Source organism: Aethina tumida, chromosome 5, assembly GCF_024364675.1.
Source record: "Aethina tumida isolate Nest 87 chromosome 5, icAetTumi1.1, whole genome shotgun sequence".
Classification (NCBI taxonomy): domain Eukaryota; kingdom Metazoa; phylum Arthropoda; class Insecta; order Coleoptera; family Nitidulidae; genus Aethina; species Aethina tumida.
The window spans coordinates 4438261-4510349 of record NC_065439.1 but is presented as its reverse complement, the minus strand read 5'-3'; the positions used below and the strand labels follow the sequence as shown (position 1 = coordinate 4510349).

Here is a 72089-nt window from a genome sequence, read left to right as displayed (position 1 = left end):
TAAATTTATTATTATAACTATTTAGTTATATTTATTGTAGATGTATTAAAAAATTAAAGCATTTAGTACTAATCAACTCTTAGTTTCTATCCTTCAACCCCACTATAAAAATTTCTAATTTTGAACCATATATTTTTATAGTTGGCTATGTATTCGTTAGCTACAAATTATATTTAATTAAATAATAAAAATTTTAAATTAATATAAACTTCAGACATCGATGTCCTTCAAAATATTAAGTTTTTCGGCGGGTACAGAACTTTTCTACATAATATTAATGGAAAATGTGTAGAAATAATTTAGTAATTACATTAATTTTTCTTTAAAAATGTTAATAATTAGTACGTATTAAATAAGGATGAGAAGACAAATACATGTGTAACTAATTAAAACTATATATATTTATTGTTCAACATTAAATTAATATTAGTAATAAAATAAACATAAATATAAACATTTTTTGTTACAATTATTCTGTAAGATATTAACTTAAAGTTATTATAAAATTTTATCTTTTTTGAATACAATAAATGACAAAATGGAAGTTTTACCAGCGATGACCTGAAATGGGTTGCAAGATACCAGCCACCGTCGTTTTTAGACGGTTGATAAAATAAACTCCTCATTCCACCAGTCTGCTTCCGTTTGTGCATGAAAATAAACTTCTTTATTGTCATAGAACGAAAAACACCAAATTATTATTCCACACGAATTTGGTCAAACTAATTGTCAATTGCGCACCTCGAAAAGTTCTTCATGGCCCTAAACAACAGATATTGGCTTTTAATCAGAAGAAGATATTGAATTCTAAGAGGGAAATCAATGATTCGACATGTACTGTGTAAGAGCCAACTTAATCACTGTCAACCAACTGATGACTAATTTACCTACACAGAGAGTCAACATGTCATCACCAATTACTCACACAAAAATTGAGATAAAAGTCTTAAAAGGAAGAGTTCGTCATATGGAAGAAACATTACACTACCAATGGTTGTATGTTCATAAAACCACATAAAACAAAGATTGCAATAACTTACAATGGCATCGGTCATAATAATTTCAACAATTAAGAAAGTTTTGATACCGAAGAGTCAAATGAAGTTCTGATGGAATATTTCATACATGAAAATGAACCTGACCAATCAAAGGAAAGAAGTAATTCTTTACAATCAATAAAATAGGAACCTGATTCACCGTCTTCGACAAACGTATACGGAAACAGTCTGGAAATGATGATGATTGTGATCCGTTCAATACACTACAATTATATATATTAACAATTAATTTCATTTATATTTTCTTTCCTTCGCATCATGATTGGAGCTGAGCTAATTACAAGTTTTTGCAATAAAATACTTAAATATTAACTTTTATAAATAAACATAAACATAAAATATACATAAATTATTTAAAACATGTTAACTCAATATTTATTTATATCTTTTGAGATAACCATCTTGTACGCATTATTTACACACCCCAGTAAATTTTGATGTTACAAAAAACATCTTTATTTTTTAATATCTGTAGAAAACACTAATATAATTGAAATTTATCAAAAAATGCCTTAGAATAGACACGTTTAATTCGCAGTCATCATCACTTGGAAGACCTATTGTACAAAGAAGGCGTTTTAATCGAGGTGAAGTTGTTAGGGCATTTGCACTTCTGCAAGAAGTTCTATCGATAAGGTAAACTAACTACAAACTTAATATAAAACTGTCAATAATGTAATTCATTTTTTAATGAATTTTTGAAAATCTTGCAATATTTATTAAGTTTAATAAAAAAATAAAAAATGTTTATATTTTTTTCATGATTTCTCATGTATTTTTTTAAATACTCCATTTTCAAGTATTCTGTTACCCTATTATTAATATTAATTAATAATAATTTTCAAAAAACTTTGAAAGAAAAAATCAAATTTCTATATTTCGTTTTAAGCAATTTCTATTTAACTATTAACAAATTTAGTTATATTTATTATCGACTGAATTTACTCAAAATTGACGAGATAATTTTATGACCTTATTTATTTAAACAAATTGTTGTATTTGTTATTATATAAATATTTGAAAAATTTTAATTAAAGTTAAAATATTTATATACTTGGAAAAAAGTTTGAATTGATAAATGTGTTCATAAAAATTTAAAAAAAAGAACCGCAAAGTATCAGTAGTTTTTAAATTTAAAATTAATTTCTCTAAGAAATTTTATTTTTTTTTAATCGATCAAAGCATACTCTTTAATTCGTCAAGAAGTAGAATAATTTGAAAAAAAAATGTCGCTAAATTTTTCCATTTTTTATGACTGGAAAAGAGGAGAAAGATTTTTCAAAGCATTAACATCAACATTTGGATTATCACACTTGTGTGACCGTACAATTTACTAGGGACAAATTTTATTATTATAAGTTTGTAGTATATAAAAATATAACAATAATATATATTTGACTTAAGCTATATTAAACAGTAGGGGCCATAATTATAGCAAATTACTAAAACGTATTAAAAATATGAACTGTACTTGTTTTTTCTGTTATTGTTGTACCTACAACGCAGTTTATTAGTTTAATGAACAGAAAAGCATTCCCAGACCACCCTATTTCACAGTCATCACTCAAAACTACCCATGGTGTGCAAATAGAAATCGGGTCTTCACATCAACGAGGAATGGCCTTAATTTATAAAAAATAGATAAGTTTTTTTGTAAGATTTGCAAGACACACAACAACTTACCGAAGTATGTCAATCAACCATCTATCCTTTCTACACCTTAAAAGTTAAATATATAAAAGAGGTGTTTAGGTAAAATTGATTTGAGTGTCCCGAGCCTAATTTTCTTAAAATCTAATGTAACCACGGAGACAGGTTATGTAGAGTGTACCCCATTTGAAAGCGGCACACTCCCCTAAAATTTGTACTTTTTGTCCGATATTGACAAACTTTTTTTTCCAATTGTAGAGCATGATGCTTTACCATTGAAACGAAAGTTAGTTAAAATTGGACAAAATATACAAATTTTATGAAGGTGTCCCAGTTTCAAATGGGCCACTCTGTATGTTAAATATCTACTTAATTAAGTTAAAAACATATTCAAATTATTAATCAAAGATAAAAAAATACACACATATGTACATAATTAAAATTATTTTTATTTACTGTTCAATATTATATTAATTACTATTTAAATATACATAAAAATAAACAATTATGATTACAATTATTCTGTAAGATTAACTCTAAGTTATTATAAAATTATTACATTAATTACAATAATTTTGTGAGATATTACAGTTATTATAAAATATTATCTCTTTTGAATACAATAAATAAGTAAATGACGATGGTGAAATGATGAAATAACCCATCCACACAGAAAAGAGGCTTATTTACAAATTATGCTTTTTCAAAAACTTCTTTAGAATTTAGACAGCAAAAGTAAATTTTACAAAACGTTTTAACAATAAAATTTTGGTATCCCTTCCTCTATTAATCACGAATTTTTGTCAGTTAAAAGTCACTAACACACATTTATGATTATATTGTAAGATGCTCTCTTAGTAAAATTCGTTTGTATATTTTATTCTTTTACTTTATTTCATTTTATTTAATTTATTTTAGTAAATTTTATGTGTGGATGCATTATCTATTCTTAAAATATTACATTACAAGAGGTAAATATAAACAATCTGTCACGATTGTTAAACATACAGTAATATATAAGTATATACATCTAAAATAATGACTTACAAACTATTAATTAATTTGTTAATATTAACCGCAGAAAATTGTCTAATTAACGTTAATTAAATAGTGCTGATTGATTTACAAATTGATTACTTAAAGTAAACCTAAGTTAATAAATATACAATTAAGTACTTAAAATACATATTATTGCTTACTTTTTAAAATATTTTTAATATTTTTTTATGTTTTCGTCATTTAAATATGTGTTTAAACGTAAATAATACCAAATATCTCGTCCCATTTTGTCTTTTCGGTTAATATGGGCTTCTTCAATAAAAAATTTAATTAAATACAGAGACTCGTTATCAGTTTTTAAGATGGCTGTTATTAATGGAGTTATACCATTTTTATCCTCTTCATCGATTCCATTTTGTTTATTATTACCAAAGTGAGACACCAAAAGTGAAACAATTTGTTTCATAATGTCTTCTTTAACACTATTATTTAAACTTAAATAATGCCAAATATTTCGTCCTAGAATATATTTTTTTTATATATATTTGCTCCATTGTTTATAATAAAATTAACTAAATATATTAAAGCATCTGTGCTATTTCCAATTGCATTCATCTGCGGTGTTTCTTCAATATAACTTCCTTCATCGATTCCGCTTATTTTACTATCGTAAAAAAAGGAGATTAACATTTCGGCAACATTTTTAATTCCTTCGTTGTTTAGACTTTTATTGAAACCTAAATGATGCCAAATATTTCTTCCAAATTTATTTATTTTGTGAATATGGGCACCATGATGAATATATATATAGCAATCATTAATGCTGTATTTTCATTTACATCTCCTACGTCAACTTCATTCATATTATTACCATTAAAACAACACATTGAGATTCCGGCCACACTTTTCAATTCTTCGTTGTTTAGATTTTTATTTAAACCTAAATAATGCCAAATAATTTGCCCAAATTTATTTATTTCTTGAATTTGTGCTCCGTGATTTATAAAATATTTTATTAAATCTGTAGACTCGTTTCTAGCTTCTTTAATGGCAAACATTAAGGGTGTAATTTCATCTTCATCTCTTTCGTCGATTCCCTTCATATTATTATCATTAAAACAAGACATTAACATTTCGGTCACACTCTTAGTTGTTTAGACTTTTATTAAAACCTAAATGATGCCAAATATTTTGAAGAAATTTATTTGTTTTCCGAATTTGTGCTTCATGTCGATGAAATATTTTATGAAATCTATCGAGTCATTTCTGGCATTAATAGTAGCAATCATAAACGGTGTATTTCCATCTTCATCTCTCTCATCGATTTCATTTATGTTACTATCATTAAAATAGGACATTTTTTATTCCTTCATTGTTAAGATTTTTATTAAAACCTAAATGATGCCAAATATTTCGGCCAAATTTATTTATTTTGTGAATTTGTGCTCCGTGATCGATTAAGTATTTTATTAATACCGTCGAATCATTTCTGATGCGGCCGATAGTATACATTAATAGGGTCATATTATTTTCATCTTCTTCATTAATTTTTAAATTCTTTTCGTCGTCACCAAAATGATATTTAATAACTGAAGTGATTGTATTAAATTCTATATTGTGTAGATGTGGTGTCCAACCCAAATATTTCCAACATTCTATTCAGTTGAAAAATCGCTTGTCTGCTCCATTTTCTATAAAAGTATTCAATAATTGTTGAACATTTTTACCCTATTTAAAATTATACTCTAATGTCTTTAAGTTATTACAATCATTTTTAGTAATGGGATTATTATTATTAATTTTATTTAATTCAATTTTAGGTATTTATTTTAAAGTACGATTGTGTTTAATATAGTTGTGTTTTATTTTTTGAATTTATTCACTTCTTTCGAGGAATAAAATGTATTCTAATGGTTTTGCACTATTACAATCATGTGTATTTATTAAGTACTTTACATTGATAAGATAATTACAAATTGATGACATAATAAATTGATCATTTACAAAAATATTATTATATATATGATAATTTATGTCTACTCCACTTAAATTTGCCTGACATTCTATGAGAAGTTCTATAAATCCAAGGGATGATTTTGAATGTGCTTATTTTACTGCCAACATTATAGGTCTCGCTCCATCATTGTTTATAGCATTAATATAACTTTGATCGCATAACGACAGAAATTTCGGAAGTACTGAAATGATTAAATTGTTGAAATCATAACCGATTTTTAGAGCCAACTTAGGATATTTTCTTCACCGATTTTTTGATAAATATCTTTAGCTCCATTCTCAATCAACATGGATATTAAAGAGAGTATTTCTCATGATCGCTTTCAAACGAATTCCATTCTTTAACAGCAGTTTCTAAAATGTTTATTTATGTTAAACAATTCCTTTTGCAAAAGTACTTCCACTATTTTTTGACTTCCATTTCGTGCACATAAATTTATAAGAGAATACTTTTCGTATTTGTTCTGCTTTAAATTTAAGGAAGTTGATACTTCTTTTTTAAAGTTTTTAGTTCTGATAAAGTTATTAAGTCTTATTTTTTTAAAAATTTTATAATAAGTAAATGATTTACATTCAAATATAGTGTTAAATATTGTTTGATAAGTCGCAGAAACAATTAACAATTCGGTTATAATTCTTTCATTTCGCCAAGGAAAACGTTGAGGAAAATAGAAAAGAAATTGTTCGACAAAATCAAAGTTTCTAGAATTGATTGCGTAATCTAACGGGAATTTATTCCAGTTGTCTTCAGAAAATTTCATGTGTTTACTTTGCACTCCACTTAATAATTGACTAAATATTTTTTCTGGAATAGTAAAGTCTAAGGAAAATTTATTTACATGTAACAGTGATGAGTTATTTCGAAAATACTTCCTGTATATTTGGGAGTGACGATGTCCATATGATGATGCAATATGCAAAAGGTTCGACCAAATTTGTCTTTTTTCCGTAAACATTCTTCGTCCCTTAAATAAGCCTCAATGTGTTTATTGTTCTTTAATAGTAATGCCGATTGTAATTTTAATTCTATGCAAGTAATTACATCAAAGAAATATCTCACTTTTAATAAAACCTCTTGTTCGTACAATTTCTTAAATATATGCGGCGATAAATCTTTTGTTTTATGCACAAATCGAGGATTATCGTAGCTATCGAATCCTGTGATAATAAAATTTAATGAATTTATGAATGTTTTTCTAAAAATTTTTCATACAAAAACAATATGTTGATGTCTTTATTTTCAAGATAATCATCAATTTTTGAAAAAATATCGACATGATTTGCAAAGGGATACCCATTAAAGATTGTCCCACGTTGTCTTCAGGTACTTGAATCAGTTCATCCAATTTCTTATCGTCTTCAGTTTTATAAGACTCCTTGAAAAATTTTCTTCCGTCCTTGCGTGATAAATTTTGTAAAGAGAAATGTAAACAGTCACAATTATCTTATCAAGTGTTTGTAACTTGTTGATATTATAATTTTCAAATTCAAGGAAAAAATTGATAACGTTGCAATTCAATTTGTCTTCATCAAAACCATCCAACTGTAACATGACTTTCTACTCATTTATATTGTGTTGTACCACACATTTAAGAAATTTTAATCTTTCTTCATCATTCTCATCATTTCCCAAATGTTTAGTTAAATATTTTATGTAAGCATCTTTGTTTTGATCAAGTTGATTCATTTCTTTATAAATAGAATCTAACTTGAAGTAAATAGGCAATTTTCCATTTTCCAAGAGTTTCCTTTGAAATTCATCCGTTAAATTACTTTTTCCCATTCCTGCATCTCCAAAAACCACCTTTATCATTATATTCGGAACATTAATTATTGTTTCTTCATCTAAAATCATTTCCTCTAAATATCTTCCCAAATGATTTATTGAGTTTTTTGAGCATATATAAAATACTTCCCATTAAATTTCAATAAACAACAGTAATTTCTGTTTATATTCGAAATTTTTTCTTTGGTTATTTTTATTGGCCATTTTGAATTAACAATGTTAATATTTGTGTATTCTGATTGTTGTTTAAGAAATTGATCTACATCTAATTTTGAATCGTCGTCGTGTATTACAAATAAAATGTCAGGTGTTTCAAATATCGAATCAATGTGTAAATTTGTTCTTAAACTTCGAGGTATATAAATATGTTTATTTATCGAGTTGTTGATCGTCAATGAGCCATTTAATAGTGCTAGCAAAATATTTGGTGTTATAGATTTCATTGCCAAATCTTCATCCCCAATTAAAGCATTCAGTGTTCGATCTTCGTTACCAACTTTTATTTTTAATCCATTCAAAAAGTTAATGTTTGTTGCTCCGTCAACATTTTTGAATAATGAAAACTTTCTAAAAATTATGGTGTCTTTGGATATAACTGGGTGATTATCGCCAACTATCAAAACGAGGGATCTTCTGTTATTGGGAAAATATTCCAAGAATAAATCGATATTGTTTTTGTATTCAGTATAATTGACAATACTTAGGCGTCTTCCAATCTGCCATAAGACGATTAAAAGATCTTCGTATGTATAAGGCTTGAGTTTGCGAGACAAATATTTTTTAATTTGCCTATCTTGAAACAATGTATTGAAATCTTTTTGTGGAATTTTTTATAATAATTATTAAAATCTCATTTGTATTTTTTCAGTTCAGTCATAAAACATTGATTAATTAAATTTTCGATAATTATTAGTGTTTTTCAAAACGATTTTAAAAAAAAATTTATTACGGTGTCGTTTAAAAATCTTGGTGTTGTTATCAAAAATAAAAGCAGGGTTTAAAATACGAATTTCATCTGCGGCAAATCGTTCAGTTCTTCCTACAACACTTTCAGAGAAATATGAATAAAGAACCTGTATTTGATTAACATTAACAAATTTTTTTAATTCATTCGCTAACATGTCCTTGCATTGAGAAAAAGCAACCTGCTTGGTGAATAAGTACAAGTTTTTGTAACTTATTCTCCAAACGTTCTCCTTCCTCATTTCTCACAATTTTTTTCATGTTTTTAGGAAGTCTAACATTCGAATTGGACAAAACTATAATGTTCTGAAGTTACTCATGTACATATCAAATAAAATATTGTTAAATTCATTTATTTTTTCTACCGATGTTGCTAAGCCATTTTCATCCACCGGATATTCCCCTAGTAGCACCAAAGAGAAAATAGGCAGATATATTAAATTATTATTAGTGTTAGTTGATAAGATTCTTACAATTTACAATAACAATATTTATAATTGTCTAGAGAAGGAGAACATATATATTCAATCTTAGGTAATACTTTAATATTAATTGTTTAACATCAGTATTTTTTTCTTTAAATCTTAAATTGACCTTGTATCAGGCAAATATTTTCAGTTTGCATTTAGTAAACATGTCAGTAATAATCGTGTCTTTGTTATACTGACAACTCTACTAAGTGTATTTTATCATATATCAGGATTTGAAAGTAAATCTTGTCAAACAAGAACAAAACAAATATCAAGATTATTTAAAGTTATTTTTAATTGTGTCAAAAAACAACCATATACACACATATGATAAACAAAGAAGATAATCATAATAGAACAAATTAAACATGAGTACATGAAACGACAACAAAATATTTGGAAACAATATGGAAACTTGATTTATTTTGTAAAGATTAGACACAATTATTTAATTTAATATGTCGTTCCACATCCATGTGCACCCAACATTGTATCTTCTTTACAGGAAAACGACCAGTTTATGTATTATTTGCCGGGGTATTTGAATTAATTATTTATTTTAATATGGGTTCATAAGCAACCATCCAAAATGCCCCACTGGTGCTCAATAGGATTCAGATCAGGTGGCTGTGAAGGATATTTGAGTACCGATATGTCTTGATCATGGAACCATGATTTCACGACCCTGAATGTGTCCTCTGGATCACTGTTTTGTTGGTCAATGATTATTGGTGCCATATTTTCCTCAGCAAATGGCTACATTGGGTACTTCGGTCTCATACTACAATAAAAACGGTTCATTTTACCCACACTTCTTTAGCTGATCATCTTACATGTGTGGTACCATCAGCATTAAATAAGTTGAACTGAGTCATTCTTAGTGAAAACTTTTTGAGATATTTAAAATAGTCCTGTCTAGTAATGGTTTAGTTGTACACGTTAACCAAAAAATTATATTTAATTAAATAAAAAAAATAAATTAATGTAAACTAAATAATGCGCTACTGGCGTCGGTGGTGCAAGTACCGGATGGTACTTCATATTTATTATACAGAATGTTAATGTGTCCGACGGGTTAAGAACTTCACAGCATAATATTGGTGAAAAATGGGTAGAAATAATTTAGTAATTATATTATTTTTTCTGTAAATGTGTTGAAGAAAAGTTAATACATATTTTCTATTTTATATCATTTCATGTGCTGGATTTTTTTTTATTAAATTACATAAATTTCAAAATAACTTACCGAGTTATTTTGTTCAACATCTCCCCCCGCACCTTAAACAATATAAAATATAAACAAAGATGAGAAAAATGAAGTGTCCTAAGCTCCATTTTTTCTTAATCTGAAAACCAAAACTAACATTAGGTAATTTTAAATTTTGATGGCCGAGTGTTGGTAGAATAAAAATAGATTATAAACTCAAATAACACTTCTTTATTCTTACATACTGTAACAGCGTACATCATTAACACACTTCTTAACCTAATCTTATCTCTTTTGAAAATAATATATTTGAATTAGAATTATAAAAATTCGGTTCATCGTGTGCAGTCCACTCAACTGACTGTCGATTGGACTCCGGAGTGAAATGATGGAGCCATGTTCAATCCATTGTCACATATCGACGCAAAAATTCAGGTTTATTACACTTGAACAGCTTCAAACACTGCTCAGAATCATTAACACATTGTTGCTTTTGATCGATTGTGAGTTCGCGCGGCACAGCTTTCTCATGTACAAATATTCGTGAATGATATGATGTACACGTTCAGATGATGTCTTCACAATGTCTGCTCTCTCGATCAACTTCACTTTACGGTCATTCATAATTATTTTGTGAACTCATGTGAACATGTTTTCGTCGGTGACTGCCTCTTTTGGACGTCCACTGCGTTCGCCGTCTTCGGTGCTCATTTGACCACGGACTTTTCAATTGGCTTGTTAGTAATAAAATAAAAATAAAAATAAAGAATTCTGACTACAATTATTGTGTAAGATATTAACTTAAAGTTATTATAAAATATTATTTTTTTTGAGTACCATAAATGAGTAAATGAATGAGTACACATCCACATTTGCAAATTATTGTAATTTTTTCGCTGTATTTAAGACACCTAAACGTATTTGGTTTTTACAAACTCACAGTTTGTGTCAGAATTTTTTAATAATCAAACTATAATACACCTTGTTGATTACAGCTGATTGGATTTAAAAAATCTGACACAAAATTTGTACATACAATCTTAGAACAGACATTTAAGATGTAATAAATAAATCTTTATGGTTATTTTGAAAGATGCTCTTTTATTAAAATTCGTTTCTATATTTTATTCCCTTGCTTCAGATTTATTTAAGTCAATATCTGTTTTCTTTACATTTACTTTGGATCCAATCAGCATTTCCCTAAAAAGAAGTTAAATAAAGTAGCTACGTATATTTCTTTTCATGTGGATGCGTTTTCTTCTCCTAAATTGTTAAATTTCAGAAGGTAAACAGAAAATATCACATAATAATATAGAAGTATTACAAACTAATTAAATAAATTTTATGTTAACAGTCTGATTAACGCTAATTAATTGTCAAATTGAATATTTAAAGTAAACCTAAGTTAATAAACAATTAAGTTCTTAAAATACACATTATTGCTTACTTTTTAAAATATTTTCAACACTTTTTATGTTTTGATCATTTAAATATGTATTTAAACGTAAATAATACCAAATATTTCGACCCATATTATCTTTTCGGTTAATATCGGCTCCTTGTTCAACGAAAAAATTAATTAAATACAAAGACTCTTTATTAGCTTTTAAGATGGCTGGTATTAATGGAGTTATACCATTTTTATCCTCTTCATCGATTCCATTTTGTTCATTATTACCAAAGTGAGACATCAAAAGTGAAACAATATGTTTCATAATTTCCTCCTTAACCCCATTATTTAAACTTAAATAATGCCAAATATTCCGCCCTAGTTTATTTTTTTTGTATATATTTGCTCCCTTGTTCATAAAAAAATTAGTTAAATATATTAAAGCATCGATGTTATTTCCAACAGCATTCATCAGCGGTGTTTCTTCAATATAATTTCCTTCATCGATTCCGCTTATTTTATTATGGTTAAAAGAGGAGATTAACATTTTGGCAACATTTTCCATTCCCTCGTTGTTTAGGTATTTATTAAAACCTAAATGATGCCAAATATTGTGCCCCAATTTATTTGTTTTCAGAATGTGTGCTCCGTGATTGATTAAATATTGTATTAAATCTATTGATTCATTTCTAGCTTTGTAGACAGCAATCATTAACGGTGTAATTCCGACTTCATCCTCTTCAGCAATTCCATTTATAATATTACCATCAAAATAAGACATTAATATTTGGGTAACATTTTTCATTCCTTCGTTGTTGAGATTTTCATTAAGACTTAAATGATGCCACATATTTCTTCCAAATTTATTTATTTTGTGTATATTTGCACCATAATCAATTAAGTATTTTATCAGATACGTTGAAAAATTATTAGCATTTTGAACAGCTATCATTAACGGTGTATTTCCATCTACATCTTCTTCATCTATTCTATTTAAAATAGTATCGTTAGAATAGGACGTTAACGTTTCGACAACATTTTTTATTTCTTCGTTGTTGAGATTTTCATTAATACTCAAATGATGCCAAATATTTCTACCAAATTTATTTATTTTGTTAATATGCGCACCATAATTAATTAAGTATATTATTAGATATATTGAAAAACATTTTGTATTTAGAATAGCAATTAATAACGGTGTATTTTCATCCACATCTCCTGCGTCAATTCCATTCATATTATCACCTTTAAAACAAGACATTAACATTCCGGCCACACTTTTCATTCCTTCGTTGTTTAGATTTTTATTTAAACTTAAATAATGCCAAATATTTTGGCCGAATTTGTTTACTTTTTGAATTTGTGCTCCCTGATTTATGAAATATTTTATTAAATCTGTTGACTCATTTCTGGCTTCTTTAATGGCAAACATTAAGGGTGTAATATCATCTTCATCTCCTTCATCGATTCCATTCATATTATTACCATTAAAACAAGACATTAACATTTGGGCCACACTATTCATTCCTTCGTTGTTTAGACTTTTATTAAAACCTAAATGATGCCAAATATTTTGACCAAGTTTATTTGTTTTCCGAATTTGTGCTCCGTGATCGATTAAATATTTTATTAAATCTGTTGATTCATTTCTCGCTTTATAGACAGCAATCATTAACGGTGTAATTCCGGCTTCATCCTCTTCAGCGACTCCATTTGTATTATTATTGTCATAACAAGACATTAACATTTCAGCAACATTTTTCATTCCTTCGTTGTTTAGGTTTTTATTAAGACCCAAATGATGCCAAATATTTCTTCCGAATATATTTATTTTGTGCATATTCACTCCGTGATCGATAAAATATTTTATTAAAACTATTGAGTCATTTCTGACATTTATAGTACCTAACATTAAGGGTGTATATGTATCCTGATCTGCCTCATCGATTCCTTCTACATTATTATAATTAAAACGGGATTTTAAAGTTTCAAGAACACCTTTTATTCCTTTGATGTTTAAATTTTCATTACAAATTATATAATGCCAAAAATTTTTCCCAAATTTATTTACTTTGTTAATTTGTGTTCCGTGATCGATGAAATAGTTTATTAAACCTATTGAGTCATTTCTGGCATTTATAGTAGCAAACATTAACGGTGTACATCCATCTTCATCTGCCTGATCGATTCCATTTATATTATTATCGTCAAAAGAGGACATTAAGATTTCTGCAACATTTTTCATTCCTTCGTTGTTTAGATTTATATTAAGACCTAAAAAATGCCAAATATTTAAACCGTTTTTATTTATTTTGTGAATATGTGCTCCGTGATCGATTAAGTATTTAATTAAATTTCTCGAATCATTTCTGATGTAGCGAACAGTATACATTAATGGGGTCATGCTAATATCAATGTCTTCATTAATTTTTAATTTTTTGTCGTTGTCACCAAAATAGTATTTAATAACTGAAATGATTGTATTTAATTCTATCTTGTGTAGATGTGGTGTCCAAACCAAATATTTCCATATATTCTGTTCATCTGAATAATCGATGTCTGCTCCATTTTGTATAAAAGTATTCAATAATTGTTGGACATTTTTACCCTGTTTAAAATTACATTCTAATGTCTTTAAGTTAGTACAATTATCTTCAGTAACAGGATTATGAAAGTCATCCACATATTCTGATAATAAAAAATCGGGCTCATTAATTTTATTTGATCCAATTTTAGGTAGTTCCTTTAAAGTACGATTGTGTTTATAGTTGTCTCTTATTTTTTGAATTTGTTCATTTCTTTCGAGAAATAAAATGTGTGCCAATGGTTTTCTGTTATTATAATCATATTTATTTATTAAATATTTAACATTTGTAAAATATTTACTAATATTTGATATAATAAATTGATCGTTTACAAATATATTATTAGCAAAGTAATGCCAAATATTGCAACCATTATTATCCATATTACATAAATTTGCCTGATTTTTGATGAGAAGTTTTATAAATTCAACGGATGATACTGAATGTGCATATTTTACAGCCAACATTATAGGCGTCGCTCCATCATTGTTTAAGGCATTAATATAACTTTGATCGCATGACGACAGAAATTTCGGTAGTACTGAAATGATTAAATTGTTGAAATCATAACCGATTTTTAGAGCCAACTTGTGAAGGATATTTTCTTCACCGTATTTTTTACAAATATCTTTAGCCCCATTCTCAATCAACATTGAAATGAACGAAGGGTATTTCTCTTGATCATTTTTAAACGGATTCCATTCTTCAACAGCAGTTTCCAGAATAGTTAATTCAGATATTCCTGTGTTGAAACGTTCATTTCGTGCACAGAAATTATTAAAAGAATAATTTTCGTATATTTCTTGCTCTAAATTTAAGATAGTTCATACTTCTTTTTCAAAGTCTGTAGTTCTGATAAACATACTAAATTTATTTTTTTTAAAAATATTAAAATAAGTAAATGATTTAAATAAAATATTAAATATAGTTTGATAATCATAAGTCGCAGAAACAATTATCAATTCGGCTATAATTCTTTCATTTCGCCAAGGAAAACGTTGACGAAAATCTAAGAAAAGGTGTTCGAGAAAATCGAAACTTCTAGAATTGAACGCGTAATCTAAAGGGGATTTCTTCCAGTTGTCTTCGGAAAATTTAATGTTTTTAAATCGCATGTTCCATAACAATTGCTCTAATATTTTTTCTGGAATAGTGAAGTCTAAGTAAAATTTATTTACATGTAACTGTGATGAGTTATTTCGAAAATACATCCTGTATATTTGGGAGTGACGATGTCCATATGATGATGCAATGTGCAAAACGGTTCAACCAAATTTGTCTTTTTCCCGTAAACATTCTTCGTCCCTTAAGTAAGCATCTATGAGATTATTGTTCTTTAATAGTAATGCCGATTGTAATTTTAATTCTCTGCAAGTAATAACATCAAAGAAATATCTCACTTTTAATAAATCCTCTTGTTCGCACAATTCCTTAATTATAAATGGTGATAAATCTTCTACTATTTCTGTTAAGAACTTTGCACAAAGGAATTCTGCATAAGTCTTATGCACAAATCGAGGATTATCGTAGCTATCGAATCCTGTGATAATAAAATTTATTTTATTATTTCCTTCAAAGCCAGATTTTACTTTATTTAATTCAGAAATGCGGATTTCAGGTATATATTTTAGTAACGTTGTGCCCAAAAAAAATTTACATGCAAATTTTTGTAAATATATTTCATTTCCACAAAAAGATAAAGATGTTTTTCTAAAAATTTTTCATACAGAAACAATATGTTGATGTTGTCTTTATTTTGAAGAAAATCATCAATATTTGAAAAAATATCGACAACATGTTTGATTTGCAAAGGAATACCCATTAAAGATTCTTCTACGTTGTCTTCTAGTACTTGAATCAGTTCATCCAATTTCTTATCGTCTTCAGTTTTATAAGATTCCTTGAAAAAGTTTCTTCTATCCTCGCGTGATAAATTTTGTAAAGAAAAATGTGGACAGTCACAATTCTCTTCAAGTGTTTGTAACTTGTGTGTTCTTGTTGATATTATAATTTGCAAATTCAAAAATGAAAAAAAATTAATGACATTGCAGTCCAATTTGGCTTCATCAAAACCATCCAACAGTAACATGATTTTCTGTTCATTTATATTGTGTTGTATCACACATTTAAGAAATTTTAATCTTTCTTCATCATTCTCACCATTTCCCAAATGTTTAGTTAAATAGTTTATGTAAGCATTTGTGTTTTGATCAAGTTGATTCATTTCTTCATAAATAGAATCTAACTTGAAGTAAATAGGCAACTTTCCATTTTCCAAGAGTTTCCTTTGAAATTCGTGCATTAAATAACTTTTTCCCATTCCTGCATCTCCAGAAACCACCTTAATCATTATATTCGGATCATTAATCATTGTTTCTTCATCTAAAATCGTTTCCTCTAAATGTCTTCCCAAATGATTTATTGAGCCTTTGTGCGCATAAATCAAATATTTCCCATTAAATTTGAACAAACAACAGCAATTTCTGTTAATATTCGAAATTTTTTCTTTGGTTATTTTTATTGGCCATTTTGAATTAACAACGTTAACATTTGTGTATTGTGATTGCTTTTTAAGAAATTGTTTTAGATCTAATTTTGAATCGTCGTTATGTACTATAAATAAAATGTTGGGTATTTCAAATATAGAATCAGTGTATAAATTTGTTCTTAAAGTTCGAGGTATATAAATATCATGTTTATTTATCGAGTCGTTGATCGTCAATGAGCCATTTAATAGTGCTAGTAAAATATTTGGTGTTATAGATTCCATTGCCAAATCTTCATCCCCAATTAAAGCATTCAGTGTCCGATCTCCGTCACCAACTTTTATTTTTAATCCATTCAAAAAGTTAATTTTGGTTGCTTTGTCAACATTTTTGAATAAAGACAAGTTACTAAAGATTATGGCATCTTTGGATATAACTGAGTGATTAACGTCAACTATCAAAACGAGAGATCTTCTGTTATTGGCAAAATGTTCCAAGAAGAAATCGATATTGTTTTTGTATTCGGTATAATTGACAATACTTAGGCATCTTCCAATCTGCCATAAGACGAATAAAAGATCTTCGTAAGTATAAGGCTCCTGTTTGTGAGACAAATATTTATTAATTTGACTATCTTGAAACAATGTATTGAGATCTATTTGTGGAATTTCTTTACTATAATGATTAAAATCGCAATTATATTCTATCAGTTCATTCATAAAACATTGATTAACCAAACTTATAAATAATTCCTGATAATTATTTTCGATTGTTATTAGTGTTGTATTTTTTAAAACAGTTTTAAATAAATTTATTATGGTGTCGTTTAATATGATGTTGGTGTTGTTATCAAAAATAAAAGCAGGTTTTAAAATACATTCGATAAGAACTGAACGAATTTCATCTGCGGTAAATGGTTCAGTTCTTCCTACAACACTCTCAGAGAAATATGAATAAAGAACCTGAATCTGATTAACATTAACAACATTTTTTAAATCATTCGCTAACATGTCTCTGCTATGAGAATAAGCAGCCTGTTTGGAGAATAGATACAAGTTTTTGTAAAATTCCGGAGTCTCATCAGCTCCATTTACATGTTCAAGTTGGAACACTTCTCCGTTTCCGGTACTAAACTTATTCTCCAAACTTCCTCATTTCTTACAATTTTTTTCATGTTTTCAGGAAGTCTAACATTTGAATTGGACAAAACTATAATGTTTAATTTCAAACCTTTTTGAAAATGATTCTGATATTTTGGTACAAGTACATCGTTATAAGTTTTTTCGAATTTTTTGTATTCCAACGAAATGTTGCTTCGTTCTGCTTTATGTTTGAGTTGCACACAGGTCATAAAGCGATTATCTTCGTTGATAACGATGTCGTCCAAATCACCGTGGTCTTTCGCGTTGTATACAATTTGGAAGTTTCGAATCGTTTTATCTAATGCGCATCGAATTGCGAGATGAGTCAGGATTGATGTTTCGTATCGGTCTCCTAATTTGGCAGCTTTCTGAAATATTTTTAGGAGTGTCACCCAAAAGGCTCATACCGAATTTTGAATTTTAAAGGAACGCAAACATATGTATGACGTCTTTAAATAAAGTTTTAAAATGATAATACTCACCGAATCTCCTCTTAATTTTATATTTTCAATCCCATTATTATTCATCTGAAAAATTAATTAATTTTATTATTAGGATATATTATATTATTGTTTGTAAAAGGGGAATAATTTTGTTTTGTCTGTTTTTAGATCAATGCAATATTTTGTCTTAATTTTATTAAATTTTATTTAATTACTTCAAACTGCACACGAAACAGCAAACATTTGAAACCTCATACTATTTTGAATGTAAATGAGTAAGTTAAAAGTATATGTAATAATATATAAATAAATTTACCATGGGTAAATCGGCATCCTGATGGCAGTTCTCCTCGGAACCACTGTCTAAACCATGCAACTGAACTTGATTAGATGATGGCAGCATATTTTCATTGTTGGGTCAGATGTCTAGAAATTAAAATATATTATTCAATATTTATTTAATTTAATAAATACATTTTAATCAAACACATAAAAAACAAGTGAAAATGCCTTTATTCAAAAATTATGTTAAATCTTAAAACAGAAGTATTATCATTATTGAAGGGTTGGAAATAAAAATTATGGTAAACTGAAAGTAAGATATCATTTTATTATTACCATACCTGAAATGGAATAAGTATGTAGGACACATGAAATATGACTTGTATTAGAATTTCACTTCTAATAACAATTGCCAATATATTCAATAATCCGGTTTCTGGAACAGATAATCAATGAATTTTCAACCATTTGATTCATTACAGAAGTGGAAAATGATAAGTCCATACAGTTCTTAGATGTCCTAGTTAAGGAGGATAAGAACAGTTCACATGTCTGGATACAGAAAACTTACACACACAAAGTAATAACTAAACTACAACTAAAATCACAATCTAAGTTTCATTAAAAACATGAGTCATAAGAAACATTATCAACAACTAAAATTAGAAATGCTGTCACAAGCAGAAGAAACACTCAAATGAGTGGCTGTTTTTTGTGATCTGGTGAATGTTTATTATACTGCATAAAAAGGTATATGTTAGAGCATTTGTCAACATTGGCAACGTCTAATGCGCAACCCCCTCCCCGTAGTTAGTTAGGGTGAATTAGCTTTAAGTTACTTACTTTTAAGTCAGCTCGAGAGCAACACACAACGTTCAGATGCTCCGAGCAAAATAAACAGAAAAATCACAAACTTGGCAGTTTTACTAGTCCAGCACATACAAAACATTGGTCCTTCGAGCAGAAACTATTACACATACAAAACATTGGTCCTTCGAGCCGGATTACGTGTACAAGATCAACAAGAAGCAAGGGCGAACGGAAAACACCTGTTCAACACACAGAAGAATACGTGGCGATAAGTTCCGTCGTACCGAAAACAGCAATTAGTGTTCAATTGGCAACGGTTCCAGTTGAAATAACCAGTGCAGGCAAGTCAAGTTTGGATTTGGCATCGATTCCAGAAGAATTCCAGCAAAGGGAAGTCTAATCAACAATCATAGCAACATCAAGGTCATTTCAAGAACATACCAGGGTTTCAAGTCAAAAGGGCCTGCATTGCACGTGTCCACAACCATTGGTTTCAAGTCGAAAGGCCTGCGTAACACGTGTCTACAACCACTTGAGTCGGTAAGTTTGTTTCCCATCTACTACCTGCATGCACATTTGCCAATTTAAAAAATCCTTTACATTTGAAAAACAAAACGATCACAATGTCTACTGAAAGCATTAAGAAATTACAATGTAAACGTCGTACAATCAAAGGCAAGCTGACCAGGTTGCAAAATTACGTAAACTCTATAGACACCGCAAACATTAATGACGAATTAATAGCACAATTAAGAATTCGTTTGGAAAAACATTCGTGTATATTAGATGAATTTTCTACCATTTGTACAGAAATAGACTACCTAGAAGATAATGAGGATAGTTCTGAATTGGCGGAGTTTGAAGATTCATTCTATGACGTTACAACAAAAATTACTAAATTAATCAACAATTATACCATAAATAATCAAACACAATCGAATACGTCATCATCAGATACAGTCGCGAGCAATCCAATTACAGGTATAAAATTGCCTACAATAAATCTACCTTGTTTTAAGGGCCACTATGACGGTTGGCTAGAATTTCGCGATGCATTTAAGTCATTGATACATGCAAATGAATCTTTGTCCGACGTTCAAAAACTTTATTATTTGCGCTCGTGTCTTCAAGGGGATGCTGCTCGTATAATCGAGTCCATTGAAATTACTGCATATAATTATAATATTACTTGGCAATTGTTGGAAGATAGGTTCGAGAACAAGTCCCTAATAATTCACAATCATGTCAAAGCCATTTTCGATCATCCAAATGTTACAAAGGAATCACATGTTCAATTGCGAGATCTCTATGACTCTGTGACAAAAAATTTGCGTGCTCTAAAATCTTTGGGCGAGCCGACAGATACGTGGGATACTCTTATAATTTACATAATCGCAACCAAAATGGACGATATTACCCGACGCGAATGGGAGATCGTCAACAATAACTCACAAATTCCAAACATGGCGGATATGTATAAATTTCTAAAAGGGCGTTGTGAGCTTTTAGAGAAACTCGAACATGAAACGCCTAAAAAGCCAAAGAACAAACCATTCAAATCAAGCGCATATGCCACCACTGTGTCTGTCAAGGTCAGTTGTTATTATTGTAAAAAGGATCATGCAATTTACAACTGTAATAAATTTAAAGGGCTCTCAATAAATGACCGTATCTCAGAAACTAAAAGGCTCAAGCTGTGTCTAAACTGTTTAAGACAGGGACACAACACAAAAACATGCCATTCATTTAGTTGTCGAAAATGTGGCAAAAGGCATAATACCTTACTACATATTGAGACACATGTTGCAAGTGAAATTGTCACTGACCCTGAAGTGCCAGTTACCATTGTCAGTCACTCGGTGGCAAATGAACAAAAGCAAGTCTACTTGTCAACGGTCTTAATTCATGTAACAGATGCACAAGGCAACAATCAAGTTCTACGTGCACTACTTGACAACGGGTCCCAAAGTTCATTTGTGACTGAAAGGGCTGTTAAAATGTTAAATTTAGATAAACACAAAACCCAATTTAAAATTTCTGGTGTTGGTCAAACTATATCGGAGATTCAATATCAAACAATACTCGACATTTCTTCTGTTCAAGGTTCATTCAAAACATGCGTTTCATGTTTCATTATGAATAAGATCACAGAACCCATACCTTCTGCTACAATGCCAAAATATAACTTTACACTTCCAAGTCGTATTACTTTGGCAGATCCAACCTTCAATATATGCAATGATATCGACATCCTATTGGGTGCCGACATATTTTGGAAGGTTCTACTGCCTGAGCGTGTTTCACTGGGAAAACATAATCCTATGCTGCAAAATACGTCTTTTGGGTGGATCGTTATAGGAGGTTGGAGTAAAGGGAATCAGAGGCATTCAGTCAATTGTTTAGTCGTAAACAAAACTGATGAAATCGTGAAGCGTTTTTGGGAAATAGAGGAAATAGGTGATTCGTATCAAATATTTAATGAAAGGGAACAGTTTTGCGAGAATCATTTTAAAGATCATTATGAGCGCGACTCGTCTGGCAGATTCATTGTACGAATTCCGTTTAACGACAAAAAGGGTCAGCTAGGCGAATCAAGGCAAGGAGCATTAAATAGATTTCAGTCGCTAGAAAGAAAATTGGCGAAAAATACCCATTTAAAACAAAGTTACGATGAATTCATGCAAGAATATATCGACCTAGGACACATGAAACAAGTCGAGGATGTAGGTGATGAGAAGATTGGTACTCATTATTATTTACCTCATCATGCGGTTTTAAAAGAATTAAGTTTGACAACAAAAATACGTGTTGTATTTGATGCGTCGGCCAAGACAAGTAGCGGTCTTTCGCTAAATGATGTTCAATGCAGCGGCCCGACCATACAAAATGAGTTGTTTTCCATACTATTGAGATTCCGAATTAATCAATATGTTCTCACAGGAGATATATCAAAAATGTATCGTCAAGTTCTGGTTCATCCTGATGAACGATGCATGCAAAGAATATTTTGGAGATTCAACAAAAATGAAGCAATACAAACCTATGAGCTGGCAACCGTAACTTACGGCACAGCATCAGCACCATTCTTAAGTGTTAGATGTTTGAAACAATTAGCTATGGATCATTCAACAGAGTTTCCTGAAATTAGCAGGATCATTGAGAATGATTTCTATGTAGACGATGTGATTACGGGTGCTAATTCAAAGGCGGAGTTACTGCGCATTCAGCGAGAACTGTCAAACATCTTACAACGGGGCAAGTTCGAACTGCGCAAATGGTTGTGTAATGATTCAGAATTGTTATCTAAATTTCAAGTAGATAACAATTTAAATGTTGGATTAATTCATTTGGGACCAAATGACAATAATAAGACGCTTGGTATACTATGGAATGCTTGTAACGATATTATTCAATTTGAAACAAGTCAACTTAAATGTTCTCAACAACTTCCAACCAAACGTTTCATTTTGTCAACAATAGGTCAAATATTTGATCCTTTGGGATTGATTGCACCTGTCACAATTTTGGGAAAAATCCTTATTCAAAAATTGTGGTTACAAAAACTAGATTGGGATGATCCCATATCTGGTCATTTATCCATTCTTTGGTCAGAGTTTGTAAATAATATTCAAAATTTGAATAACTTGAAGATTGATCGGTTTGTGTTGAAGCCAGAGTACGAGGAATGTGAGCTCCACGGTTTTGCAGACGCGTCTGAAGCGGCTTACGGTGCCTGTATTTACCTACGATGTAAGGTTAAAAATCAGTACTTTGTTCAAATGCTTTGTTCCAAATCAAAGGTTGCACCAATTAAACAGGTATCATTGCCAAGGCTTGAATTATGCGCTGCAACATTACTCGCAAAATTAACAGACAAGGTACGACGATCAATCAGACTCAACATTCAAGCACAATTATTTTGGTCAGATTCCACGATTGTTCTTTGTTGGATACGAGGTTGTCCATCGCGTTGGAAAACCTTTGTTGCAAATCGCGTGGGTGTGATTCAATCACTTACAAAACAAGAACAATGGAATCATGTAAGGTCTCAGTCAAATCCTGCAGATTTATTATCACGAGGTACGAATGCAGATGCTTTAAAAACCTCCACGTTTTGGTCAAATGGCCCACAGTGGCTCATTAAAGATAAGTCAGAATGGCCAGAATTTACGGAATCTGAACCGAACATAATTCCAGAGCACAAAACTGTTTGTTTGCAAACAACCATTACAGACGAATCCATCTTCATACGATATTCGTCGATAACAAAATTAAAGCGCGTTGTTGCATACATGTTAAGATTTATTTCAAATTGTAAGGAAAAAAAAACTATCTGGCCCTCTGAGCTGTACCGAATTAAAAAATTCTATGGTAGTTTTGCTACGTGTAATGCAACAAACTACATTTGTTACTGAGTATAATGATTTGGTAAATAAAAGGCCAATTAATAAAAAAAGCAGACTATTGTCTTTAAATCCGTTTATTGATAACGACAATTTAATACGTGTGGGTGGTCGATTAGTTAACGGTGATTATAATTTTAACAAAAAACATCCTGTCATCTTACCAAAGAGTCATGTTTTAACAGAATTGGTCCTCAGAAATGAGCATGTCAGACTGTTACATTGCGGACCTCAACAATTATTATATTCCGTACGGGATAATTATTGGCCAATCTCAGGTCGCACCGTATGTCGAGGAATAATTCGGAAATGTATTCGATGTTTTAAGGCTAAGCCAACGAATATGGAATATTTGATGGGAAATCTGCCTGAATGCCGCGTTAATCAGTTCAATCCTTTCACAAACGTTGGTTTGGATTACGCAGGACCATTTTTGTTGAAAGATAGAATAACAAGAGGTGCTAAAATCATAAAGGCTTATGTTTGTGTCTTCGTTCGCATGGCTTCAAAGGCTATCCATTTAGAATTATTAACTAATTTGAGCACAGAGGCATTTTTACAAATGTTAAAAAGGTTCATCGCTAGACGAGGTTTGCCCTCCAACATATATTCCGACAATGCCACCACCTTTGTTGGTGCAGACTCCGCATTGAAAGAAGCATTTCTGTTTGTTGACACTAACGTAGATAATATTAATCAATTTTTGAATAAAGAAGGTATTACGTGGCATTTCATTCCTGCGCGATCACCTAATTTTGGAGGTATATGGGAAGCTGGTGTTAAAAGCTTTAAACATCACTTGAGGCGAATATTAGGCAATGATAAGTTTACGTTTGAAGAGTTTTATACGGTAATGTCACAGATTGAAGCAGTTCTAAACTCGCGTCCAATAAGTCCATTATCAACAAATCCAAATGACTTATCTCCGTTAACGCCGGGTCATTTTCTAATTGGCAAATGTTTAACTTCAATTCCTGAACCTGTCCTTTCCCACATTCCTGTCAACCGACTCAATAATTACCAGCGACTGGATCAACTGAAACACCACTTTTGGCAACGTTGGCAAAAAGAGTACGTGTCCGAACTCCAAGCCAGGTTGAAATGGAAACAAGCGGGTCAACACATCCTCAAACCAGGACATCTAGTCATCATTAAGGACGATCAACTGCCCCCTCTACAGTGGCGTATGGGACGCATTCTTGAGTTACATCCTGGTGAAGATGGAGAAGTGCGTGTAGTGAGTGTAAAAAGCACAACCGGTGTGCTAAAACGAGCAATTTCGAAAGTGTGTGCGCTACCTTGTGATTGACTTTTCTATTATGACTCCTATTCTGATTTCCAATGTATTAATTATATTTATTTGTCTATTGAAAATTGTATTTTCAAGGCGGGCGGCATGTTAGAGCATTTGTCAACATTGGCAACGTCTAATGCGCAACCCCCTCCCCGTAGTTAGTTAGGGTGAATTAGCTTTAAGTTACTTACTTTTAAGTCAGCTCGAGAGCAACACACAACGTTCAGATGCTCCGAGCAAAATAAACAGAAAAATCACAAACTTGGCAGTTTTACTAGTCCAGCACATACAAAACATTGGTCCTTCGAGCAGAAACTATTACACATACAAAACAGTATATTTATTAGGAAATATTGATAACGATTATGGTTACTATGTGTTTAAATAATACTAATTATCTAAAACACTGAGGTCAAATCGCGAAGCAGTAGTTCATAATAAATATAAAATAAAACAAATTTAAATTAAACAGTCAAGTGTCAAGTGTCAGTGAAGGATATTTGAGTACCGATATGTCTTGATCATGGAACCATGATTTGACGATCCTGAATGTGTCCTCTTGATCATTGTTTTGTTGGTTAATGATCCTTGGTGCCATATTTTCCTCAGCAAATGGCTACATTGGGTCTTTCGGCCTTATATTACAATAAAAAACGGTTCATTTTACCCGTAAAAGTGTTATCGAAAAGTTAATATATATTTTCTATTTTATATCATTCTATGTATTTTATTATTTTAAATTGCATAAATTTGAAAATAACTTCTCCACCCGCATTTTAAACAATATAAAATATAAACAAAGATGAGAAAATTGAAGTGTCCTAAGTTCCATTTTTTCTTAATCTGAAATAACCACCAAAACTAACAAATATATTAAATAAATACTTAATTAAATTAAGCATTTAAATAATTAGTAGGTATTAAATAGGGATGAGAACAAAAACACATGTGTATCTAATTAAACAACTATATATATTTATTGTTCAATATTAAATTAATATTAGTAATAAAATAAAAATAAATAATTATGATTACAATTATTCTGTAAGATATTAATTTAAAGTTATTATAAAGTATTATCTTTTTTGAGTACAATAAATGAGTAAATGAGTGACTACACATCCACACAAAAAAGCGCCTTATTTACATATTATTGTATCTTTTTCGCTGTATTTACTACACCTAAACGTATTTGGTTGTTTTTACAAACTCACAGTTTTCGTGTCCGAATTTTTTAATCAATCAATCAATTAATCAAACTCTAATATACATTGCTGATTGATTACAGCTGATTGGATTTAAAAAATCTGACATAAAATTTGTAATTTGTAATGTACAATCTAAGAATAGAAATTTGAGATATAATAAATAAATCTTTTATTATATTTTATTCCCTTGCTTCAGATTTATTTAAGTTAATCTCTGTTTTCTTTACACTACCTTTGGATCCAATCAACATTTCTCTAAAACGAAGTTGATAATTTTTCTTTTCATGTGGATGCGTTTTCTACTCCTAAATGGTTACATTTCAGAAGGTAAACAGAAAATATCACATAATAATATAAAAGTATATAGGTCTAAAACAATAACACTTACAAACTAATTAAATAAATTGTTAATGTTAATGGAATATTTAAAGTTAACAATTAAGTACTGAAAATACATATTTATTGCTTACTTTTTAAAATATTTTCAACACTTTTTATGTTGTCTTCATTTAAATACATGTTTAAACGTAAATAATACCAAATATTTTGTCCCATTTTGTCTTTTCGGTTAATATCGGCTCCTTGTTCAATGAAAAATTTTATTAAATATGTTGAGTCATTTCTGGCCCATTGAGTGGCAATCATTAACGGTGTATTTCCATTATCATCTCCTTTATCGATTCCATTTCCACTACTGTCATTAAAAGAGGATATTAATATTTCGGCAACTTTTTTCATTCCTTCGTTGTTTAGATTTCTATTGAAACCTAAAAAATGCCAAATATTTAAACCGTTTTTATTTATTTTGTCAACATGTGCCCCATGATCGATTAAGAATTTTATTAAATTAGTCGATTCGCCATTTCTGAGGTGACGAATTGTATACATTATTGGGGTCATGTTATTTTCATCTTCTTCATTAATTTTTAAATTTTTTCCGTCGTCACCAAAACAGTATTTAATAACTGAAGTGATTGTATTTGATTCTATCTTGTGTAGACGTGGTGTCCAAACTAAATATTGCCAAATATTTAGTTTATTTGATAAATGGATATCTGCTCCATTTTTTATAAAAGTATTCAATAATTGTTGAACATTCTTACCCTGTTTAAAATTATACTCTAATGACTTTAAGTTATTACAGTCATCGTTAGTAATAGGATTATAAATGTCATTCACAAATTCTGATAATAAAAAGTCGGGTTCATTAATCTTATTTGATCTACTTTTATGTTTTTCTTTTAAAGTACGTTTCTGTTTAATATAGATGTCTTCTTTTATTTTTTTAATTTGTGCACTTCCTTCGAGGAATAAAATGTATTCCAAAGGTTTTCTCTTATTTCGATCAATGTCATTTATTAAATATTTAACATTTGTAAGATAGTTACTAATAGATGTCATAATAAATCGGTCGTTTACAAATATATTATTAGCAAAATAATGCCAAATGTTGCAATAATTGTTGTCCTCTAAATCTAAGTTTGCCTGCCGTTCAATGAGAAGTTCTATAAATCGAAGGGATGATATTGAATGTGCGTATTTTACTGCCAACATTACAGGTGTCGCCCCATCTCTGTTTGAGGCGTTAATATAACTTTGATCGCATAAAGATAAAAATTTCGGTAATACTGAAACGATTAAATTGTTGAAATCGTAACCGATTTTTAGAGCCAACTTGTGAAGGATATTTTCTTCACCGTATTTTTTACAAATATCTTTAGCTCCATTCTCAATCAACATTGAAATTAACGAAGGATATTTCTCATGATCATTTTCAAACGGATTCCATTCTTCAACAGCAGTTTCCAAAATAGTTGATTCAGATAATCCTGAGTTATAACGTTCATTTATGTTAAACAATCCTTTTTGCAAAAGTATTTCCACTATTTTTTGACTGCCATTTCGTGCACAGAAATTTATAAGAGAATACTTTTCGTGTATATTCTGCTCTAAATTTAAGGAAGTTGATACTTCTTTTTCAAAGTCTTTAGTTCTAATAAAGTTATTAAATCTTATTTTTTTAAAAATATTAAAATAAGTAAATGATTTATATTCAAATATAGTGTTAAATATAGTTCGATAATCACAAGTCGCAGAAACAATTATCATTTCGGTTATAATTCTTTCATTTTGCCAAGGAAAACGTTGAGGGTAATAGAAGAAAAGGTGCTCGACAAAATCAAAGCTTCTAGAATTGAATGCGTAATCCAAAGGGAATTTATTCCAGTTGTCTTCGGAAAATTTAATGTCTTTACTTTTTACTTCACTTAACAATTGACTAAATATTTTTTCTGAAATAGTGAAGTCTAAGTAAAATTTATTTACATGTAACTGTGATAAATTATTTCGAAAATACTTCCTGAATATTTGGGAGTGACGATGTCCATATGATGATGCAATGTGCAAAACGGTTCGACCAAATTTGTCTTTTTCCCGTAAACATTGTTCGTCCCTTAAGTAAGCATCTATGAGATTATTGTTCTTTAATAGTAATGCCGATTGTAATTTTAATTCTCTGCAAGTAATAACATCAAAGAAATATCTCACTTTTAATAAATCCTCTTGTTCGCACAATTCCTTAATTATAAATGGTGATAAATCTTCTACTATTTCTGTTAAGAACTTTGCACAAAGGAATTCTGCATAAGTCTTATGCACAAATCGAGGATTATCGTAGCTATCGAATCCTGTGATAATAAAATTTATTTTATTATTTCCTTCAAAGTCAGATTTTACTTTGTTTAATTCAGATATGCTGATTTCACGTATATATTTTAGTAACGTTGTGCCCAATAAAAATTTACATGCAAATTTTTGTAAATATATTTCATTTCCAAAAAAAGATAAAGATGAATGTTTTTCTAAAAATTTTTCATACAGAAACAATATGTTGATGTTGTCTTTATTTTGAAGAAAATCATCAATATTTGAAAAAATGTCGACAACATGTTTGATTTGCAAAGGAATACCCATTAAAGATTCTTCTACGTTGTCTTCTAGTACTTGAATCAGTTCATCCAATTTCTTATCATCTTCAGTTTTATAAGATTCCTTGAAAAAGTTTCTTCTATCCTCGCGTGATAAAGTTTGTAAAGAAAAATGTAGACAGTCACAATTCTCTTCAAGTGTTTGTAACTTGTGTGTTCTTGTTGATATTATAATTTGCAAATTCAAGGATGAAAAAAAATTAATGACATTGCAGTCCAATTTGGCTTCATCAAAACCATCCAACAGTAACATGACTTTCTGCTCCTTTATATTGTGTTGTATCACACATTTAAGAAATTTTAATCTTTCTTCATCATTCTCACCATTTCCCAAATGTTTAGTTAAATAGTTTATGTAGGCATCTTTGTCTTGATCAAGTTGATTCATTTCTTCATAAATAGCATCTAACTTGATGTAAATAGGCAACTTTCCATTTTCCAAGAGTTTCCTTTGAAATTCGTCCATTAAATAACTTTTTCCCATTCCTGCATCTCCAGAAACCACCTTTATCATTATATTCGGATCATTAATCATTATTTCTTCATCCAAAATCATTTCCTCTAAATATCTTCCCAAATGATTTCTGGAAGCTTTTTGAGCATAAATCAAATATTTCCCATTAAATTTTAACAAACAACAGTAATTTCTGTTAATATTCGAAATTTTTTCTTTGGTTATTTTTAATGGCCATTTTGAATTAACAATGTTAATATTTGTGTATTCTGATTGCTGTTTAAGTAATTGATCAACATCTAATTTTGAATCGTCATCGTGGATTACAAATAAAATATCAGGTGTTTCAAATATCGAATCGATGTATAAATTTGTTCTTAAACTTCGAGGTATATAAATATTATGTTTATTTATCGAGTTGTTGATCGTCAATGAGCCATTTAACAGTGCTAGCAAAATGTTTGGTGTTATAGATTTCATTGCCAAATCTTCATCCCCAATTAAAGCATTCAGTGTTCGATCTTCGTTACCAACTTTTATTTTTAATCCATTCAAAAAGTTAATTTTGGCTGCTTTGTCAACATTTTTGAATAATGGCAATTTATTAAAGATTATGGCGTCTTTGGATATAACTGGATGATTATCGTCAACTATCAAAACGAGGGATCTTCTGTTATTGGGAAAGTATTCCAAGAAGAAATCGATATTGTTTTTGTATTCGGTATAATTGACAATACTTAGGCATCTTCCAATCTGCCATAAGACGATTAAAAGATCTTCGTAAGTAAAAGGTTTCTGTTTGTGAGACAAATATTTTTTAATTTGACTATCTTGGAACAATGTATTGAGATCTTTTTGTGGAATTTCTTTACAATAATGATTAAAATCGCATTTATATTTTTTCAGTTCACTTATAAAACATTGATTTATCAAACTTATAAATAATCCCTGATAATTATTTTCGATAGTTATTAGTGTTGTATTTTTCAAAACAGTTTTAAATAAATTTATTATGGTGTCGTTTAAAATGATGTTGGTGTTGTTATCAAAAATAAAAGCAGGTCTTAAAATACATTCATTAAGAACTGAACGAATTTCATCTGCGGTAAATGGTTCAGTTCTTCCTACAACACTCTCAGAGAAATATGAATAAAGAATCTGAATCTGATTAACATTAACAACATTTTTTAAATCATTCGCTAACATGTCCCTGCATTGAGAATAAGCAGCCTGCTTGGAGAATAAGTACAAGTTTTTGTAAAATTCCGGAATCTTATCAGCTTCGTTTATATGTTCAAGTTGGAATACTTCTCCGTTTCCGGTACTAAACTTATTCTCCAAACGTTCACCTTCCTCATTTCTTACAATTTTTCTCATGTTTTCAGGAAGTCTAACATTTGAATTGGACAAAACTATAATGTTTAATTTTAGACCTTTTTGAAAATGATTCTGATATTTTGGTACAAGTACATCGTTATAAGTTTTTTCGTATTTTTTGTATTCCAACGAAATGTTGCTTCGTTCTGCTTTATGTTTGAGTTGTACACAAGTGATAAAGTGATTATCTTCGTTGATAACGATGTCGTCCAAATCACCGTGGTCTTTCGCGTTGTAAACAATTTGGAAGTTTCGAATCGTTTTGTCTAATGCGCATCGAATTGCGAAATGAGTCAGGATTGATGTTTCGTATCGGTCTCCTAATTTGGCAGCTTTCTGAAATATTTATAGGAGTGTCACCCAAAAGGGTCATACCGAATTTTTGGGTGGGAGGAATCGCAAACATTTGTATGACGTCTTCAAAATAGTAATACTCACCGGATCGCCTCTTAATTGTATACTGTCAATCCCATTATTATTCATCTGAAAAATTAATTAATTTTATTATTAAGGTATATTATATTATTGTTTGTTAAAGGGGTAATAATTTTGTTCTGTCAGTCTTTAGATCAATGCCGAGGCAAATCATTGAGTATATACTGATCAATATATGCAATATGTTTGTCTCAATTTTATTAATTCTTATTTAATTACTTCAAAATGTACACCAAACATAGCAAACCTATGAAACCTCGTTTTATTTTGAATGTAAATGATTAAGTTAAAAATATACGTAAGGCCGTAATAAAATAATATACAAATAAATTTACCAAAGGTGAATCGGAATTCTGACAGCAATTCTTCTCGGAACTGCGGTCTAAACCATCCATCTGAACTTGATTAGATGTTGGCAGTATGTTATCCTTATTGGGCGACGACGTTGGCTGCACAAGCACCGGATTTTAAACCTCGCAGATGTCGATCTAGATATAGTAGGCAATATTTATTTAATTTAATTAATAAAGTCTAATTAAATAAAATTACAAAAACTTACCGAGCTATTTTTATCTGACATTTTTCATCCACACCTTAAACATTTTAAAAATATTTTTAGCATTTAAATTTATTTATTATAAGATATTTTAGAACAATCATAGACATAATTGAATAATTTAAATAATGTGTTATGAAAATTGTAAGATATTCAATATTAATTAGTTTCTGAAACAGATCATCCAAGAATTTCCAACCATTTGATTCGTTATGGAAATGGACAACAAGTCAAATAGTATTGATAAGAATGTGATTATGTTAAACTGATTGCTTATTTTGTTAACATTAAGACATTAATATGAGAAAAACATAATATAAAAATTGTTAAAAGTTTTTTAGTATTAATACGATATTTATCCATAGTGAGGATTAGAGTCACTAACTGCTCTAATCTTATCAGACGTTGTGCCTGGCAAAAATTCTCGGTGTGTCATTAAGCAGATAACTAAACTGGGTGTGTATGTACACCTTGAAGGTTATCTCATATAATTTTTAATTGTGATAAAACATGACCAGATATAAAAAATGGAGTAAAGGAAGAAGTTACTTCAACATACAAGCAGATACACATCCTGCAAATTTGGTTTAGCGATTTCGTTTCTTAGCCGCTATTTACATATTAAAGTCATGTTTGTGCAATAATTATCATTTTTTAAAATGGAAATTGTATATATTATAGTATAATCAACAATACAGATGATCATAATGAAAAACATTAGACAGTATATAGTACGACTTGATAAGATATCACCACTCCAAGAAAACATTTTTCCCAAAGGTAATAATTACCTGTTCTGTTATGGATAAAGTCAGAAAATTTTAAAAAGCCCGAAATCACCATGGACACAACTAACAAACAATTGTTACAATATGAATATATAATGTAATAGGATAATATTTTTTTAATAGATACGAATGGGCGATTGAACTTCTGATACTTGATCAAAAGGCACAATTCATTTATATTTATCAATTGATAAAATATGAATAGACACAAATAGAATGTTGCTTCTATAAACATGATAAAAATGGATGCTATGTAATTTTAATTTTCAGTTCTATCAGTATTTTAAATAAAATATCAAATATTTTGAGTGGATATAATTAGAGGTGTAATAATGAATAATTGATTTAAATCTCCCAAAAACTATTAGTGTACTAATTTTCTAAATAAAAGTAAAATTTAAAGATTAAAAAATGTACACGGTGTTTTATTGAAAATAACAAAACGATTGTAATTTTAAAATTGACAAATTTAAACGTAACTAACGAACGCCCTGTATAAAATATGGGAGTACAAATAATAGCTTTTTCATAATGGTCCTTGATTAGTAAATATGTACAAAATGAACTTCCCAGCATACAAACCAGTGGCTCCACAACTTTATAGTTACACAATCAATCTATCAAAATTTTTAGAATAAAATGAATAACTCAAAAACTGTTGGGTTTTGGTAAAGAACGTGGTATGCCCATTTTAATTACAATTACTCATAAAATTTAAAAACTCTAAAATATACATTCTAACCATCAATAACTATGTTAGTTTCAATGAGACACCCGGTATTTTTTTAGGATTGTAGTAGTATGGTAATTATGGTAAAGTTTAATTGATCAATTAACGTATAGTTATTAAAATAAATAGGTACAAAAATAATAATTAATCGATTTAAACCTCTCAAAATCTCTCCAATTTTCTAAATAAAAGTAAAAAATTTAAAATTATTCACGGTGTTTCACTGAAAATAACTAAGTTATTGTAATTTTAAAATTGACATAAAGGAACCCGAAAATCGTCAGAGACTAATTACTTCTCGAGAAGATTGAGATTTGGTTCAGATGTCACTTCAAGAGAGAATAAGAACAGCTCGCTAGTTATCGATGACTATGGAAGAAACATTTCCTGAAGATTTAAGTCTAATGTCGTGATATATATATATATATATATATATATATATATAGATTAGTCGGTGTTAATTAGTGAACCTGTTTTATTGCCAGTAAAAAGTTATAGCAAAATTCTTCTGAGGATTTAGAATGAACTATATTAATAGTTTGTATATATATGTTAATAGATATTTATTCTTTTTTAAAACTTTCTTTGCAGTAACATTTTACATATTATCTGTTTGGACCACAGCGAGTGTATGGTAATTTATATGGGATTATAGTGCATACGTTCCTAGATGACAAAATCAAAAACAAATATATAAGAAAACTTAATTTAATTGAGATTTTAACCATATTGATTAATTATTATCTTCAGGCTTAGGCAATGGCTTAAAGAATTTTCTAATTTTTTCTTGCTTGGCAGTTTTTAGAAACTATATCAATTGAGACTGATATACACGGATCAATTTTCATATCGATCCATAATGATAACTCTACTTCCATTGTTTCTATTGCTGGGTTACGAACAACAAAACAACAAAACAAATAAAATTAATTCCCTTTTATATGTAGTTCTAATTATACAATTTGTTTGCGCATTCACGATGTTTAAACATTTATTAAACATCAAAATCATATTTTTTATAATATTTTAAAGGTTCCTTTACTGATTAATTAAAAAAATTTAAATAGTACCTGTTAAAAATGGATCTAACAGCGGATAAAATAAATTACTTTTAATGTAATCAACTTATTCTTAGAATTTGTTTAAAAGTAACTAATTATTGGATTGGTTGCGCATTCGCCATTTTTAACAACAGTTGTAAAAATGGTGGATGCAAAACAAAAAACTTAATTAAAATATTCAAATGAATTAGGATAAGATATTTGAAAACGTAAAATTAATTTTCTTTTGGATATAAAAGAGCCACATTATGCACACATTCAACCAAAAGAAGTGAAAAAACAGAAGTACATGGATCACAAAAGATACAATGTTACTGTATTGTGTTGTTATAAAAATAATGACAAGAAACATACCTCCTCCCTCTAAGCAATTGATATTGATAAGAAAGTGATTATATTAAATTAATTGATTATTTTGAAAACATTAAGACATGGAGGTTTAGTAAACCTAAAACGGAAGTGCACCATCATCCCACGCAAAGATTTTGCTCTTATGAAAAGTCAAAATACAAAATCTTTAAAGTTTTTTATTTTTATAAAAAAGATAAGCTGTGAGGAAGTACCAAGTTAAAATTAAATCATTAAAATATATTTGTTACCAAAGGTTTCAATAGACAGTCCAGAATTAATTGGACATTTTTCGATAAGCCATAGTTAGGAGTAGTATTACCAATTGCTTTAAATAAAATAACTCTCCAACAGCACATTAAGACATCATTTGATAATCTGATAAGTATCTTAGTGCATTAAGAATTGGATCGAATTAAAAGTTATGTTGATGTGGAATATCTGAAGGGACGTAAATCCTTTTATGTCAACGAATTCCAAATATGTATTTACTCATGCAAATACCAATTATTATTGTCACATATTGTTAAATTCACTGATTATTTCTACCGATGTTGTTAACCCACTTTCATCCACCGGATATTCCCTTAGTAGAACCAAAGAAGAAAGTCTGTATTATTAAATCGGCAGATATATTAAACTATTATTAGTGTTAATGAAATTTGGAAAGATCCTTACAATTTACACCGGATTTTCCTTAACAATATTTATAATTGTGTTCAGGAGGATAACATATATATTGAATCTTTAATAATACTTTAATATTAGTTGTTTAATATCAGTATTTTTTTTTCTTAAACCATAAATTGACTTTGTATCTGGTAAATATTATCAGATTGCTTTTTGTAAACATATAAAAAACAATCGTGTCTTTGTTATACTGACAACGCAACTAAGTATATTTTATCATATATCAGGATTTGGAACCAAATTTTGTCAAACAAGAACAAGATTGTTTAAAGTTATTTTTGATTGTGTTAAAAACCAACCATATATAAATGGAGCAAAGGAAAATGTTACATCGGTGCACAAGCAGGCACACAATCAAAAAATTTGATGTGTTGTCATCGTTTCTTTCCCCGATAGTAGAAACTTCCTTATTGACTTAGTGGGGTATCTTTTAACTATTAACGTGTTTGTGAAATAATTATTATAAATGAGGCTGCCTTTTAGATAGATTTTTTAAGGGAAATATACAGACATATAAAAAACAATGATGATGATCATAATGGAACAAATTAAACATAAGTACATGAAATGACATCACAACTCCAGTAAAATATTTTTTTCACTTACCTGTTATCTTTATAGTCACAAAATTTTAACAAACCCAATAGTACCGTATATAAAACTAACAAGAAATTGTTACATTGTGAATATAAAATGTAAGAATGGGAGACTGAATTTCTGTTACTGAAAATCAGAATATATAATTTATTTTTATTTAGTAATTGATAAGATATGACAAAAAAAATGTTTGTTGATTCTTAAATATAACAAATAATGCATGCTAAAGATAAAAATGGAGTATGTTTTTCTACTTCTTCTTATCTTTTCTTACTTACCTGTACCAGTACAGTTCTATTTTAGATGTGTTGCTTTAGATATTTAATTTAAAACTGTATTTTTGGGACTACAATAAATATGGAAACTTGATTTATTTTGTGAAAATTAGACACAATTATTTAATTTAATATGTCGTCGCAGATTCACAAGCACCCAACATTGTTTGGTATGTTCTTGACATGAAACCGATCAGTTTGTATATTATTTACTGGTGTATTTGAACCATTTCTTTGTATGTTCTTTATTTTAATATGGGTTCTTATGTGACCATCCAAAACACCCCACAGGTGCTCTATATGTTTCAGATCAGGTGACTGTGAAGGATATTTGAGTGCCGATACGTCTTGATTTCGCGACCTTGAATGTATGCTCTGGATCAGGGGTTGGCAACCTATGACCTGTGGGTCACCGAGTGACCCATTTGGTAATTTCAAGTGACCCACTTTAGTTCCGAAAATAAAGTATAAGATATACAAAACATTTTTTTCTTTATCCCAAAAAATTTTTGTCGCAAAGTTATGAACGTACCAAATTTGAATCCAGTATGACATAAAAATATCAGTTAAAGTATTTTGAATATCTAAGAATTGACAATTTTATTTTAGAAATGATTGATTTTAAAAGTTTAACATTATGGATGGATAAATTCAAGAAATTGCGGAACGATTTGAAAAATACAGAAGATAAGCATTTTCTCATGATATCAGCATGTTGGGCATCATTTAAAAAATTGGCTTTGCCATTTTGTCCACATTTGAGTCCACTTATAAATGTGTATTTCCACAAATGGAATTTATTTTAAGCAAAAACAGGAGCAGGTTATCTATTGCAAATTCAGATGTTTGCGTTATACTTAAAACGACTAATTATAAACCAGACTTGAGTAAATTAACGTCATAAATTCAACATCCGGGGAGCCATTGTCATCGTAGAGAAAGTTTATTCAACTGTGTTTGTAATTATTTTCTTAATAAAATATATCTTATTATTTAATAAAATGCTTTTTTAATACGAAAATATCTCTGACACAAACGTCTCTTTAATACTCGCATTTTGGTTGATTTTGACCTCTATTTAAAATAGTCCTGTCTAGTAATGATTTAGTTATTCGAGTCCTACATGTTTTTGAAGCAAATTTGACGTCACCATTTGACATTTTTAAAAACGTATAAAGATTGTTCTTTATATTCTAAGTTGAATTTAACAAAAATTAATAAAATAATTACTGCTTATGTGTACAATCAAAAACAACCAGAATGTATTTAAAAACGTATTAATTTTTTGTTTAATTTTAAAATAATGTTGATAATAAAATAGACATAAAAATTGTATATAGTTTAAATTTATTATTATAACTATTTATTTATATTTATTGTAGATGTTTAAATGTATTAAAAAATTAAAACATTTAGTGCTAAACAACTCTTAGTTTCTTTCCTTCAACCCCACTATAAAAATTTCTAATTTTGAACCATATATTTTTATAGTTGGCTATGTATTCGTTAGCTATAAATTATATTTAATTAAATAATAAAAATTTTAAATTAATATAAACTTCAGACGTCGATGTCCTTCAAAATATTAAGTTTTTCGGCGGGTTCAGAACTTTTCTGCATAATATTAATGGAAAATGTGTAGAAATAATTTAGTAATTACATTAATTTTTCTTTAAAAATGTTAATAATTAGTAGGTATTAAATAAGGATGGGAAGACAAATACATGTGTAACTAATTAAAACTATATATATTTATTGTTCAACATAAACATAAACATTTTTTGTTACAATTATTCTGTAAGATATTAACTTAAAGTTATTATAAAATTTTATCTTTTTTGAATACAATAAATGACAAAATGGAAGTTTTACCAGCGATGACCTGAAATGGGTTGCAAGATACCTGCCACCGTCGTTTTTAGGCGGTTGATAAAATAAACTCCTCATTCTACCACTCTGCTTCCGTTTCTGCATGAAAATAGACTTCTTTATTGTCATATAACTAATTGTCAATTGCGCACCTCGAAAAGTTCTTCATGGCCCTAAACAACAGATATTGGCTTTTAATCAGAAGAAGATATTGTATTCTAAGAGGGAAATCAATGATTCGACATGTACTGTGTAATAGCCAACTTAACCACTGTCAACCAACTGATGACTAATTTACCTACACAGAGAGTCAACATGTCATCACCAATTACTCACACAAAAATTGAGATAAAAGTCTTAAAAGGAAAAGTTCGTCATATGGAAGAAACATTACACTACCAATGGTTGTATGTTCATAAAACCACATAAAACAAAGATTGCAATAACTTACAATGGCATCGGTCATAATAATTTCAACAATAAAGAAAGTTTTGACACCGAAGAGTCAAATGAAGTTCAGATGGAATATTTCATACATGAAAATGAACCAGACAAATCAAAGGAAAGAAGTAATTCTTTACAATCAATAAAATAGGAACCTGATTCACCGTCTTCGACAAACGAATACGGAAACAGTCTGGAAATGATGATGATTGTGATCCGTTCAATACAACACAATTATATAAATTAACAATTAATTTCATTTATATTTTCTTTCCTTCGCATCATGATTGAAACTGAGCTAATTACAAGTTCTTCAATTAGAAGTGGAATAAAAACTAAAATCTTTTGTATTTTAATGGAGGATCAAGAAGCGAATAAATAAATAAATGAATAAAAACATTTAAATGAGTTAAATAAATTTATTTCAAATATTTACTGCAAGTTGTATATACAGATATTCAGTTATAATTATATATATATTTTTTTATAATAGTGCAATAAAATACTTAAAAATTAACATTTATAAATAAACATAATCATAAAAATATACATAAATTATTTAAAACAATGTTAATTCCATCAATTTTAAAAATCTACAAAAAGATATTTTAAACAATTTGGAAAATAAACTTTCACCGGAAGTGGCATCAACTTTGTTATTTTCAATGGAATATCTATTTTTTTTTTGTAATACTTATACCATTTCCTACATCTAAATTCAATAGTTTTTGAGTTATTAACTTTGTTCTAAACATTTTGGCTTAACTAAAACTAATTTGAACACCTAACTTTTATACACGTTGTTCGTTATTTACTTTTTAATTTTGTATCAGTATAACGTCCACATAGTTTTTTATAATTTTGCGAAATAGTAATAACCATAAATATCGAGAGGTATTTGTCACAGTTTGAAGATACAGAACTGTCTAAAAGTTTATTAGGCACAATTGATACCATTTTGGGCGAGAATTGTAATCAATTATTCTTCGTTATGAATCAAGTTATTGTAATAACTTAACTTACAAAACAAAATAAAGTCCAAAATGCACTCTGCCACCACAAAATCAAATAAACATTCAGTTCTAAAAAACATTGTTTGCATAAAACAGTACCGCACTACAAAGCTCATATTTATAGCAAATTTACTGGTTGTAAATAGATTAGGAAGTTTATAAAAGTAATAAATTTCATGCCAGTGCCAATGGATTTTGTGATTTTTAGTCGCACACGAATCTGAATACGGATGTCGATTTACAATCGGTTATTAATTTAAAATTGACTCTATCTCTGAATTTGCATTTACTACATACTCTTGGTGCCAAGTAGGGCATTTGCACTTCTGCAAGAAGTTCTATCGATAAGGTAAACTAACTACAAACTTAATATAAAACTGTCAATAATGTAATTCATTTTTTAATGAATTTTTGAAAATCTTGCAATATTTATTAAGTTTAATAAAAAAATAAAAAATGTTTATATTTTTTTCATGATTTCTCATGTATTTTTTTAAATACTCCATTTTCAAGTATTCTGTTACCCTATTATTAATATTAATTAATAATAATTTTCAAAAAACTTTGAAAGAAAAAATCAAATTTCTATATTTCGTTTTAAGCAATTTCTATTTAACTATTAACAAATTTAGTTATATTTATTATCGACTGAATTTACTCAAAATTGACGAGATAATTTTATGACCTTATTTATTTAAACAAATTGTTGTATTTGTTATTATATAAATATTTGAAAAATTTTAATTAAAGTTAAAATATTTATATACTTGGAAAAAAGTTTGAATTGATAAATGTGTTCATAAAAATTTAAAAAAAAGAACCGCAAAGTATCAGTAGTTTTTAAATTTAAAATTAATTTCTCTAAGAAATTTTATTTTTTTTTAATCGATCAAAGCATACTCTTTAATTCGTCAAGAAGTAGAATAATTTGAAAAAAAAATGTCGCTAAATTTTTCCATTTTTTATGACTGGAAAAGAGGAGAAAGATTTTTCAAAGCATTAACATCAACATTTGGATTATCACACTTGTGTGACCGTACAATTTACTAGGGACAAATTTTATTATTATAAGTTTGTAGTATATAAAAATATAACAATAATATATATTTGACTTAAGCTATATTAAACAGTAGGGGCCATAATTATAGCAAATTACTAAAACGTATTAAAAATATGAACTGTACTTATTTTTTCTGTTATTGTTGTACCTACAACGCAGTTTATTAGTTTAATGAACAGAAAAGCATTCCCAGACCACCCTATTTCACAGTCATCACTCAAAACTACCCATGGTGTGCAAATAGAAATCGGGTCTTCACATCAACGAGGAATGGCCTTAATTTATAAAAAATAGATAAGTTTTTTTGTAAGATTTGCAAGACACACAACAACTTACCTAAGTATGTCAATCAACCATCTATCCTTTCTACACCTTAAAAGTTAAATATATAAAAGAGGTGTTTAGGTAAAATTGATTTGAGTGTCCCGAGCCTAATTTTCTTAAAATCTAATGTAACCACGGAGACAGGTTATGTAGAGTGTACCCCATTTGAAAGCGGCACACTCCCCTAAAATTTGTACTTTTTGTCCGATATTGACAAACTTTTTTTTCCAATTGTAGAGCATGAATAACGTATACCTAAATAATTATCCTGAAGGTTTTAGTTTTGCATATGTATATTTTTTATGTGATATTTTGTCTACAAAAACATATGCTAATTTGATACTTTACCATTGAAACGAAAGTTAGTTAAAATTGGACAAAATATACAAATTTTATGAAGGTATCCCAGTTTCAAATGGGCCACTCTGTATGTTAAATATCTACTTAATTAAGTTAAAAACTTAATTATTTTTATTTACTGTTCAATATTATATTAATTACTATTTAAATATACATAAAAATAAACAATTATGATTACAATTATTCTGTAGGATTAACTTAAAGTTATTATAAAATTATTACATTAATTACAATTATTTTGTGAGATATTACAGTTATTATAAAATATTATCTCTTTTGAATACAATAAATAAGTAAATGACGATGGTGAAATGATGAAATAACCCATCCATACAGAAAAGAGGCTTATTTACAAATTATGCTTCTTCAAAAACTTCTTTAGAATTTAGACAGCAAAAGTAAATTTTACAAAACATTTTAACAATAAAATTTTGGTATCCCTTTCTCTATTAATCACGAATTTTTGTCAGTTAAAAGTCACTAACACACATTTATGATTATATTGTAAGATGCTCTCTTAGTAAAATTCGTTTGTATATTTTATTCTTTTACTTTATTTCATTTTATTTAATTTATTTTAGTAAATTTTATGTGTGGATGCATTATCTATTCTTAAAATATTACATTACAAGAGGTAAATATAAACAATCTGTCACGATTGTTAAACATACAGTAATATATAAGTATATACATCTAAAATAATGACTTACAAACTATTAATTAATTTGTTAATATTAACCGCAGAAAATTGTCTAATTAACGTTAATTAAATAGTGCTGATTGATTTACAAATTGATTACTTAAAGTAAACCTAAGTTAATAAATATACAATTAAGTACTTAAAATACATATTATTGCTTACTTTTTAAAATATTTTTAATATTTTTTTATGTTTTCGTCATTTAAATATGTGTTTAAACGTAAATAATACCAAATATCTCGTCCCATTTTGCCTTTTCGGTTAATATCGGCTTCTTCCTCAATAAAAAATTTAATTAAATACTGAGACTCGTTATCAGTTTTTAAGATGGCTGTTATTAATGGAGTTATACCATTTTTATCCTCTTCATCGATTCCATTTTGTTCATTATTACCAAAGTGAGACATCAAAAGTGAAACAATTTGTTGCATAATGTCTTCTTTAACCCTATTATTTAAACTTAAATAATGCCAAATATTTCGTCCTAGTATGTATTTTTTTTATATATTTGCTCCATTGTTCATAATGAAATTAACTAAATATATTAAAGCCTCTGTGCTATTTCCAATTGCATTCATCAGCGGTGTTTCTTCAATATAACTTCCTTCATCGATTCCGCTTATTTTACCATCGTTAAAAAAGGAGATTAACATTTCGGCAACATTTTTCATTCCTTCATTGTTTAGACTTTTATTGAAACCTAAATGATGCCAAATATTTCTTCCAAATTTATTTATTTATTTTGTGAATATGGGCACCATGATTAAAATATATATATATATATATATATATATATATATATATATATATATATATATATATATATATATATATTAGAAATGTTAAAATACTTGGCGTTTTGTACAGCAATCATTAACACTGTATTTTCATCTACATCTATGTCAATTCCATTCATATTATTACCATTAAAACAACACATTAACATTCCGGCCACACTTTTCAATTCTTCGTTGTTTAAATTTTATTTTTTGAATTTGTGCTCCGTGATTTATAAAATATTTTATTAAATCTGTAGACTCGTTTCTAGCTTCTTTGATGGCAAACATTGAGGGTGTAATTTCATCTTCATCTCTTTCGTTGACTCCCTTCATATTATTATCATTAAAACAAGACATTAACATTTCGGTCACACTCTTAGTTGTTTAGACTTTTATTAAAACCTAAATGATACCAAATATTTTGAAGAAATTTATTTGTTTTCCGAATTTGTGCTTCATGTCGATGAAATATTTTATGAAATCTATCGAGTCATTTCTGGCATTAATAATAGCAATCATAAACGGTGTATTTCCATCATCATCTCTCTCATCGATTTCATTTATGTTACTGTCATTAAAATAGGACATTTTTTATTCCTTCATTGTTGAGATTTTTATTAAAACCTAAATGATGCCAAATATTTTGGCCAAATTTATTTATTTTGTGAATTTGTGCTTCGTGAACGATTAAGTATTTTATTAATACCGTCGAATCATTTCTGATGCGGCCGATAGTATACATTAATAGGGTCATATTATTTTCATCTTCTTCATTAATTTTTAAATTCTTTTCGTAGTCACCAAAATGATATTTAATAACTGAAGTGATTGTATTAAAGTCTATATTGTGTAGATGTGGTGTCCAACGCAAATATTTCCAAACATTCAGTTGAAAAATCGATGTCTGCTCCATTTTCTGTAAAAGTATTCAATAATTGTTGAACATTTTTACCCTATTTAAAATTATACTTAATGTCTTTAAGTTATTACAATCATTTTTATTAATGGGATTATTATTATTAATTTTATTTGATTCAATTTTAGGTACATCTTTTAATACTTTTTTATTTTTTGAATTTATTCACTTCTTTCGAGGAACAAAATGTATTCTAATGGTTTTCTACTATTACAATCATGTGTATTTATTAAATATTTTACATTGGTAAGATTGATGACAATAAATTGATCATTTACAAAAATATTATTAGCAAAATAATGCCAAATGTTCCAATCATTTATGTTTTCTACACTTAAATTTGCCTGACATTCTATGAGAAGTTCTATAAATCGAAGGGATGATTTTGAATGTGCTTATTTTACTGCCAACATTATAGGTCTCGCTCCATCATTGTTTATAGCATTAATATAACTTTGATCGCATAACGACAGAAATTTCGGAAGTACTGAAATGATTAAATTGTTGAAATCATAACCGATTTTTAGAGCCAACTTAGGATATTTTCTTCACCGTTTTTTTGATAAATATCTTTAGCTCCATACTCAACCAGCATGGATATTAAAGAGAGTATTTCTCATGATCGCTTTCAAACGGATTCCATTCTTCAACAACAGTTTCCAAAATGTTTATTTATGTTAAACAATTCCTTTTGCAAAAGTACTTCCACTATTTTTTGACTTCCATTTCGTGCACATAAATTTATAAGAGAATACTTTTCGTATTTGTTCTGCTTTAAATTTAAGGAAGTTGATACTTCTTTTTTAAAGTTTTTAGTTCTGATAAAGTTATTAAGTCTTATTTTTTTAAAAATTTTATAATAAGTAAATGATTTACATTCAAATATAGTGTTAAATATTGTTTGATAAGTCGCAAAAACAATTAACAATTCGGTTATAATTCTTTCATTTCGCCAAGGAAAACGTTGAGGAAAATAGAAAAGAAATTGTTCGACAAAATCAAAGTTTCTAGAATTGATTGCGTAATCTAACGGGAATTTATTCCAGTTGTCTTCAGAAAATTTCATGTTTTTACTTTGCACTCCACTTAATAATTGACTAAATATTTTTTCTGGAATAGTAAAGTCTAAGTAAAATTTATTTACATGTAACAGTGATGAGTTATTTCGAAAATACTTTCTGTATATTTGGGAGTGACGATGTCCACATGATGATGCAATATGCAAAAGGGTTCGACCAAATTTGTCTTTTTCCCGTAAACATTCTTCGTCCCTTAAATAAGCCTCAATGTGTTTAATGTTCTTTAATAGTAATGCCGATTGTAATTTTAATTCTATGCAAGTAATTACATCAAAGAAATATCTCACTTTTAATAAATCCTCTTGTTCGTACAATTCCTTAAATATATGCGGCGGTAAATCTTTTGTTTTATGCACAAATCGAGGATTATCGTAGTTATCGAATCCTGTGATAATAAAATTTAATAAATTTATGAATGTTTTTCTAAAAATTTTTCATACAAAAACAATATGTTGATGTTGTCTTTATTTTCAAGATAACCATCAATTTTTGAAAAAATATTGATAACATGTTTGATTTGCAAAGGGATATCCATTAAAGATTCTTCCACGTTGTCTTCTAGTACTTGAATCAGTTCATCCAATTTCTTATAGTCTTCTTTTAAGACTCCTTGAAAAATTTTCTTCCTTCCTCGCGTGATAAATTTTGTAAAGATTCAAGGAAAAAATTAATAACGTTGCAATTCAATTTGGCTTCATCAAAACCATCCAACAGTAACATGACTTTCTGCTCATTTATATTGTGTTGTACCACACATTTAAGAAATTTTAATCTTTCTTCATCATTCTCATCATTTCCCAAATGTTTAGTTAAATATTTTATGTAAGCATCTTTGTTTTGATCAAGTTGATTCATTTCTTTATAAACAAAATCTAACTTGAAGTAAATAGGCAAGTTTCCATTTTCCAAGAGTTTCCTTTGAAATTCATCCATTAAATTACTTTTTCCCATTCCTGCATCTCCAAAAACCACCTTTATCATTATATTCGGATCATTAATTATTATTTCTTCATCTAAAATGATTTCCTCTAAATATCTTCCCAAATGATTTATTGAGTTTTTTTTGAGCATATATAAAATACTTCCCATTAAATTTCAAAAATAACAGTAATTTCTGTTAATATTCGAAATTTTTTCTTTGGTTATTTTTATTGACCATTTTGAATTAACAATATTAATATTTGTGTATTCTGATTGTTGTTTAAGAAATTGATCAACATCTAATTTTGAATCGTGTCGTGTATTACAAATAAAATGTCAGGTGTTTCAAATATCACAATTTTTTTCATGCTTTTAGGAAGTCTAACATTCGAATTGGACAAAACTATAATGTTTAATTTCAGACCGACTTGAAAATGATTCTGATATTTTGGTACAAGTACATCGTTATAAGTTTTTTCGTATTTTTTGTATTCCAACGAAATGTTGCCTCTTTCTGCTTTATGTTTGAGTTGCACACAAGTTATAAAGCGATTATCTTCGTTGATAACGATGTCGTCCAAATCACCGTGGTCTTTCGCATTGTAAACAATTTAAAAGGTTCGAATCGTTTTATCTAATGCGCATCGAATTGCAAAGTGAGTCAAGATTGATGTTTCGTACCGATCTCCTAATTTGGCAGCTTTCTGAAATATTTAAAGGAGTGTTACCCAAAAGGGTCGTACCGAATATTTTGAGGGAAAAAAAGACAAACATTTGTATGATGTCTTTAAAAAAAGTTTCAAAGCAGTAATACTCACCGGATCGCCTCTTGATTTTATACTTTCAATCCCATTATTATTAATTAAAAAATTAATTAATTTTATTATTAAGATATATTATATTATTGTTTGTGAAAGGGGTGATAATTTTGTTTTGTCTGTCTTTAGATCAATGTCGAGGCAAATCATTGAGTACATACTGATCAATACCAAACATATCAAACCTCGTTTTATTTTAAATGTAAATGATTAAGTTAAAAATATGCGTAAGGCCGTAATAAAATAATATACAAATAAATTTACCATAGGTGAATCGGAATCCTGACAGCAATTCTACTCGGAACCACGGTCTGAACCATCCAACTGAACTTGATTAGATGGTGGCAGTATATTGTCACACCCGTGACTTATTGGGGGTTGGGGAGTAGCTCAGATAAACACCAGTACAGAATAAATACAATTTTATTCATATCTCATATAGAAAAAACACATTACAAATTGTCTGACTTACATTAATAGGTAAGGGACAATATTCAGGACTGCTCTTGGGGTTCAATGGTATTCACCGGGCGACTCGTGACCTCTGTTGTAGTTCACACACTTCTGTTCTGTTACTTGATTTTTTTTTTTTAAGGTTCTGTTACTTGATCTTCGTCGCGCTTTTATTTATAGTCTGATATTACAAAACATTACAATAGTTTATTGACACCAGTAAAGCATGACCCAGATATTCCGCTGAGTCTTGGCAAGTCAGCAGAATGTATTGGTGCTGACAATGCCAATCACAACATTATGCGAAAGCAATAATCTCACTAGGGGCGATGTTTGTATGTTGATGATTAAGGATTATTTATGTGTCCTATCGTCCTATTTTCATTATTGTGCGACGACGTTGACTGTACAAGCACCGGATTGTAAACCCCGCAGATGTCGGTCTAGAAATTAATATTATATATAGTATGAAATATTTATTTAATTTAATTAATAAATTCCAATTAAATAATATTATAAAAACTTACCGAGATATTTTCATCTGACATTTTTCATTCACACCTTAAACATTTTAAAAATATTTTTATAAGGTGTTTAAATGTATTTCTTATAAGATATTTTTTAACAAACGTAGACATAATAGAATGAATCGTAATTAGAGAATTTAAATAATGAATAATGAAATTGAAACATATAATGAGCAAGTGGAAACGCCTTTATTCAAAAATTAGCAGTTCTGAAGTTACTCATGTACATATCAATTAAAATATTGTTAAATTTATTTATTATTTCTACCGATGTTGCTAAGCCATTTTCATCCACCGGATATTCCCCTAGTAGCACCAAAGAGAAAATCGGCAGATATATTAAATTATTATTAGTGTTAGTTGATAAGATTCTTACAATTTATATTAACAATATTTATAATTGTCTAGAGGAGGAGAACATATACTTTCAATCTTTGGCAATACTTTAATATTAGTTGTTTAATATCAGTATTTTTTTCTTTAAATCTTAAATTGACCTTGTATCAGGCAAATATTTTCAGTTTGCATTTAGTAAACATGTCAGTAATAATCGTGTCTTTGTTATACTGACAACTCTACTAAGTATATTTTATCATATATCAGGATTTGAAAGTAAATCTTGTCAAACAAGAACAAAACAAATATCAAGATTATTTAAAGTTATTTTTAATTGTGTCAAAAAACAACCATATACACACATATGATAAACAAAGAAGATAATCATAATAGAACAAATTAAACATGAGTACATGAAACGACAACAAAATATTTGGAAACAATATGGAAACTTGATTTATTTTGTAAAGATTAGACACAATTATTTAATTTAATATGTCGTCCCACATCCATGTGCACCCAACATTGTATCTTCTTTACAGGAAAACGACCAGTTTATGTATTATTTGCCGGGGTATTTGAATTAATTATTTATTTTAATATGGGTCCTTAAGCAACCATCCAAAATGCCCCACTGGTGCTCAATAGGATTCAGATCAGGTGGCTGTGAAGGATATTTGAGTACCGATATGTCTTGATCATGGAACCATGATTTCACGACCCTGAATGTGTCCTCTGGATCACTGTTTTGTTGGTCAATGATTATTGGTGCCATATTTTCCTCAGCAAATGGCTACATTGGGTACTTCGGTCTCATACTACAATAAAAACGGTTCATTTTACCCACACTTCTTTAGCTGATCATCTTACATGTGTGATACCATCAGCATTAAATAAGTTGAACTGAGTCATTCTTAGTGAAAACTTTTTGAGATATTTAAAATTATATTTAATTAAATAAAAAAAATAAATTAATGTAAACTAAATAATGCGCTACTGGCGTCGGTGGTGCAAGTACCGGATGGTACTTCATATTTATTATACAGAATGTTAATGTGTCCGACGGGTTAAGAACTTCACAGCATAATATTGGTGAAAAATGGGTAGAAATAATTTAGTAATTATATTATTTTTTCTGTAAATGTGTTGAAGAAAAGTTAATACATATTTTCTATTTTATATCATTTCATGTGCTGGATTTTTTATATTAAATTACATAAATTTCAAATTAACTTACCGAGTTATTTTGTTCAACATCTCCCCCCGCACCTTAAACAATATAAAATATAAACAAAGATGAGAAAATTGAAGTGTCCTAAGCTCCATTTTTTCTTAATCTGAAAACCAAAACTAACATTAGGTAATTTTAAATTTTGATGGCCGAGTGTTGGTAGAATAAAAATAGATTATAAACTCAAATAACACTTCTTTATTCTTACATACTGTAACAGCGTACATCATTAACACACTTCTTAACCTAATCTTATCTCTTTTGAAAATAATATATTTGAATTAGAATTATAAAAATTCGGTTCATCGTGTGCAGTCCACTCAGCTGACTGTCGATTGGACTCCGGAGTGAAATGATGGAGCCATGTTCAATCCATTGTCACATATCGACGCAAAAATTCAGGTTTATTACGCTTGAACAGCTTCAAACACTGCTCAGAATCATTAACACATTGTTGCTTTTGATCGATTGTGAGCTCGCGCGGCACAGCTTTCTCATGTACAAATATTCGTGAATGATATGATGTACACGTTCAAATGATGTCTTCACAATGTCTGCTCTCTCGATCAACTTCACTTTACGGTCATTCATAATTATTTTGTGAACTCATGTGAACATGTTTTCGTCGGTGACTGCCTCTTTTGGACGTCCACTGCGTTCGCCGTCTTCGGTGCTCATTTGACCACGGACTTTTCAATTGGCTTGTTAGTAATAAAATAAAAATAAAAATAAATAATTCTGACTACAATTATTGTGTAAGATATTAACTTAAAGTTATTATAAAATATTATCTTTTTTGAGTACCATAAATGAGTAAATGAATGAGTACACATCCACATTTGCAAATTATTGTAATTTTTTCGCTGTATTTAAAACACCTAAACGTATTTGGTTTTTACAAACTCACAGTTTGTGTCAGAATTTTTTAATAATCAAACTATAATACACCTTGTTGATTACAGCTGATTGGATTTAAAAAATCTGACACAAAATTTGTACATACAATCTTAGAACAGAAATTTGAGATGTAATAAATAAATCTTTATGGTTATTTTGAAAGATGCTCTTTTATTAAAATTCGTTTCTATATTTTATTCCCTTGCTTCAGATTTATTTAAGTCAATATCTGTTTTCTTTACATTTACTTTGGATCCAATCAGCATTTCCCTAAAAAGAAGTTAAATAAAGTAGCTACGTATATTTCTTTTCATGTGGATGCGTTTTCTTCTCCTAAATTGTTAAATTTCAGAAGGTAAACAGAAAATATCACATAAAAATATAGAAGTATTACAAACTAATTAAATAAATTTTATGTTAACAGTCTGATTAACGCTAATTAATTGTCAAATTGAATATTTAAAGTAAACCTAAGTTAATAAACAATTAAGTTCTTAAAATACACATTATTGCTTACTTTTTAAAATATTTTCAACACTTTTTATGTTTTGATCATTTAAATATGTATTTAAATGTAAATAATACCAAATATTTCGACCCATATTATCTTTTCGGTTAATATCGGCTCCTTGTTCAACGAAAAAATTAATTAAATACAAAGACTCTTTATTAGCTTTTAAGATGGCTGTTATTAATGGAGTTATACCATTTTTATCCTCTTCATCGATTCCATTTTGTTCATTATTACCAAAGTGAGACATCAAAAGTGAAACAATATGTTTCATAATTTCCTCCTTAACCCCATTATTTAAACTTAAATAATGCCAAATATTCCGCCCTAGTTTATTTTTTTTGTATATATTTGCTCCCTTGTTCATAAAAAAATTAGTTAAATATATTAAAGCATCGGTGTTATTTCCAACAGCATTCATCAGCGGTGTTTCTTCAATATAATTTCCTTCATCGATTCCGCTTATTTTATTATGGTTAAAAGAGGAGATTAACATTTTGGCAACATTTTCCATTCCCTCGTTGTTTAGGTATTTATTAAAACCTAAATGATGCCAAATATTGTGCCCCAATTTATTTGTTTTCAGAATGTGTGCTCCGTGATTGATTAAATATTGTATTAAATCTATTGATTCATTTCTAGCTTTGTAGACAGCAATCATTAACGGTGTAATTCCGACTTCATCCTCTTCAGCAATTCCATTTATAATATTACCATCAAAATAAGACATTAATATTTGGGTAACATTTTTCATTCCTTCGTTGTTGAGATTTTCATTAAGACTTAAATGATGCCACATATTTCTTCCAAATTTATTTATTTTGTGTATATTTGCACCATAATCAATTAAGTATTTTATCAGATACGTTGAAAAATTATTAGCATTTTGAACAGCTATCATTAACGGTGTATTTCCATCTACATCTTCTTCATCTATTCTATTTAAAATAGTATCGTTAGAATAGGACGTTAACGTTTCGACAACATTTTTTATTTCTTCGTTGTTGAGATTTTCATTAATACTCAAATGATGCCAAATATTTCTACCAAATTTATTTATTTTGTTAATATGCGCACCATAATTAATTAAGTATATTATTAGATATATTGAAAAACATTTTGTATTTAGAATAGCAATTAATAACGGTGTATTTTCATCCACATCTCCTGCGTCAATTCCATTCATATTATCACCTTTAAAACAAGACATTAACATTCCGGCCACACTTTTCATTCCTTCGTTGTTTAGATTTTTATTTAAACTTAAATAATGCCAAATATTTTGGCCGAATTTGTTTACTTTTTTAATTTGTGCTCCCTGATTTATGAAATATTTTATTAAATCTGTTGAGTCATTTCTGGCTTCTTTAATGGCAAACATTAAGGGTGTAATATCTTCTTCATCTCCTTCATCGATTCCATTCATATTATTACCATTAAAACAAGACATTAACATTTGGGCCACACTATTCATTCCTTCGTTGTTTAGACTTTTATTAAAACCTAAATGATGCCAAATATTTTGACCAAGATTATTTGTTTTCCGAATTTGTGCTCCGTGATCGATTAAATATTTTATTAAATCTGTTGATTCATTTCTCGCTTTATAGACAGCAATCATTAACGGTGTAATTCCGGCTTCATCCTCTTCAGCGACTCCATTTGTATTATTATTGTCATAACAAGACATTAACATTTCGGCAACATTTTTCATTCCTTCGTTGTTTAGGTTTTTATTAAGACCCAAATGATGCCAAATATTTCTTCCGAATATATTTATTTTGTGAATATTCACTCCGTGATCGATAAAATATTTTATTAAAACTATTGAGTCATTTCTGACATTTATAGTACCTAACATTAAGGGTGTATATGTATCTTCATCTGCCTCATCGATTCCTTCTACATTATTATAATTAAAACGGGATTTTAAAGTTTCAAGAACACCTTTTATTCCTTTGATGTTTAAATTTTCATTACAAATTAAATAATGCCAAAAACTTTTCCCAAATTTATTTACTTTGTTAATTTGTGTTCCGTGATCGATGAAATAGTTTATTAAATCTATTGAATCATTTCTGGCATTTATAGTAGCAATCATTAACAGTGTAATTCCATCTTTATTTGCTTCATCCATTCCATCTATATTGTTACCATTAGAATGAGACTTTAAAGTTTCTATAACATCTATAATATTTTCTATGTTTAGATTTTCATTAGAAATTAAACAATGCAAAAAATTGTTTCCATATTTATTTACTTTCTTAATTTGTGCTCCGTGGTCGATAAAATATTTTATTAAATCTATTGAGTCATTTCTGGCATTTATAGTAGCAAACATTAACGGTGTACATCCATCTTCATCTGCCTGATCGATTCCATTTATATTATTATCGCCAAAAGAGGACATTAAGATTTCTGCAACATTTTTCATTCCTTCGTTGTTTAGATTTTTATTAAGACCTAAAAAATGCCAAATATTTAAACCGTTTTTATTTATTTTGTGAATATGTGCTCCGTGATCGATTAAGTATTTAATTAAATTTCTCTAATCATTTCTGATGTAGCGAACAGTATACATTAATGGGGTCATGCTAATATCAATGTCTTCATTAATTTTTAATTTTTTGTCGTTGTCACCAAAATAGTATTTAATAACTGAAATGATTGTATTTAATTCTATCTTGTGTAGATGTGGTGTCCAAACCAAATATTTCCATATATTCTGTTCATCTGAATAATCGATGTCTGCTCCATTTTGTATAAAAGTATTCAATAATTGTTGGACATTTTTACCCTGTTTAAAATTACATTCTAATGTCTTTAAGTTAGTACAATTATCTTCAGTAACAGGATTATGAAAGTCATCCACATATTCTGATAATAAAAAATCGGGCTCATTAATTTTATTTGATCCAATTTTAGGTAGTTCCTTTAAAGTACGATTGTGTTTATAGTTGTCTCTTATTTTTTGAATTTGTTCATTTCTTTCGAGAAATAAAATGTGTGCCAATGGTTTTCTGTTATTATAATCATATTTATTTATTAAATATTTAACATTTGTAAAATATTTACTAATATTTGATATCAAAAATTGATCGTTTATAAAAATATTATTAGCAAAGTAATGCCAAATGTTGTAACCATTATTATCCATATTACATAAATTTGCCTGATTTTTGATGAGAAGTTTTATAAATTCAACGGATGATACTGAATGTGCATATTTTACAGCCAACATTATAGGCGTCGCTCCATCATTGTTTAAGGCATTAATATAACTTTGATCGCATGACGACAGAAATTTCGGTAGTACTGAAATGATTAAATTGTTGAAATCATAACCGATTTTTAGAGCCAACCTGTGAAGGATATTTTCTTCACCGTATTTTTTACAAATATCTTTAGCTCCATTCTCAATCAACATTGAAATGAACGAAGGGTATTTCTCTTGATCATTTTTAAACGGATTCCATTCTTCAACAGCAGTTTCCAGAATAGTTAATTCAGATATTCCTGTGTTGAAACGTTCATTTACGTTAAACAATCCCTTTTGTAAAAGCATATCCACTATTTTTTGACTTCCATTTCGTGTACAGAAATTATTAAAAGAATAATTTTCGTATATTTCTTGCTCTAAATTTAAGATAGTTGATATTTCTTTTTCAAAGTCTGTAGTTCTGATAAACATACTGAATTTATTTTTTTTTAATATATTAAAATAAGTAAACGATTTAAATAAAATATTAAATATAGTTTGATAATCATAAGCCGCAGAAACAATTATCAATTCGGCTATAATTCTTTCATTTCGCCAAGGAAAACGTTGATGGAAATATAAGAAAAGGTGTTCGAGAAAATCGAAACTTCTAGAATTGAACGCGTAATCTAAAGGAGATTTCTTCCAGTTGTCTTCGGAAAATTTAATGTTTTTAAATCGCATGTTCCATAACAATTGCTCAAATATTTTTTCTGGAATAGTGAAGTCTAAGCAAAATTTATTTACTTGTAACTGTGATGAGTTATTTCGAAAATACTTCCTGTATATTTGGGAGTGACGATGTCCATATGATGATGCAATGTGCAAAACGGTTCGACCAAATTTGTCTTTTTCCCATAAACATTCTTCGTCTCTTAAGTAAGCCTCTATGTGTTTATTGTTCTTTAATAGTAATGCCGATTGTAATTTTAATTTTCTGCAAGTAATAACATCAAAGAAATATCTCACTTTTAATAGATTCTCTTGTACGTACAATTCCTTCAGTATATAAGGTGATAAATCTTCTACTATTTCTGTTAAGAATTTTGTACATAGGAATTCTGCATAAGTCTTATGCACAAATTGGGGATTATCGTAGTTATCGAATCCTGTGATAATAAAATTTATTTTATTATTTCTTTCAAAGCCAGATTTTACTTTGTTTAATTCACACATGCTGATTTCAGGTATATATTTTAGTAACTTTGTGCCCAATAAAAATTTACATGCAAATTTTTGTAAATATATTTCATTTCCAACAAAAGATAAAGATGAATGTTTTTCTAAAAATTTTTCATACAAAAACAATATGTTGATGTTGTCTTTATTTTGGATAAAATCATCAATATTTGCAAAAATGTCGACAACGTGTTTGATTTGCAAAGGGATACCCATTAAAGATTCTTCCACGTTGTCTTCTAGTACTTGAATCAGTTCATCCAATTTCTTATCGTCTTCAGTGTTATAAGACTCCTTGAAAAAGTTTCTTCTATCTTCGCGTGATAAATTTTGTAAAGAAAAATGTAGACAGTCACAATTTTCTTCGAGTATTTGTAACTTGTGTGTTCTTGTTGATATTATAATTTGCAAATTCAAGGATGAAATAAAATTAATAACGTTGCAATCCAATTTGGCTTCATCAAAACCATCCAACAGTAACACGACCTTTTGCTCATTTATATTGTGTTCTATCACACATTTAAGAAATTTTAATCTTTCTTCATTATTCTCACCATTTCCCAAATGTTTAGTTAAATATTTTATGTAAGCATCTTTGTTTTGATCAAGTTGATTCATTTCTTCATAAATAGAATCTAACTTGAAGTAAATTGGTAACTTTCCATTTTCCAAAAGTTTTCTTTGAAATTCATCCATTAAATAACTTTTTCCCATTCCTGCATCACCAGAAACCACCTTTATCATTATATTTTGATCATTAATAATTGTTTCTTCATCTAAAATCATTTCCTCCCAAATGATTTCTTGAACATTTTTCAGCATAAATAAAATATTTTCCATTAAATTTTAACAAACAACAGTAATTTCTGTTAATATTCGAATTTTCCTCTTTACTTATTTTTATTGGCCATTTTGAATTAACAATGTTAATATTTGTGTATTCTGATTGTTGTCTAAGAAATTGATCTACATCTAATTTTGAATCGTCGTCGTGTATTACAAATAAAATGTCAGGTATTTCAAATATCGAATCAGTGTATAAATTTGTTCTTAAACTTCGAGGTATATAAATATTATGTTTATTTATCGAGATTTTGATCGTCAATGAGCCATTTAATAGTGCTAGCAAAATATTTGGTGTCATAGACTCAGTTGCCAAATCTTCATCCCCAATTAAGGCATTCAGTGTCCGATCTCCGTCACCAACTTTTATTTTTAATCCATTAAAAAAATTAATTTTCGTTGCTTTGTCAACATGTGCGAATAATGATAAATTGCTATAGACTGTGGCGTCTTTGAATGGGACTGGATGATTGTTGTCAACTATCAAAACGATGGATCTGTTATTGGTAAAATGTTCCAAGAAGAAATCGATATTGTTTTTGTATTCGGTATAATTAACAATACTTAGACATCTTCCAGTCTGCCATGACACGATTGAAAGATCTTTGTATGTCAAAGGCTTCTGTTTATGAGACAAATAGTGTTTAATTTGAGTAATTTCAAACAATGTATCGAGATCTTTTTGTGGAATTTCTTTATAATAATGATTAAAATCGCATTTATATTCCCTCATTTCAGCCATAAAACATTCATTAATCAAACTTATAAATAATTCCACATATTTTTTTTCGATAGTTATTAGTGTTTTATTTTTTAAAACAGTTTTCATTAAATTTATTATAGTATTGTTTAAAATGATGCTGGTGTTGTTATCAAAAATAAAAGCGGGTCTTAAAATACAATCAATAAGAACTGAACGAATTTCATCTGCAGTAAATGGTTCACTTCTTCCTACAACACTCTCAGAGAAATATGAATAAAGAACCTGAATCTGATTAACATTAACAACATTTTTTAAATCATTCAATAACATGTTCTTGCATTGAGAATAGGCAGCCTGCTTGGAGAATAAGTACAAGTTTTTGTAAAATTCCGGAGTCTCATCAGCTCCATTTATATGTTCAAGTTGGAACACTTCTCCGATTCCGGTACTAAACTTATTCTCCAAACTTTCTCCTACCTCATTTATTACAATTTTTTTCATGTTTTCAGCAAGTCTAACATTTGAATTTGACATAACTATAATGTTTAATTTCAGACCGGTTTGAATATGATTCTGATATTTTGGTACAAGTACATCGTTATAAGTTTTTTCGTATTTTTTGTATTCCAACGAAATGTTGCTTCGTTCTGCTTTATGTTTGAGTTGCACACAAGTTATAAAGCGATTATCTTCGTTGATAACGATGTCGTCCAAATCACCATGATCTTTCGCATTGTAAACTATATGGAAGTTTTGTATAGTTTTGTCCAATGCGCATCGAATTGCGAAATGAGTCAAGATTGATGTTTCATATCGGTCTCCTAATTTGGCAGCTTTCTGAAATATTTATAGGAGTGTCATCCGAAGGGGTCATACCGAATTTTGGAAGAAAAAGAAATGCAACATTTGTATGTAGTTTTTGGAAAAAGTTAAAGTTTTAAAATAATTATACTCACCGAATCGCCTCTTAATTCTATATTTTCAATTCCACTATTATTCATCTGAAAAATTAATTATTTTATTATTAGAATACATTATAATATTGTTTGCTTAGTTAATAACAAACAGCTTCTGATAAAGTGATAACCACCTTAGCATAATAAGAATTGGATCGAGTTATGTAGATGTAAAATTTCTGACGAAATGTATAATCTTTTATGACAATCAATATTTACATATGTAAATATCCAGTAAAAATTGTTAAATATACATTATTTCCACCGGTAGGAAATTTATGTTGCCAACCCGTTCTCATCCACCGGGTATTCCTCTAGAAGTTAAATGGTACACACCGATCATTAAGTAATAAAGAGGGGAAGGTCAATGGGCAGCTATTCTTGTACTTGGCAGACATCTTGAAAGTTATTTTACGTAGTTTTTAATTAAGTTACTTCAGCATATAAGCAGACACACATCCAACAAATTTGGCTCGGTAACTTCGTTTGATTCATCGATAGATGATAGAACTGACTTCCTCATTGACATAGCTGCGTCCTTTCAAATATTAACATCATGTTTGTGAAATAATTATTATTTTTTAAAACGGAAAATATACATATTATAGTATAATCTACAATAGAGGTGATCATAATAGAAGACATTGATCATTTATAGTACGATATTATATCATATCACCACTCCAACAAAACATTTTGTCCAAAAATAACACTTACCTCTTGTTATCGATAAAATCACAAAATTTTAAAAAGTCTTATAGCTCGATAGGCAAAACTAACAAATAATTGTTATAATGTAAAGATATAATGTAATAAACTTTTAATACTAGTTCAAAAAGAACAATTCATATATTTTTATTTTATGCTTATCATTTGATTAATCAAGATAATACAGATAGAAATAGAATGTTGCTTGTTAAATATGATAATAAATGAATGTAATTTTAATTTTCAATTATTTAATTATTTTAAATAAAATATAAAATATTATGATTGGGTAAAATAAAATTAGGAATAATTGGAGATGTGATTCTCTAATTTACTATAAATAATAATGTTTATTATGTCCCCATCCATTTATATCCCACACCGAAAGCCCTATGGGAGATGTTGCCAAAAAGTCAGGTTGCCTTGGATCTCTACAACACAGTTTTCAACGCCAAACGCATCGGACGGAAATTTGTCGATCTGACGACTGCCAAATACAAGTCACGCAAGATGCTGGAGGGAGTGGAGTGAAAATAGGAAAGTTTCAAAATTCTCAAGTTTGAATAAAATACCTTATAGAATGGTACTAGGTCAATAAACATCCAGTATCCAAAATAGTGCTTTACAGAAAAAAAAAGAAAACTCAAAAATTACTAACTTTAGGTGTGGTACATGATATACCCATTTTATTTGCAATTACATATATCCAAAAGTAGTGTTTGGTGGTCTTGCCACCATTCAAATTGTTGACTTCACCGTTTTATAATCAAACACACACAACACAACATTACACAATCAATCTACCAAATTTTTTAGAAGAAAATAAATAATTGAAAAACGGTTAGTTTTGGTAAAGGACATGGTATGCTCATTGTTATAAATATATGTTTAAAATTATTTATTAATAAATTAAACTTTACCATAATTAATAACTTCATCACATGTACAGGGTGGTTCACCTAATTTATTCATTAGAGGTTTATGCGGAAAGTTTAAAGGTGTTATGACATTTTTATAACAATTACAACTTCACTCGAACCACTTTAAACAAAATTTTAATTTATTAATAAATAATATTAAACAGATATACATATACAATTTTCTAAATAAAAGTAAAAAATTCAAAAATATACAAATTGAAAATAACTAAATTATTGTAATTTTAAAATTGACAAATTTAAACATAACTAACGAACACCGCATATAAAATATGGTATAGTATAGTAATTATGGTCAAGTTTAATTTATCAATAAATAATTTTAAACAGATATTTATAACAAATAAATTAACAACCGTTTTTGAAATAAATAGATACAAAAATAAATAATAATTTAATTAAATCACTCAAAAACAATTAGTGTACCCATTTTCTAAATAAAAGTTCATTCATTGAAAATAACTATGTTATTGTAATTTTAAAATTGACATATTTAAACGGGTAAACTTGCAGAATCCGCTACTTTAAGGCACTTTTTCAAGAGCATGCGTCGTGACGTACCGGTTTAGCGCCTTTTTAACTGTTTAAACAGCAACATTGTCGATTTGCAATGCTCAAAATATTCGAATTGTTCTTTGTGAAAGTTTTGTCTTCTTTGTTTTTGAATTATTGTTAAAATTGTGTATTATATTTTTTTAATTCTTTTGGTAAGTATATTCTTTCTTCTAATTTGATGATTGTTGCTATTATTAACTAAAATATTTTACATTACAGGTTAGTAGAATAGATTTGTTTTGTTTTAATTCATTCTATTTTTTATTATAAAATATATAAATATATTTTTTTGTTAATTTTACATTTATGTATTATTTTTTATAAAAATTAATCCCCTTTGTAAATTTACGTATTATTAAATAATTTTTGAATTTATTTAATAATGAAATTTTAATAAAAATTTTATCATTTTTAGAATTCAACCACGTAAATGACGTTAGTCACATGAAAAACATAATAAATTATATATAGATTTTTCTAACAACAATTATCTCTACATATTTTTTGTTAAAAATGAAATCTGGCAACTATGCTGTCTAAAATGTCGCGCATGCGTCGTGCGGTACTGGTTTCGTGCTTTTGAACAGTTTACAGTGCAGTGTTGCCGCTTTGTAACGGTGAAAATATTCGAATCGTTCTTTGTAACTGAATTATTTTTAAAATAGTGTATTTAATTTTTTTTATTTTTTAGTAAGTATATTTTTTCTTCTGGTTTGATGATTACTGTTCATTAATTAAAATATTTTACATTACAGATTATATTCCCGTGGTGTTTAAAAAAAAATATTTTTCTTAATCTTCTGGTAATAACATTCTTAATTTATTGGTATATTCATTTCATATTTTTACTTTACAGATTATTTTCATTTTTAAAACATTACATTTTAATACATTTGGTGGTCATTTTTAAGTAATTTTATTTTATAGATTATTTGGGTGCTGTATTTCTAAAACATTACATTTTTATTATTTTTTGGTACAATTTTAATTTATTTTACTATATAGACAGTCGTATTGTATTTAATTAAAAATGTATTTTTATTATTTTTTAACTTATTCCAACTTATTAATAAATTGTATTTATTATTTATATGAAAAAATAAATATAAAAATGTATAATATATGAGCATTTTAAATTTTATAAGGAAGCAATATCCACTGGAATAGATATGTTTTTGTTTAAATTGTGCTGTGTTTTTTATTATAAAATATATGTTATAAATATATTTTTTGTTAATGTTATATTAATGTATTATATTATTTTAATATATCATTCGACTTTTATTTTTCATAAAAATTATTCCCTTTTACAAATTTACCTAACTATTAAATATTTTCTAAATTTATTTAATAATGACATTTTAATTAGATATTAAAGTATCAAAGAAATATAGAGTAAATAAAAAATTAATTAATTCAATCATCTAAATGACAAAAGTTATACATGGAAAAGAAAATAAATTACATATAGATATTCTAATAAAATTTTTCCCAACATATTGTGTTAAAACTGAAATCTGGCAACTATGCGGTATAAAATCTCCAAAATACATGATGGATAGCAAAATTCTTCTGAGGATTTAAAATGAACTATATTAATAGTTTGTATATATATTTTAATAGATATTTATTCTTTTTTAAAACTTTGGCAGTTTTTAGAAACTCTTGATATTTAGCAGAAGCATTACCAATTCGCCTCTTAAAAATAATACTTTGTTCCATACACGGATCAATTTTCATTTCGATCCATAATGATAACGCTACTTTCATTTTTTCTGATTAATTAAAAAAAATTAAATAGTACCTGTGAAAAATGGATCTAACAGTAGATAAAATAAATTACTTTTATTATAATCAGCTTATTCTTAGAACTTGTTTAAAAGTAACTAATTATTGGATTGGCGCATTCGCCATTTTTAACAACAGTTGCAAAAATGGTGATGCGAATCAAAAATAATTAAAATATTCAAATAAATTAGGATAAGATATTTGAAAACATAAAATTAATTCCCTTTTAGATGTAGTTGTAATTATACAATTTGTTTGCACATTCACGATGTTTAAACATTTCTTAAACATCAAAATCATATTTTTTTATGCTATTTTAAAGGTTACTTTACTGATTATTGAAAAAAACTTAAATAGTACTTGAATGAAAATTGTTCTAACAGTGGATAAAACAAATTACTTTTAATATTTTACTTTTTTATTAGCCCCTTTGACGGAATAAGGTGCTTTTACTGTATTTATTCTTTATTAGTATTTTAGTATCTTGGTTGATTCGATTATAAGGTATAAATTATTTTGTTGTTATATTTTTATCCTACATAGTGCTTAAATTATCTAGCTAATTTCTATTTATTAATTATTTCAACCATATTAGATAAATTAACTATAAATTTAAATAATTCAATATTGATAAATAAATATAATTTATTTCACATTCAGTGCCAAATGGCACTTGAGCATAATTAGTTAAATAAACCCTAACCATTATATATTAGGACAATATCGAATAGATGCGAAATTGAGATGTTTCAGTGATATTAATTATTAAGAAACAGTACTAATTAATATTTTAGAAATAAACTCAATTAGTTCCTTTTTACTAATTTTATGCAGCTACAATTTTACACCATGGTTGTAGTAATAAGAGTAATATTATGTAATTAATAATACTGTTCTCTATATGTAGTTAACTACTATAATCCAGTTACAATAATCAATCTGAATTAAACTTCTTTAATTAATGGGAACGATAAAAAAGTAAGATAAATGATTAAAATATTTATTTTTTCCACTTTGGACATTATTTAGATTCACGGTTACATCTACTGTCAGCTATAAAAAATCGAAAATTTTTTTTCCAAATATTCCACTCTTCAACGTATTAAAGATATAATAATATTACTTAGAGAAAAATCAATTTTAAATTTGAAAAAATGCTGAATTTTTACGATTTTTTCTTGAAATTTTTATGAACATTTTTTTCTAAAAAGTTCATCAAAACTAGCATATTAAAAAAAATTGTCGATATATCATAATAAATCAAAAAATCAATAATTTTTTCATAAATATTTTTTAAATTTTTAGGCGTGATGAAGAACTTACCTTGGTCAATTTAAAAAAATCAAAATTTCTTAGAGAAAAATTAATGTTAAGTGTAAATAATACTGGTTTTTGTGGTTTGAGGAATTATTTCCTGGCGTTTCAAACAATCGTAGGCATCTAAAAAAGAAATTCTTCCTGAATGATCAAAATGCCAAATGTCCAAAGTGTATCCAAAGAGTGGACATTAACAAACTGGCGATGGGATAACAAATTGCCACGTATTTGAAAGTGAAAAATCCTGAATTGTATACAAACCACCAAACATGAAACTAATTTAAATGATGATAATGGGACTGAGATTATAAATGAAACGATTTCAGGCTCCAGCAATAGCATCAATGAAAGTAATGAACTGACAAAAAATTCAGCCCCAGTCACAGACTTTATTAAATGCAGCAACGTAACTATTAATTACTTTTCCTTTTGTACCTATTTATTGTTAACTTTGTAGGAAGATTTTGAATCTAATGATGTTCTGATGGAATATTTCATAAATGAAAATGAACCTAACCAATCAAAGGAAATAATTCATTCTTTACAACCAATTAAATTGGAGCCACAATCATCGTCTTCGACTCCATCTCCCATAATTAGAACGTTACAAAATCCGGAGAGTAAAAGTATATAAAATCAATCTGGAAATGATGATGATTGTGACCCCTTCTGTCGGTCAGTGCAATTATATAAATTAACAATTAGTTTCACTTACATTTTCTTTCCTTTGCAGCATGGTTGCAGTTCAGTTAAGGCTAATTAAAAATCCTTCAATTAGAAGGAGAGTCAAAACTAAAATCTTAGTATTTCAATGGAGGAACAAGAAGGAGATGATTAAATAAATAAAAAAGACTAAATGAATTATATAAATTTATTTCGAATATATACTGCAAGTTATTTGTACAGTTATTCAGTTGTAACTATATTATTTATTTATTTTTTAATAGTACAATAAAATACACTTAAAAATTAACGTTTATAATTCTTACAAAAATACGTACATAAATTATTTAAAACTATGTTAATTGTATAAATTTTAAAAATACAGTAAAAGATAACTTAACTTAATTTAATATTCAGTTTAATCATGCCTAAAGATACATTGTGTTCCACTAAAAATGACAAAGTGTATGTTTTAAGATGTACAAAATTAATAACGAATACCCTGTATAATATTTGCGAGTCCTAATAATGAATCTTTATAGAATAGTTAGTTCCTGGTTAATAAATGTGCCAAAAATAAAATTTTTAACATTAAAATTGGTTGCTTTACAGATATTTTGGCTGGATTATTAATATGTTGAAATTAATAATTAGAAAATTATATGCGTTAGATATGTGAAATATTGTAGTAGAATTTAAGTATCTAAAAATACATAGGTTGCATTGAAAATAACAAAATTGATGCCATTGCCTACAAAACTGGAAATGAAATTTTGTTCAAAATAAATTAGAAAAGTAGTTCAAGTTAAGTTATAATTGCAACGTGATATCTTTTTCATTATTGAGTTAAGTGTATTAATATTTAGAATAGATCTTTAGTAATTAATATTTTAGCGGAATAATTTCTAGAAATTTCAAAAGTATCTTTAATTATTTCATAATTTACTTTAACAATGACGTCGTATTTTGATGCCGTTAAGTTACTCTTTTCTAAAGAACATTTAATTTTATCTCCATCAATCATAGTATTTATTATAATATATTCTCTTAGATCGTGAATGTAAAAATGAAATTTGCGGTAACTTTTATAGTATAAATTATACAGATTGCAACATAAACCATTGCGATAATAAAACAAATTAAATTGATTTGTTTTTAAAATTTCAATATGAGAATTATGCATTGGCATGTGATTTGTTAAAGCATCAACATTTGGAATATCACACTTGTAGCATACAGGACAAATGATTAGTTTTGTGTGTATACATTTTTTTTCATGATCGTACAATTTAGTATGAACAAATGATTCTTTACATTGCCACTTACAATAAAATTTGACCTCCTGGAAAACATTATAAAGCGTTCTATCTAACTCTATACAAGTATATTGACCAGGACATGTAATTTCCATTGACTTACAATTGTCACATATGAAATGTTTTACAGGACAAAAACAATAATAGATGTTAGACGTACATAATAAAAAACCACAAGCGGAACAAGACGACGTAAATATAATAGTGGGATCATTTTTATTTACCAATAATGTTTTACATGGAGATAATTTCCAGTCAACATGTTTAGTTAGAAAGTCTTCATCTAGATAAATTCTCCTTAACTCCTTTATTTCTTGATAAACAATCGGGAGTTTATCTTGAACGCAGGGTCCTGTTTGAATCATATCCATTGATTTGTCTAGGTCATAATTTACAATTAACTTACAGTTGACAACATATCTTCCATCATGTAGCCATATTCTTTGTGGATTGCATATTTTGCAATTGAATCTTTCAATGAATTCCCCTTTGGTCATACAAAAAGTGTATGTTAAGTTCTTTGAATGATCCTCAGGTCCCAAGCAATCAGCTTTCAAAATTAATTCGTCATGGATGATACAAACATCTATAAAAAATATATGCTTGTCGGTATTATACATGTATGTTTTGTGAGTATCAAGTGAAGTGTTGATTTGGAATTGTGCTTCTTCTATCACTGATTCACTATGATGTCTTCGAAAATGTTGTACCATTTTGTAACTTGGTATCACTTCGTTGACACACAAAGGACATTCATATGATTTACTTATGCACTGCTCTTCATGTTCCTGAACTTGACTAGGCAAAAGCAACTTTAAGCAACCTTCATAGCGATTCACACACTTAAACAACATTCCTTCGGCAAGTTTATTGTAATTCGATGACACATCACACTCAGTATCAGTACAACGTCCACATAGTTTTTTAAAATTTTGCGAAATAGTAACCGGCAATACCGAGAGGTATTTGTCACAGTTTGAACATACAAGACTGTCTAAAAGTTTATTAGGCACAATTGATAGCATTTTGGCCGAGAACTGTAATCAATTATTTTTTCGTTATAAAACAAGTTAATACTTATACAACAACAGTACATCACACAATGATTAGCAATCGTACACTGGCAACTTTGAGTCGGTGCAGTGTGGCCATTCAGCAAGCCATACGGTATGGCCCATACCCCTCTGAATATTTTCGTGAGACACGTTCGGCACCTTTGGACTCGGCACGGTTCGGTTTCTGAATCGGAACGGAACTGCTTGGACCCACATGTTTATAATACATTAGCAGCGAAGAAAACAAGATTTTGTCTGTTTCTTATAGCGTTACACAAACTTGAATATATGGAACTCGATGCGAATTTTCAACATTGTTGTTGATATACAATTTGAATTAATATATAATTCTTGATATTCACAGTCGTTTATACTTTTGTTGTTAAAAGCAGTTTCGTAATGTAATCCCTTTATTAATCAGGCCTATCAGACTGTGACGAATTGTTTGAATTGTTCTTAATAAAAACTATGTTTTAAGAAAGTAAAAACCATAAAACATTCGTTAATTTATACATAAATTATCTATTCTACGTTACTAAAGGTAAAGGTATTACTTCGATGATAAAATGGTATATAAAGATTGTAACTATATTTTTATATCTTGATTAAAATTTAAATACATTATAATACATTGATGCAAAGAACGGATTGTCTGTAATTTCAATAACGTTCGTTAATTTATATATACATATTTATTTTATGGATTCAGTGTTATTTAATAAAACGCAGAAATTATACAAAGTTGTTTATTACTAACAATATTAATTAAAAGTAAAGTAAAACACAATAATATTACTATGTACCTTAATATTAGGATTAAAACTAAGTCTTACACGAAATTTAATTTAATAATAAAACTATCTTAGGCCTAACTAGCATAACAAATGTAAAATTAAATATTTATTATAAGTTTGTACACAAATGTAGTATTCGTATTTATATTACAAATACATCAATTAATATAAACAAAGTACAAATACTATTAAAGTATTGGACAAATATTATAGATAAGACTGTCAGAAGATACATATGGATGTTCGATCAGTTTCGAGATACACGTATATGAACAAATTTTAATTGTTTCTTGTTTTTCAAAATATTCTCTATGAAGATTGACACAATTTTTTATTTTTATAAAATTTAGAATATTTGTAACAGAATCTTTTAAAGAAGTTAATTAATCAGTATATTATACCTAACAATATTAATAGAATGCTCGTTGGCCAGTTTAATATTGCACTGAGAAAGATTCAAATTATTATTTTTTTCAAAGTTTGTGAGTCGTATAAAGTGGTTTCCAACAACACACGAAGAAATTGCATGTGAAATTCTTGATAAAAAATCAAACTATAAACGTTAAAAGGTCAAATCAAAGTGGACAATATTCATATTTTTAAATGTAAAATATGGGAATTTTTTTCATGTATTAAGTATGTAAGATAAATTGTGAACGATATTGACTAAATAATGAACAGCAACGAAGATCTTACGGCGACAATGTTTTTGATAAAACGTATTTTTTAAATTGACTATTTTACGGCGCAGACATTTTTATTTTGTGGAGTAATTTTGTTATACTTGAGAATTCCCCCGAAATGTGTATGGCAGAATTAGCGATAAATCCAATCAACGTCGACCTACAAACTCGAATAAATGTAGATATTCAAACAATGATCACGAAAGCGTTAATTTTTACATTAGCAACAAATTGTTTACAGAATGAGCTGTAACTTAGAGAACCTGAATAAGAATAGTTGTTAAAAATCTCGCAACATGACAAGATATGAGCCCATGTGGAACCAAATTTATTTTAATGTAATATCAAACTTCTTAAGAACTTATGAAAAGGTGTAATATACAGATTGATGAGTTAAACAACCTAGTAAGACGACAGTTGGGATTGACATTTCAAAAGATGAAGGTACGAAGCGATCTGTTGACATTAATAAAACTCGATGCCATAACGAATTGTTTGTACAATCTCTTTTCTAACACCATATTCCGTTTTGTAATATTTCCTCTTAGTTTTCGAATAATACGAAAATGATGATTAAAAGAATTATTTAGTACTTTACAAAACTTACAAGGCGGTCTTAACGCAAGTAAACTACCTTTCTCTTACAAACTCCCTGCAAACAAATGCCACTGTGGATATTTTGCGTGCATCACTTCAAACGGAAGGCCAAATATTTTTTGGAAGCTTGCAAATCTAGATACTAATTAATAAAAAATATAGCACAACAACATCAAGATATTGAGTGTTTATTGACGAACCATCCCTTATTTGGCTAATATGACAAGCAAAACAAAAAATACAAATAAATGACACCTAGGGTAAAATAAAATTCTAAGAGAAAACTGACTGACTAATTTAGTTTAATTATTTCTCTTGACAAAAAAGTCTATCTGAGTTATTTCAAATTTATATTGTATATATATCTTTTTTCAGCGAAAGGAAAAAACGATTAATTTACTCAAGTTTCATAGAAATGTTACTTGTTTCGATTCAGCAACATCTGGTCATCTCGACTGGATAAGACAAGTATGACTGTAAATAGATAGAAAATAATCACTGTGGTGAAAAATGCAATAGAATGACATTCTGAAGAATTTGTGTACAAATTTTAAAGAACAATGCAAAGAAAAAAGAACTCACTCAAATTATTTCATTTTTATTTTTATACGCGTCTTCTAAAAGTAATTTTGCAACATTTTAACAATGATGACTTTTTGGAGAAAATTATCGACAATGTTAAACTGATTTATCTAAAACATTCAATGAAAAATATAGTCATCAAAGAGTTACTTAAACACAGAATCTTCCTAAGAATGTTGCTCAAAAAATGGTACCACATATGAGAAACAGAATTTAGATAAAAGATAGAAACACATTTTGACTCTAGAGAATGAAAAGAATAATATTTATTTTAGTAATTTGTTCTTCATGAATGCGATTCGATTATAACATTACCGAACCCGAATGCTAACAATTAATTACAAAAAAAATAAACCCATTGGTTAATGGGACAGATCCAATTGTAACGAGCAAAATTAAATAAAAAACAAAGACACGAAGTGGACATTAATGACAATCTACTTTCACGAATGACCTGTCTATATGTATATCTAAAGTTATTCGGATTCATAGGTAGACGTTTGTTGGAATTATTTCCTGACGTTTCGCTAGCACGAGTGGCTATCATCTTCAGAGGTCTGATTTGGTTCATGTCACTTTGACATTTGATTGATGACTAAATTACAACCTAGACAACTGATGTTCTAGAAATTTCGTTATGTTCGTTGGCCGTTCTTATCTGCTTAGGGATTATGGTGTTTTTGAGAACTGTTGTCCCTGAGTAACCTTTACTTTCTATATGTATTTACAAAAGCATATATTATAGTGTTTCTTTACAAAAAAGTATCAAATAAAGTGAAGTCCGCCCACCAACTTTCATGAGGAATCTGAATCTGAAGATTCACCAACATGAAAGTTGGCGACAGCCTTCATTTTATTTGGTGCATTTTTGTAAAGAGACTGTGGTGTCATTCGTCCAAGTAAACTGTCATTAACATCCAAATTCTCTATTTGTTGGCCACGATATTTAATTTTACACGTTACCAATGCGTCTATTGTCTCTTTACCCAATCGATTCTTTTTTTTGTAACTATGTCTGGAAAAACTGAAAAAGTCCTTTCAGCATCAGCGTTCGAGTTAGGTAATGATCGAATCGCATTAATGATGTTAAACAAATTACAGAAATAAAAATGATTGTTTTCATTACCTACGGTCAAAATATTCTTCCACCCCTCATCAAAATTTGCATCTTTCAATTCTTCTACCATTTTTTGAGGAACATGTTTAGGAAGATCGCACCATTCTTTGTTTAACTCCTCGATGTCGATATCAACATTCAATATTTTAGATACAGCTACCACCGAATTAAAATTATCGTTTATAACATTATCGATAATTTTCGCAGGATCAAAAATTTTTAATTTTTCCAAAAAGTCATCGTTGTCACGTAACGTATCAAAATATGATAAAATCGCTGTAGAAGCACATATATAAAATTGCAAACAATTTGACTGAATTTCTTTTGCCAATGTTCGCTGTTCTTCAGAACCAGCAAGCCAATTTTGCACAATGTTGTAGCATTCTTCGCCACAATCGATATTTTCTAAATGATTAGCCGAAACATCAAGTTTTACTTGTCTTATACAGTCGAAATGTTTCAATATACCAGGTTTTAGGAAATGTCGCAGGATTGACATAAGCAACATTTCTGGAAAACTATGCAGTAAGTGAATCCTTGTTTCCGAGGACTGAAAAAGGCATTGAATGTGTTAAAATAATTTAAAATAAATTTCAAAAAACACAGATAAGCTTTGGTATCTTGAGCAATAATTATTGTAAACTAGTCTTACAATGTTCTATCAGAATTTTGTTTTACTCTAGGATCAATATTACTTGCATCTTGTGTTTTACTTAATACAACATTTTTGCTTGTCATATCAGCTAAATAAGCCACTATGGACGGCCAACACAACAACAAACGTTCAATAGCTTGATGTTGGGTTAACCAACGTGTGCTATTATTTTTTATTAATTTACATTCTAGATTTTGCAAGCTTGCCAAAAAAAATCAAATTCAGCCTTCCGTTTTGGACCGTCACGTACAAAGTTAATAATAAATGTTATTAATTCAATAATCCACGGCGGCATTTGTTTACAGGCAGTTTTCACAATTAGATTACATGTATGAGAAGGGCAAGGAAGTTTAATTACGTTAGGACAAGCCTTGTTAAGTCGTGTAAAAAATGAATTTTTGCTTCCAATCATCACGGACGCATTATCGGAAGACAGTGAGGAGATGTTGGAAAAAGGAATCTGGTATTTTCTCATTTCTGATGAAAAATGATTGTACAAACCTTCCGCTGTTGTATTTGTTGCATCCAGTTTTAATACTGTCAATGGATCTGTTCGCACATTCATCGTCTCTTCATCAACAAATCGAGTTTGAAATGTCATCCATTTTTGTCGTTGTACCGGTTCGGTTAACTCATCAATATGTAAACCAAATTTACAATTACGCAATTTTGCAATGTGCGTGTCTTTTTCATAAGGTCCTAAAACATTTGTTATTACATTTGTTAATTTTGTTCGACCCATACGCATATCTTGTAATGTGGCACGATCTTTACCAACTATTTGAAAAAATTTTAAAAATTTCTCAGCAGCTCTATGCGAAATACCCGATTCAACAACTAATTGTGCAAATTTAGCTTCCGCACATCTTTTTCGCATTTCCGGAGAACCCTCTGGTAATTCAAAATTACTCTCGCCGTCGAAATCGTTGGTGTTTGAGTCATTGTGATGACGAAGTCGATGTCGTTCAATATTCATCCTACCCCCAAGACATGAAAATGACGATTCACATAATTTACATCTAAACATATGAATATCATTAGGATCCTCTTCCAAAAATGGTTTGAAAAGCGGCTCCTCAGTCCACCGAAATTTGAACTTTTGACTTTTTTTCGTTTCGCATCTTTTATTTGCAGGAATTCCACATGCAATATTTTCGTGTGTTTTAGTTTTTATATGTCTTTTAATTGCAGACAGATTTACCACTTTGTATGACTTGTCACAAATTTTGCAACGATAAAGATATTTATTGTTTGGATCTTCCTCAATGCAATATCCAACAAATTTTATCCAAGTTTTTTTAAATTGTGGCATTTTAATGAAAAAATAAAGATAATTACAAAAAAAAATAACCACCCTAACTTAACCGACAAAAATTAAATTAAATAATAATAATGATAATGATAATGATAATGATAATGATAATGATAATGATAATGATAATGATAATGATAATGATAATGATAATGATAATGATAATGATAATGATAATGATAATGATAATGATAATGATAATGATAATGATAATGATAATGATAATGATAATGATAATGATAATGATAATGATAATGATAATGATAATGATAATGATAATGATAATGATAATGATAATGATAATGATAATGATAATGATAATGATAATGATAATGATAATG

The 72089-nt window shown here is 28.5% G+C and overlaps 2 protein-coding genes and 2 long non-coding RNA genes across 4 annotated transcripts; all 4 read right to left on the bottom strand.

Moving 5' to 3' along the window:
• Positions 1-17700: 17700 nt before the first annotated feature.
• Positions 17701-19158, bottom strand: LOC126265569 (uncharacterized). Its single transcript, XM_049967436.1, has 4 exons — positions 18819-19158; positions 18512-18621; positions 18235-18279; positions 17701-18120 (listed from the first exon to the last, which is right to left on the bottom strand). The coding sequence occupies exons 2-4, from the start codon at positions 18596-18598 to the stop codon at positions 17701-17703; spliced, it is 552 nt and encodes a 183-aa protein (XP_049823393.1). The 5' UTR covers positions 18599-18621; positions 18819-19158.
• Positions 19159-25935: 6777 nt separating this feature from the next.
• On the bottom strand, positions 25936-31840 carry LOC126265568 (uncharacterized). Its single transcript, XM_049967433.1, has 4 exons — positions 31781-31840; positions 31449-31493; positions 31067-31346; positions 25936-26959 (listed from the first exon to the last, which is right to left on the bottom strand). The coding sequence occupies exons 1-4, from the start codon at positions 31838-31840 to the stop codon at positions 26652-26654; spliced, it is 693 nt and encodes a 230-aa protein (XP_049823390.1). The 3' UTR covers positions 25936-26651.
• Positions 31841-31853: 13 nt separating this feature from the next.
• Positions 31854-36287, bottom strand: LOC126265752 (uncharacterized). Its single transcript, XR_007548227.1, has 3 exons — positions 36225-36287; positions 32005-32038; positions 31854-31933 (listed from the first exon to the last, which is right to left on the bottom strand). It is a non-coding gene; the product is annotated as an uncharacterized LOC126265752 (long non-coding RNA).
• Positions 36288-48584: 12297 nt separating this feature from the next.
• LOC126265754 (uncharacterized) lies at positions 48585-57702 on the bottom strand. Its single transcript, XR_007548229.1, has 3 exons — positions 57669-57702; positions 49327-49426; positions 48585-48907 (listed from the first exon to the last, which is right to left on the bottom strand). It is a non-coding gene; the product is annotated as an uncharacterized LOC126265754 (long non-coding RNA).
• Between the last annotated feature and the right edge of the window lie 14387 nt (positions 57703-72089).

Excerpts from the sequence above, each read along its gene's own strand:
- LOC126265569 (XM_049967436.1), bottom strand. The coding sequence starts at position 18,598 with ATGCTGCCATCATCTAATCAAGTTCAGTTGCATGGTTTAGACAGTGGT. Across the intron at positions 18,280-18,511 it reads AGGATGCCGATTTACCCATG|ATGAATAATAATGGGATTGA; the intron begins GTAAATTTATTT and ends TTAATTTTTCAG. Across the intron at positions 18,121-18,234 it reads TAAAATTAAGAGGAGATTCG|AAAGCTGCCAAATTAGGAGA; the intron begins GTGAGTATTATC and ends AAAATATTTCAG.
- LOC126265568 (XM_049967433.1), bottom strand. The coding sequence starts at position 31,840 with ATGGATGGTTTAGACCGCAGTTCCGAGAAGAATTGCTGTCAGAATTCC. Across the intron at positions 31,494-31,780 it reads AGAATTCCGATTCACCTTTG|ATGAATAATAATGGGATTGA; the intron begins GTAAATTTATTT and ends TTAATTTTTCAG. Across the intron at positions 31,347-31,448 it reads TACAATTAAGAGGCGATCCG|AAAGCTGCCAAATTAGGAGA; the intron begins GTGAGTATTACT and ends TAAATATTTCAG.